Source organism: Taudactylus pleione, unplaced genomic scaffold (genome assembly GCF_031769625.1).
Source record: "Taudactylus pleione unplaced genomic scaffold, aTauple2 ptg000117l, whole genome shotgun sequence".
In the NCBI taxonomy this organism is placed as follows: Eukaryota; Metazoa; Chordata; class Amphibia; order Anura; family Myobatrachidae; genus Taudactylus; species Taudactylus pleione.
Window position 1 is genome coordinate 20,668,541 of NW_028284519.1, and position 63,695 is coordinate 20,732,235.

General features: G+C 45.3%; 1 protein-coding gene across 2 annotated transcripts; it reads left to right on the forward strand.

The window, feature by feature from the left end:
- Nucleotides 1–7,509: 7,509 nt before the first annotated feature.
- BBS2 (Bardet-Biedl syndrome 2) lies at nucleotides 7,510–55,690 on the forward strand. Of its 2 annotated transcripts, none has more exons than XM_088471978.1 (18): nucleotides 7,510–7,583; nucleotides 10,995–11,120; nucleotides 13,486–13,713; nucleotides 15,931–16,056; nucleotides 25,069–25,131; nucleotides 25,243–25,320; nucleotides 36,821–36,925; nucleotides 39,301–39,387; nucleotides 42,529–42,664; nucleotides 43,638–43,777; nucleotides 44,938–45,079; nucleotides 45,365–45,536; nucleotides 48,756–48,885; nucleotides 49,354–49,485; nucleotides 49,571–49,708; nucleotides 51,062–51,174; nucleotides 52,366–52,514; nucleotides 55,164–55,690. In XM_088471978.1, exons 2-18 carry the CDS (start codon nucleotides 11,004–11,006, stop codon nucleotides 55,268–55,270), a joined length of 2,163 nt encoding a protein of 720 aa, XP_088328104.1. In that variant the 5' UTR covers nucleotides 7,510–7,583; nucleotides 10,995–11,003; the 3' UTR covers nucleotides 55,271–55,690. The 2 variants fall into 2 exon arrangements, with proteins under 2 accessions (XP_088328104.1, XP_088328103.1); XM_088471977.1 differs by lacking the exon at nucleotides 7,510–7,583 and adding an exon at nucleotides 7,661–7,706.
- Nucleotides 55,691–63,695: the final 8,005 nt, after the last annotated feature.

The window sequence follows — 63,695 nt, forward strand, 5'->3', positions numbered from 1 at the left end:
TTCCTCATTAGTGGTAGTGGAGTCACATGGGCAATCCAAGATGGCCGCGCCCATGGACCGGAGGACAGCGCTTCTTGGAAGTAACCAGCGGGGACCAGCGATCAGCAGGAGCTGGCGTGGAAGCAGCACAGCAGCGGGACCTTCCAGAGGAGAACAGAGAAGACCGCCCTGAGAGAGGAGTACGGTGCGGGAGCCGGAAAACAGTGCTGGTCAGCGCCCGCAAAGGTAAGCGGCGGGGTCTGGTTCTGGGGTCTCCAGAGCAGCGTGTGACAGTACCCCCTTCTTCAAGAGTGGCCACCGGACACTTCCTTGGTTTATGAGGAAATTTCATATCGAACGCTTTGACCAGATGAGGCGCATGGACATCGGAGGCATTTATCCAAATTCGTTCTTCCGGACCATAATTTTTCCAGTCGATGAGGTATTGAAGACGATTGTATCGACAACAGGAATCTAAGATTCTGTCAACTTCGAACTTCTCTCCTTGCTGTGTTTGAACACTAGAAGCTTTGGGAAGGACTTTCTGAAATCGGTTTAAGACCAGTGGTTTGAGAAGAGAAATATGGAAAGAGCTTGGAATGCGAAGGAATGGAGGAAGTTTTAGCTTGTAGGCCACAGGATTCAAGACTTTGACGATTGGGAATGGACCAATGTACCACGGGGCAAATTTCATTGAGGGTACTCGGAGTCTTAGGTTTCTGGTAGAGAGCCAGACCATATCCCCAGGTTGGAAATTGGGAACCGCTCGTCTTTGGCAGTCAGCAAATCTCTTGTACCGGGCTGAGGTTTTACTCAGAGAGGAACGAACCTTTTCCCAGATGTTGGAGAATCGTTGAAGAGACATCTTGGCCGCAGGCACATCTAATGTTGGAAGAAGAGGGAAATCTGGCACTCGAGGATGATGACCAAAAACTGTAAAAAAAGGAGTTGAGTTGGTGGACGTGTGATAATGATTATTGTGAGCAAATTCGGCACAAGGAAGAAGTTCAATCCAGTCATCTTGGGAGGAGGAGACAAAAGTGCGCAGGAACTGTTCCAGGTCTTGATTGACCCTTTCGGTCTGACCATTGGTCTGGGGGTGATAAGCGGTAGAAAATTTGAGTTTTATTTGAAGGGCTGAGCAGAGTGACCTCCAGAACTTCGCTACAAATTGTACTCCCCTGTCGGAGATGATCTCTTGAGGAAGGCCGTGGAGCTTGAAGATCTCTTTTATAAAACTCTGGGCGAGTAGAGGTGCAGACGGAAGCCCAGTAAGGGGTACAAAATGAGCCATTTTAGAAAAGCGATCCACGATAACCCAAATGTTGTTGTTGCCTCGAGATGGAGGAAGATCAGAGATGAAATCCATAGAGAGGTGAGTCCATGGCTTAAATGGAATTGCGAAAGGCTGGAGTTGACCGCGTGGAACCCACCAAGGTATTTTGTGTTGGGCACATTTGATGCATGACGATACGTAAGACCTGACGTCCTTTTTCATCGAAGGCCACCAGTAGGACCGCTGGATGAATTCAAGGGTTTTATCCATACCCAAGTGTCCAGAGAACCGGGAAGCATGGGCCCAATGCAGCAACCTTTTGTGGAGTTCTGGAGTGACTAAAGTCTTCCCAACCGGGGGTATAGAAGATAATTTGATAGAGGCGAAGAAAGCTGGATTCAGGATTGGTTGGGGCTGTTCCATGGGTAGATCAGGGTCGCTTGTCATGGAACGGGAGAGTGCGTCGGCTTTGAGATTTTGTGAGCCAGGGCGATAGGAGAGTTTGAAGTTAAATCTGGAGAAAAACATTGCCCACCGGGCTTGATGAGGGTTCAAGCAATTTGCAGATTTAACATAAAGCAGGTTCTTGTGGTCTGTAAAAATGGTAATGGGGTACCATAAGATATCGCCATTCTTCGAGGGCTAGTTTCATGGCGAGTAACTCTTGATCTCCGATGATGTAGTTCTTTTCTGCAGGCAAAAACTTCCGGGAAAAGAAACCACAAGGATGAAGTTTTTCATCTTCAAACCGCTGGGAGAGCACATCACCGACACCTTCGGAGGATGCGTCCACCTCCAGGATAAATGGCCGGGTGGAATCCAGTTGCTTTAAGATGGGAGCGGAGATGAAGGCTTGCTTAAGGAGTTGAAATGCCGAGGTAGCTTCGACAGGCCACTTAGTTGGATCTGCTCCCTTACGGGTGAGGGCTGTAATAGGAGCTACCAGTGTTGAAAAACCTTTCACGAACTTGCGATAATAATTGGCAAATCCTAGGAACCTTTGTATGGATTTTAAGGAAGAAGGGGGAGACCAATCAAGAATGGCTTGTAGTTTTGAAGAATCCATGTGAAGGCCTGTTCTGGAGATGATGTACCCCAGGAATGGTACACTTGAGACTTGAAACAGACACTTCTCTAATTTGCAAAAAAGTTGATTGGACCGCAACCTCAGAAGGACTTCTTTCACCTGGTCTCGATGAGTTTGGTGGTCTTGAGAAAAAATCAAAATGTCGTCCAAGTAAACGACCACACACTTGTACAACAGATCCCGGAAGATTTCGTTGACGAAAAACTGGAAGACATTACAGTGCATTACAGAGACCGAAGGGCATGACGAGATATTCGTAGTGCCCATCCCTGGTGTTGAAGGCCGTTTTCCATTCATCGCCTGGACGGATACGAATTTAATTATAGGCCCCTCTTAGATCGAGTTTGGTAAAAACTGTGGCTCCCTTGACTCTATCGAATAACTCTGTTATGAGAGGAAGAGGATAGCGATTCTTAATAGTTATTTCATTAAGACCCCGGTAGTCAATACACAGGCGCAGCCCACCGTCTTTCTTTTTAACGAAGAACAATCCAGCCCTGGCTGGAGACGTGGAAGGTCGAATGAATCCTTTACTTAAGTTTTCCTTAATGTACTCCGACATAGCTTGAGTCTCAGGGAGAGATAGAGGGTAGGTTCGGCCTCTAGGAGGATTCTTCCCGGTAATCAGATCTATGGGACAGTCCCAATCACGATGGGGTGGTAATAGATCTGCGCTCTGTTTGCTGAAGACGTCCAAAAACCCACCATAAGCTTTGGGCAGGTTATTAGAATCTTGTATGACGGAAGATCAGACAGGTACTACCCGCAGAAGGCAGCCTTTGAAACAATTGTAACTCCATGAGGTTATTTGCATGGTGGTCCAATCAATTTGTGGTGAATGTCTCTGTAGCCAGGGTAGTCAGAGTACTAAAGAATGAGAGGTTTTGGGAATCACTGGGAAGGACATTTGTTCGGTATGGAGCACCCCAATGGTAAGTCTAAGTGGTGCTGTACGATGGGTGATGGTTCCACTAGTAATGCGACTACCATCGATGGCGGTTAAAGTGATGACTCGAGGCAACGCTTCTATGGGGATTTGATGTTTCTGGGCAAAGTCCGTAGTGACAAAGTTCTCTGCTGCTCCAGAATCCAGAAGAGCTAATACAGCTTTGGAACCTCGAGGAAGCTTTAAATGAGCCTGGATGGTGGAATCAGACTTCCTATGTGATTCAATGGCAACTCCTAACTTAACCTCTCTGTCATAAGTTAGAAGGAGGCGTTTCCCGGACGACTTGGATGGATGGGACAGGATCTAACTAAATGTTGAGGAGATCCGCAGTACATACAGAGGTTCTGTCTCTGCCTTTTCTGTCGTTCCTCAGCCGATAGACGAGAGCGGTTGACCTGCATGGGTTCTTCACCCACAGGAGGAGAGGGTAAACGGGAAGCTGGACGTGGCCTTCCATGGTCAAGTCTGCCTCTTTCCAAGGCACGCTCCCTGTGACGAAGATCCACCTTGTTGTAAAGGGAAATTAAATCATCCAAATTGGTTGGAAGGTCACGGGAAGCTAGGTCGTCTTTGAGTCTTTCTGAAAGGCCACTCCAGAAGGCAGCGATGAGAGCATCCTCGTTCCAATTGAGTTCTGAGGCCAGAGTTTGGAACTGGACTACATATTGACTGACGGTCCTGCTACCCTGACGGAGGGGTAGAATTTCAGCTGATGCGGAAGTGGTTCTTCCAGGTTCATCAAAGATCTTGCGAAATGTGGAAATAAATTCGGGGTAGTTGGAGAGCAAAGGATCCAACTTCTCCCAAAGGGGCGAGACCCAGTCGAGTGCTTGGCCAGAGAGCAGAGAGATGGTTCTGGCTGTCGGAAAATTGGCGGATTGTAGCGCGAACTGGATTTCGCATTGGTTTAAAAAAAACCTGCACAATTTGGGGTTGCCATCGAACTTGCTCGGAGGGGAAAGCTGAAGACGAGCAGGAGGTAGAAGCGGAGGAGCAGGTAACACCACAGGAGGAGAGGCGGCTTGGGAGCCAGCGGGAGCGGGATGAGCCAATAAGGACTGAATGTTGTCCAAGCGTGACGACATATCTTGGATGAACTGGATCAACTGGGCCTGAGAGGTCTCCTGTCTTTTCAGACGAGATAGTACATCCTGCGAGGGATCTACCCCAGATCCTTGACCACTTGCCGAGTCCATCTGGCCAGTGCAAACTGTCACAATCGTGAGATTTAGAGGCTGTGTTCCCGGACTGGGCCCTGGACCTGTACTACTTGGCGCAGACGCTCGCTGGAGGAGTCTTGGCTTAATAAAGTTCCTCCGCATGAGAGGGAGCAGTGAACTGATGGGGAGTTTGAGTAATGTAGAAGTAGCGTGGTAGCTTGGAAGCCACTTGGAAAGACTGGATAGCCTTGAGTGGACGTTAGGAGCTGGGAAGCTACGTGGAGCGGCTGGATAGCCGTGGGTAGACGTTGGTAGCTGGGTGGCTACGTGGAGCGGCTGGATAGCCGTGGGTAGACGTTGGTAGCTGGGTGGCTACGTGGAGCGGCTGGATAGCCGTGGGTAGACGTTGGTAGCTGAGTGGCTACGTGGAGCGGCTGGATAGCCGTGGGTAGACGTTGGTAGCTGAGTGGCTACGTGGAGCGGCTGGATAGCCGTGGGTAGACGTTGGTAGCTGAGTGGCTACGTGGAGCGGCTGGATAGCCGTGGGTAGACGTTGGTAGCTGAGTGGCTACGTGGAGCGGCTGGATAGCCGTGGGGAGATGTTGGTAGCTGGGTGACTACGTGGAGCGGCTGGGTGGCTGTGTAGAGACGATGGTAGCTGGGATGCTACGTGGAGCGGCTGGGTGGCCGTGTGGAGACGTTGGTAGCTGGGACGCTACGCAGAGCGGCTGGGTGGCCGTGTGGAGACGTTGGTAGCTGGGACTCTACGCGGAGCGGCTAAGTAGCCGTGTGGAGACGCTGGTAGCTGGGTGACTACGTGGAGCGGATTGGTGGCCGTGTGGAGACGTTGGTAGCTGGGACACTACGCGGAGCGGCTAGGTAGCCATGTGGAGACGCTGGTAGCTGGGTGACTACGTGGAGCGGCTTGGGTAGCCATAAAGGTGAATACTAATCTGGATAGCAGGAAGCACCTTTGGAGCACAGTGGAAAGGCTCACTTAGCAAAACTAAGAAACTAGTTGCACTGGCAACTTGTGTCAGCATTGGGGATCCTTTTATAGTAGACGCTGAAAGCTGACAGGCTGAGAGAGAAGGAGAAGATTCCTCATTGGTGGTAGTGGAGTCACATGGGCAATCCAAGATGGCCGCGCCCATGGACCGGAGGACAGCGCTTCTTGGAATTAACCAGCGGGGACCAGCGATCAGCAGGAGCCGGCGTGGAAGCAGCACAGCAGCGGAACCTTCCAGAGGAGAACAGAGAAGACCGCCCTGAGAGAGGAGTACGGCGCGAGTGCCAGAAGACAGCGCGGGTCAGCGCCCACATAGGTAAGCGGCGGGGTCTGGTTCTGGGGTCTCCAGAGCAGCGTGTGACACCAAGAGCATAAGTAGATTATTTCAGAACAAAATTTCACATTCTTTAGCTCTTAATGATAGTCACATCTTGTGCTTTAACATCAAAGTCATAAGCATTTCATATGAGCACTCATCCAGGTCATATAACCACTTTTGCTCTGATAAAAATGCTTAGTTCGTCAACACATCTTCTTCAATATATACGTATTCATTTGTACATAATAAAGCTCCATATGATGATAGAACAGTTCTGAAAAGCACCTGTATGCATATGAAGAGATAGTCTGCTTTTAATCACATACCCGTCGGTAGAGGTGATCAATGAGAGTCACCTACTCCACTACAGGTGATCTACAGGATTTCCTGCATCTGCTGTCAGCTCCCAGAGATTGGAGCTGATGAGAGTACAGAAAGAAAAGTTTTAACAGAAAGAAGATGTGTTCCTCTTATATTAAATGTCACAATCAACAGGTTGTACAATCCAATATTCAATATACAGTATATGTATGTCTGGCAGTCTGATAATCTCTTTTATATAGACTCATCATAGCCCTATACATCTGTATAAAATAATATAACAGCAGCTTATGTATTATAGTTTGATACTCTCTTCTTACTTTTGCTCAATAACCTGATTTAAATATACACATATATCATAGATACAGCAACCAATAGCAAATTGTTGATAGTGGATATATAAGAAAAATCCTCTTTTCCATGCAAAACCAGCAGAGTCTCTCCAGCAGGGCCGAAATTAGGATATCTGTCACCCGGTGCAAGGCAGCAATTTTGCGCCCCCTCCCTTCCTGTACATGAAGTTTGTCCTTGTTCGTCCAGGTGGACGGCTGGCATAAACCCACTGAAAATGAGCATAAACCCCCCGGGCCAGTAAGGACCTCTAGCATTTGTCTCCTCTTTGGCGGCGGCCATTTTTGGATGGCCGTTTTCTGAGTCTGCAGCCCCCAAGCCACCTTGAGTCAGCTTTTTTCACCCCCTGCAATCTGGCACCCGGTGCACGTGCACCTCTAGCCCCCCCTAGTTGCGGCCCTGCCTCCAGCATGTGCAACCCTTCAGGATTGCAGTGAATGCTAAGGCATTTACAGGCCGGTGCAAGGACGGACGGCGTTCCCAGAAACTGTAGCATGTCGCCCCCGTTTTCCGGAAGCGGCAAGGCCATTGGCTGCGCCCACAGACCCAGTTTCCTTGCCTCGCAAGGCGGCCAGTTTACAGAAGCTGAGACTTAGCTGGCCAGCGCCATCCTCCATCATGACTGATGGTTGCGATTGTCATCCTAGCGGCTGTGATCTGTGACGTTGGTCACAGTGCTGGGATGGCAAATGTAGCAGGGGGTGTCAGACACCCTCTGCTGTATTTGCATATCCGCAAGGACGGAATTGCAAAGCTGCTTATGTGCAGCTTTGCAATTCCAACCTCTGCTGAATCAGCCCCACGGTTTGTTCCAGATACAAAGTTACTTGCGTTCTCCGCTTTGCATGTGTGTGTGTGAGTACATATAATCTGGAGATATATATATATATATATATATATATATATATACACTGCTGTGCAAAAGAAAACAGATCAGTATTACTTTATTTATTATGCTAGAGCAGTAGAGCTATTATGAACTACAAGAACCGGCATGCCTTCTGCCGCCAATCAGACTGACCTATCATTACGTTCTCTGCTTTCTCCATAAACATTCACACAACTTTATTGACAACGGACGCGGTGACAACGGAGGACAGCGGCAGACCGGAGGAGAGTTTGCCCGTACCAGGTAGCGGTAACACAGGGAATAGGATGGTGAAATAAGGGAGAGGTGTAATGTACATGACCTGGCCGTACAGTCACACGGGCCGGGAGAAGGAACGCCATGGTGCGGCCGGATTGCGTTACCATGGTAACCGGAGGCCGCAGCTGTCACCCAAATAACATTCTGTCTCTGCTCTGTTATTATAGGAACACACAGCCACTCATCCGCACTCATACAGTAGCTGTGCATGTCTCATGTACCATATGCATCATAAATATGTGTATGCTATAACTACCATTGTAGGCATTCTTTATATATGCACATCAGTCATGTAAACATGAACTTCTGTCCTCGCCCAATAAAACTGATGTGATATTTTGTTATGGAATTTCTCTTTCATGATAACTGACAACAAATTGGTTCTGAACAACAACTTCAGATGTTTGCAATTATTTAAGGGGGTACAGAAAAGGGGCCTAATAATGGGGATGGGCACCGATGGCCCTCCGGCCAACTCCAAGAACAACAAAGATACAGACCGGTAAACCTATTCCCCTTTTCTCTAGTTGGAGGCCCGTTTAGGCAGTGGACAGCAGCGGGGCAAGGCAGTAGTCTGAGGGGTTAAAAGATCATGAAAGGAAGCAGCAGCATTTCCAAGCCAGGATTCACTCCCTTAGCCTGTCACACATAAATCTATACACGGAGTGATATCTCGCGCCTGCGTGGAAGTGCGGATAAATGTCTCGTTGCTTGAGGGTATGGTACCTATATGTTACTTTGTCTAAGTCAGCTAGTGGGGAAAGCAGGGCACAACAATACATAGTATTTGGGGGGTGACAACAGTGACCTGCAGTGCAGAATCACTTTAGCAGGACAGCCACACGCCGGACTCCAATTTTAACTGTTGGGCCACCAAGGACAGTGTGCCAGGTGCAAGAAAAAGGGTGGTATGCACCGTGGGGCTGGTGCTTGGGGACCTTGGTTACAGTGCCTGCTTGGTAGGCAGAAGACGACACAGTGTTATCCAGTTTCAAAAAAAATGAGTGTAGACTTGTCCACTGCTTTCTTGTCCTGCGATCATTTAATTGTGAAAGTAAAGCTGTGACTATTGTGTGCCCAATACAAGTCATTCATTGTTAGTGCGCATTATCAAGTCGTCGGTTGATAGGTGTATGCCTCATGTGACAATATAAAACGTTTCTGAGATGGCTTTAAAGAAGGGATGGGGAACCTCAGGCCCGGGGGCCGTATAAGGCCCGTGGAGTCATTTGGTCTGGTCCTCTGAGCTTTTTCCTGCTAGCCTCATCTGGCTAGCACTGTGCTTAGAATGGCACCCTGCAGCCAGAATCTATGCAGCAGTGCTGCCTGGAGTGTCCTTAGGATGCTTCATACTGTCACACTGCTGCCCTTAGAGCTCCCGGAGCATTCTCAGGATGCTCTGGGCATTGCTGTAATCACTGGCGATTGTGGCCCCGTGTGACGTCACAGAGATGGGGTGTGGCCTGCACTGGCCCCGCAAATAATGTTTTATATATCAAAATGGCCCTTGGCAGAAAAAAGGTTCCCCACCCCTGCTTTAAAGGCAGTGATCTTTATGGTCCCAGGCATCATACATCTACTTGTCAGGTACTTAAGGGAGGTAGTTGCATGCCACCAGAGAGAGATCCCATATACAATGCTGCCTATTGGAGGACAAAACTGTGCATTGCTGATACAATAGGCAAATAGAATGGGATCGGTATGAAATACCACCAGATGTTAGCCCGGCGGATGTTATACCAATGCTGGAAAGCAGAATAGAATAGAATGTGTAGAATACAGACTGTTATAGCTGCTGGCAGTGTGCTGTAAATGTAAAACAAAAGGATCCTAAATTGGCCACAGATCTGACCGGCCACATCTGCATGTTGGTTATATCTATTGAAGGGCACTCGGAGCATAAAATGGTTGATGTCGGAGTTAATGTGTGTGAAAATGACACACCCCGTTTTTAAGTGAGAAAATGATGTCAGCATATTGCTGCTGATTAATTACTTCTGTCCATATGGCTGAATGGGCCGCTGTGTTGTGCTAGTACAGACGTTTTCTCAAGTAGCTAGAGGAACTCCTTTATTCAGTCCATTCTGTTTATTGGATGTGCCAAAGTAGATGTAAAAAAGGGGATGCGGTCAGAATACCGACCATCGGGATGCTGGTGCTTACAATGCCATCACCGGGGTCCCAACACCTGTCAGAATCCTGTCACCGGCATACCGTCGGTAAGTATTGGGGTTAGGGTCAGGCACTAGGGTGATGGTTAGGCTGTGGGGGGAATTAGGTTTAGGCTGCAGGGAGGGAAGGTAAGGTTTAGACTGCGGGCTGGTGAGGGTTAGGCTGTGGGGGGGGGGTCAGGTTTAGGCTGCAGGGAGGGAGGGTAAGGTTTAGGCTCCGGGAGGGTAAGGTTTAGGCTGCGGGAGGGGGAGGGTTAGGATACTGACCAACAGGTGTCTGTATCCTAACCCAGTCAGGATGCCGGCGTTGGGATTGTGACCCTCGGGATCCCGAGCCCAACCCCTAAATAAGTTCTTCAATTGTTTCCTTTAAACATGAAAACTATCTAAGTAGTTCCTGATGAGCAGCTTACTCTTGGACTCCCAACATAGTTGGCCTGTTTCCCACATGCCTCCCACTTTTGGAATGAAGTGGGCGGCCAAGGGGCTGGATGCCGTATTTTGCACTGAATTGCATCACCGTGGCTCCCCTGAGGTACATCGCTGCAAATAACGAAATTTGAACAACGGAAGACGGAGCCACAGTAACACGTCTGTGTCATCCCTCTGCACAATGGACATGGATGCCCACTCTGGGGGACTCTGCCAGGTGGTGCCAGTTCAAAGTCGGCAAACATGGTGTAACATGGGGTAATAAAAGCTGGAATCTGGAGGATATGGGAAGCCAGCGTAAAAGCAGGTTTGCCACAGCATGTAGGACCTATTGAAGTGGGAATAGATGGATGAGGGAAATGCTAGATGAGGGGAGATTGCAGGAGATGATGAGAGACTGGATTAGAGTTTTGGTTTCATCCTCAATAAGAAAAGGACATATTCTAACAATACGTAGAAGGTGGAGATGAGAGGAATGGGAGAAAGGCAGAATGTGAGGGATAAATCAGAGGATGGCCTTGGTAGACTTCGGACATTGTGGCGTTGATGACAGTGGGGGAGGAGTGAGGGAAGCTGCTGCCTCCAGGAGGACGCATGACATGAGGAAAGAGTTTGGAACTACCAGAGTTGTAAGTGGTCCCACACAACTCTGTGGTAAGTGGTCCCACACAAGGGAAGCTGCTGCCTCCAGGAGGACGCATGACATGAGGAAATAGTTTGGAACTACCAGAGTTTAAGTGGTCCCACACAATTTCTATGATTTGTGAGCAATATTTATTTTCTCTATTTACAGATAATCATCATGCTTGTTCCAATATTTACTTTGAAGTTGAATCACAAAATCAACCCTCGAATGGTAGCAGTGGGTAAATACGATGGGACACACCCCTGTCTGACTGCAGGCACCCAGGCTGGAAAGGTACAAGGAACTAACTGAGAGACCTCCTGTGCCTTCAGGTTTATTATAGAATGCCGTTATCATCTTCCACCTCTTATCTAGACATACGAGGGCTGATTGAATAGTAATGAGACTGCCTCTGTTTTTCTGTCCCATAGGTAGACGTGGCAACGCTATGCTGGTTATTGTGAAGCTCATACATCGATGTGTCTGAACCTGCGGTTGGTCTGCCGTTTTCTTTTTTTGGCCACAGCGACTGGAAGATCTTCGTACGTTTCGTCATGGCGGATGAGGAAGACGTGTCTGAGATTACGTCAGAGATGTGTGATTTAATTTTGTGTTAAATTTAGAAAAAGCGGAATTGTTTTCATACACTGGACTTTTGTCTGGATTCCCGGATCATAATGAGGAATCCATGATTCGTCACACGTCACAATCGATCACCACAATTATCTCAGCGCCTGGGTCACACCTGAGAGCAGAAACACTGCTGCCGTTAAAAACAAGGAGAAATTGCAAAGCTACATTAAACAAGAAAAACAAAACTTAACTGCATTGGTATACATTTATTTCTCAGAAAACCAGCGCAGTTAAGTATTTGTTTTTCATGTCACAGCTAGCTTGAAAAAGTCCCAGGACCGGGACGAAACGCGCTGCTGCCCATGTCCCATTGCTACTTCTGTTGTCACCGGTACCTGTTAAACATCATTTCATCCACCACCTGTTGTCCTTCTTTAGTGCGGGAATTCCTGTTAAGCCGCGGCCGCACTTACCTTTTTACGCCTGCATTGCCTCCAGCACCTTTTCAGGCTCCTTACACCTGAGTGGTGAGCGATATACCGAGATCTCCACACTGGTCGCCAACTATTAACAGTTCCATCCAATCGACCAAGTGCCGTGGCGGCTGACGGGGTGTTCACATAATTTTTCATTCATATATTATTATCATCATCATTTTCCATTCATTCCACATCCATTGATTTTTATGTTTTGCATTATCTTGTATGTTTTATTTAATTGCCCTTATATCTCAGTATTCATTTGTCTACAATAGACCTCAATAATTTCTGTGTTTAATTTCTAGTCTTTGGCTATTCCTAACACATTTTGAGTGTATTTTATGTCTGGTTATTAAATTTACTTTTATATTATTTCTGTATATTAGCGCGGTATTTATTTCCAATTTTTGTTTCTTGTGGGTTTGCAATTATTCCCCTTTTCTGCTATTACCGCTGTAGCTACAGTTATTTTAACAGTGTGTTTTTAAGCGCTTGGGTATTTTTTGCTTTTCATGTCACAATCAATGTCAGGGTCTCCTCTCTGACATTCGAACGGTGTTTTTGCATGATTCAACTCGTCGTCGCATCTGCTCTTCTGGGCACCCACCTGGCATACACGTGATGCATTTTCAGTTCCTTCATCACAATAAGCTGAACCCGTTTGAATGAGATGCCAAGTGAAGCCGAAAGTTTGCGTAAAGTTACCCTTCTGTCATTTTGCAACATCTCTGCAGCTTTGGCAATGTTGACATCTGTAACAGTGATGGATGGTCTCCCAGAACGCGCTTCGACAGTCACTTGCGTATTTCCTTCCTTGAAGTGATTCCATCACTGACATACTGCAGTACGGCTAATTGTTTCTCCACCGTATACTTGCCGTAACATTTCATGAGTTTCATTTCCACTTTTTCCATGTTTAACTCAAAATTCAATCACACATCTCTGACGTAATCTCACAGACACCTCTTCCTCATCGGCCATGACGAAACGTACGAAGATCTTCCAGTCGCTGTGACCAAACAAAGAAGACTACGGCAGTCCAACCGCAGGTTCAGACACATCGATATATGAGCTTCACATTAACCAGCATAGCGTTGCCATGTCTTCCTATGGGACAAAGAACAGAGGCAGTCTCATTACTTTTCAGTCAGCCCACGTATATCTTGTATCTCTGTAGTAAATGCATGAGTAGTATCTGAGGCCTAATATTATCAAACCGTGACCATAAATGCATATGTGTATATCAGTCTTACTGGAAAGTCTTATACGTAAAGTGAACCCATATATATAGTGGAGGCAGCCATTTTGTGGGCTGAACCTATTAGTTGACAAGGAGTTAGTGACATAAATGAGGCTATACCCGTCACAAGGAACCAATGAAAACATTGTGTCCACCGGCCCTCATGCTTGATGAACATTACTAGTTCCTTTTCAGTTGATAGGCTCCATTGTCATGGATATGGGTTTCACACACACATGGCTTCCTCCAATCTGTAGAAGTGAACTTTGCATTTTAGCAAATAAGATAAATGGTTTTAAATTAATTTTAATGTGTTCCATTTTCTATAATGTAACTTTTTTTTTTTTAAATTTTTTATTTTTCCTAGGTTTTTATACATAACCCCCATGCTCGCAGCCAGCGAGCTTCTGCTAACCGCTTAATGCAGAGTAGTCAGGACACGGATATTTCTCTATTGAACATTAACCAGAGTGTCAGCTGCCTAACTGCCGGAGTGCTGGATCCTTCCCTGGGCTGTGACTCTCTCATAGTGGGAACACAAACCAATCTCCTGGCCTATGACGTTCACAACAACTCTGATCTGTTCTATAAAGAGGTGATTGATAACAACTGATTTAAATGGCAGCCATTGACTGGATGTTGACCGTTCTGGACCCTTTGCCTCTCGTTACGCCACCCCAACATCTACTGTTTAATGTCATTATATTTACGGTCTGGCCGGCAACTGTATATCAGGGATAGAAAAATACTTTTGTCCCTTTATCATCTACTGATCACATTCCAGTAAATCAATAAGAGGAGGACGTGGGCTTCATCTAGTGATATCTGGGACTCCCTGTTAGATGGATCTCATTTCTGGGACATGGGGAATTCTCTAGTGTAGACGGAAGCATAACTAACTGGCTCTATCTAACTGTTGCAGCTGATGTAGTTCCATAGCATCAACCCCTGACATACTGGGCATTCATTAAGCAAGTAACTAGTCCTTTGTGCAAAGGAAGAGGCTGATGCAGCCCACTAGCACGGCTGGTTGTACCAATGTTGGCTTCCAAATAGCTTATCCCAGTTTATGTTGTTTTTACTTGTTTTTGTAATTGTTATTAATTATGCAAGACAATAATGGCACTAATCCTATCCTTTAACATTAACCTGATGAACTATGCTATAATTTGTACATGTCCCAACCTTGTCTGCCATTAAATCATTTACTGTGGAGTTTAGTACACGGCCAATACGAAGCATCCACTTACCATCGGTGAAAAGAAATTCCGGTGATGCTGCAATCAGCAATCGGGGAGTCAGCACACATGTTTCTCAGTGGTAAACGGCTTAAGCTAAGTACACATTATACGATCTAACATCCGATACATAATTTCAACGTGGATTGGAACGATACATTGTACACATCATATAGTGTGTATACCCAATCCATCGTTCGCTGCCATCGTTCATTGAATCGTCCCTTCTGTTGTACAGCTCATTAGATGAAACGATTCCACGGCTGACGAGGTGTTGTATGCCGGATTGTGTAGTGTGTACGGTGATTGGATGTATCGTTACATTGCATCGCTGGGTCACACCTTTGTTTAGGTGTGTACCCAGCTTTAGAGTTACATGGGAGACCTCCATCAGATCTCATTTGCAGAACAGCATTAACCCATATAGTGTAGCCTGGAATTATTAGAAGCAGACATGGTTACATTGGCTCTGTTAGGTATAGCAGTATGGAATACTGGGGAGGATGTATTATAGCTGCACGGATCGTGCCACCATAACTCTTCCTGCTTTGCCTCCTTACCGAGGCGAACCAGGAAGCACTACCAATGAGATGTATGAGTGGGGCAGTGAAAAGTCCCCCTTCGGCGATCCCCACCTGAACACAGCACATCAGCCTAGTGCTAATAGGCTGTGTCTCAGCCGCTGAAGCAGGGACAGTGCTGTCCCTGCTCTGTTGATAAGGCAAAGACAGCAGCAGCTGTCAAAACGGTCAGTACCACTGTCCGTTCATACATTGCCCTGCGCAACGGCGCGCCATCTTGTAGATAGCATCCCCGATAATGACTGGGGCGCATAGCGCCCCTGTCATCTAACACCGGACCCCTCAATAATACATGGGTGAGAAGTGGTATCAGCTGATATCGCTTCTTCCTCATATCGCCCCTTCATACATCTCCCCCACTGGTCTGTGTTTCACTGGGGTCTCTGCGACCGCACAAATGTAAACATGAACATACTTTTAAAAAAATATGCATTATCTTGTTTCTGGACTATATAGCTATATCAAATGTTAAATAAGGTTCACATATATAGGAATATAAGACAGATTCTATTTCCATTGTAACCTATACATGGCAACTTTTGGTGTGGCCATTGTGGGTGTAAAACACTGCCTACCCAACAAGAGATTATGTAAGAGGCCAATTTGATAGCTCTGATACTCTACAGGCTGTGTCTCACCATCAGCTTCCGAAGCTTCATTATTACAGTGTTGTTATTGCTGCTAGAATAGTGCAGCTCTTTTAATCTCAGTTTGTCATAGCGCTTAAAATGCTCTGTGTGCTAGATTGTGCTCAGAACATGTAAAACACCTGCTTGAATGATAAAAGCATTATGTGGCATCCTTTCCAATTTGGAGCAATTGCTGTACATGCTGCGTAACCCCCCCCAAGGCTGATTGTTTGCCTTGGTTTCATTATGGCTTCCTCTTATGCCTGATTGGACAGAGCTGTGAAATGTAATGTGAAGTATATACAATAAAAGAAATGACAATATCATTCTAATAACAATTACTTCTCTATTTAATATTATTTAGATTGTAGACGGAGCCAATGCAGTGGTTCTTGGGACGTTAGGAGATATCACTTGTCCCCTTGCGATTGTTGGTGGAAACTGTGCCTTGCAAGGATTCGACTGTAAGGGGAACGACATGTTTTGGACGGTAAGATAACAGCATCACACGTTATTGTGACATGGTAGGCTATTATAGTTTTTACCTGCTGAAAATTGCAAAATACAGGACACATTTACACCACATCATATCATCATTATTGACCATAGGTGACAATTATGTGGATACAAAATGTGGCTGGAGTAGGGAAGTTTCAGAAGGTGGAACTCTTGTTGCTCTAAACCAGGACCTCTGGCAGTGCGAATATTCTGCCCATAATTGGACTTCACTTACAAAACTATCCAAAGATGCCTTAATAGTGCATAGGTGCATCTTAATGTGGACACCAACTGTCTGTTCTGGGGTAGTGTCTCTGCAAAACTCAAAGTGTGTCTCAGTTTGCAGGTAGTGTAAACATCATCTCCAAACCCAATCACCTACCGTGCTAGAACCATGCCTTATATTAAACACAACTTTCTACTTCAGGGTCCATAGGGTATCCACAGGATACCTTGGGGTATAGGTGTGACGTCAGTCGCAGGGCACCAAAGAGTTAAGCTTTCAGCCTCCCAGGATGCACTAGGTCCCCCTCCTATACCCCGCCCCCGGGCCAAGGCACCTCAGTTTAGTTTGGTGCCCGGCCGGCGTCGGGTGCACCTGTCGGAGTGGGGGCTAGAAGAGCCCCTGAAGCTTTCTTCAGTGCAGCTGTGGCTGCACATCTGGATGTACAGCATGGACAGTCAGTCCTGACGTCCATGTTGTCTTCCCTACACCCCCGCCGGTACCGATCCGGGGATGCTGGTGAGCATCTGGGGTCACAGCTAGCGGTGACCCCAGATGTTCCGGACCATGGCCGGATCCAAGGGGGACAAAGGTAAGCAGCGGGGTCCCGCGGTGGGTCCCCGCTGGTCACATGGTCCTAAGTCCCCAGGCAGGGGGCTCCCTGGGGACTGGCTGCAGCGTGGAGCCAGGTACTGACCCTGCGCTTTCCACTACCCCCTGGGACAGCGGACCGCAGCAGAGCGGTAGCGCTGCGGCGTCCCAGGGGTTAAATGCATGCCAGGGGAGCGCGCCTTCCCTGTCTCACAGCCGGCGCCTCCCCCGCTGCACACAGCCCTCTCTGCACTGTGCTGACTGGTCCTGTGTCAGCGCTCCTCCCCCAGGCCAGCTTCTCTCTGCTCCTCGGCGGCCATCTTCTCTGCAACGCATGGTGAACGCTGCTGGAAGCCTGGAAGGAAGCATCGTGGTCTGGGTCCCCCCGCATACCTCTCCTCCGCTGTGGCTCAGGTCTGTGTATGCAGCGCTGTGTCCTACCAGGCCCTGTGTCTGTGTAGTTGAGTGATCAGCGCTGTTAGTGCAGGAATTGTTATTTCTCTGCATTGTATGTGACTGTGCTAGCGCTGCTGCCTGTAACTTTATCTTCTCAAAACTGTCAGCTTTATTACTGTCCCTGTTCTTTCTGCTAAAGCCCTTGCAGTGCGGTGCTGCAGGGTGGTCTCTCGCCTATTTAATACGTAATTGGTGAGAGAGGTCACATACGTGGTGCCATCATGTCTGAAAGTGATTTTCCCCTCCGGCTACAGTGTACCACGTGCACAGTACCGTTAGCGGAGGGGGAGGGTAGCGCGGAGGGCCTTTGCCGGCAGTGTTTGTCCATGGCGCGGCCTATTACGGTTACAGCACCGGTACAGGAGCCGCCCTGGGCTTGTTTCGCTCAGGCGTTAACAGCTTTAGTGGGCCAGTTAGCTCCGCAGCCCGCGTTTACTCCGATGGGTTTGTCCCAGCAGTCTGTGGTGTCGTCACCCATGCAGGGGTTCCCACGACAATTGGTGGTACCCCACAGTCTCCCTATTTCCCCGCTCCCGGGTTCTCAGGAGCCAGCGTGGGTTAACTCCCTGACGAGTTCTGTACAGCACTTGTCGGATGTGTTGCAAGGGGAGTCTGTGATGCGGCCTCATAAAAGGCCGGTGGCGTCTCTGTCCGCTCCTTATGACGAAGGGACGTCTGATGATGGGGAGATTCTGGATCCTTACGATCAGGAACCTCTCCATACTAAGGACGCTGATGCGAAGTCCAAAGTATATATTCCTGGACTTATTCGGGCGGTCCGCACAGCCTTGATGATTGAGGACGAAGTTCCCCCAGCGGCTAAATCTAAGTATGCCTTTTTCAAAGATGTGAAGGGCGATGCCACAGTCTTTCCTCTTTCGGGTCAGTTGGTGGACCATTTAGAGGAGGCGTGGAAACAACCTGGCAAAAGATACCAGCCACAGAGACGCCTGGCGGTGGCTTATCCGTTCGCGGATAATTATTTTGCTAAGTGGGAATCCCCTCCACAGGTGGATTTTCACGTGACCCGTCTTGTCCGTAGTGCCACATTGCCGATGCCATCCATGTCCTCCCTTAAGGATGCTACGGACCGCAAGGTAGAAATCTGCCTGAAGTCCGCTTATTCCCTTGCAGGGGGGGCAGCACGGCCGGCTATGGCCATTTGCTGGGTTGCCAGAGCGATGGAGCGCTGGGCGGATTCATTAGAGGCTTCTTTTGAATCCGACTGTCCAGCCGAACAGGCGGAGTTGATTGGCAATCTCCGTGATTTGGCCACCTACATCAACGAGGCGGCTCTAGACATTAGTACTCTGGTGTCTAGAATTTCTTCAGCAGCGGTAGCTGCTCGTCGCACCTTGTGGCTGCGATCCTGGAAGGCGGACGCAGATTCGAAGAAAGGTCTGGAAGCGTTGCCGTTTACCGGAGAAGTTCTCTTCGGTCCGGATCTGGATAAGATTGTGGCCACGCTGGCGGCAGCCAAATCTGCTTGTCTCCCGTCGGCCGCTGCTCCTTCTGGTTCTGGACCATCGTCCTTTCGGTCATCTAAGGCCCAGGGCAGGCCCAAACCACAGTCGTTTCCTCGACAGGCTGGCCCTAAGAAATCGGTCAAGCCCCGGAAACAGGCATGGAGTACCAGACGTCCGGCCCCCAAGCCAGATGAGAAGCCTGCGGCCTGACGGTCCGGGCCTCCCTTTGGGGGATCCCAGGGTGGGAGGCCGCCTGCTGCAGTTCTCCCGGTGTTGGTCGTTCACTACGACAGACACTTGGGTTCTGGAGGTGGTCTCCCACGGGTACGCCCTCTCCTTCCAGCACAGACCCCCGGCTCGATTCTTCACCACGGGTCTACCATCAGACCGGAACAAGGCTACGGAGCTGCGGAAGGTATTGCACACTATGCTCCAGGCTGGAGTTATAGTGCCTGTTCCATTCTCCCAGAGGGGCCAGGGTTTCTATTCAAATATATTTTTGGTACAGAAACCCAATGGGTCATATCGTCCGATTCTCAACCTCAAAGCACTCAACAAGTCTTTGCGGGTCCCGAAGTTTCGGATGGAGACCCTACGGTCCATCATTCTGGCGCTGGAACCTGGGGACTACATGGTGTCATTGGACATACAGGACGCTTACCTGCATGTCCCTATTCTTTTGCGCCATCAAGAGTTCCTTCGGTTTGCAATCTGCAGCGACCACTTCCAGTTTCGGGCGTTACCTTTTGGCCTGGCGACAGCACCACGTGTTTTCACCAAGGTGATGGCGGTCATGGCGGCTTCTTTGCGGCTGCAAGGAGTCCGCATGTTGCCGTACTTGGACGACCTGTTATTGGTGGCAGGATCTCCAGAGCTCCTGTTACACCACTTGGACCTGACCATTGCACTGCTGCAACGGCACGGCTGGCTAATCAACTGGCTGAAGTCCACTCTAATCCCGTCTCGGAGGATTCTGCATCTTGGAGCCTTATTGGACTTGGGACAGCAAAGGATCTTCGTGACGGAGGACAAGATCTCTGCTTTACAGTCAAGGGTGCGCAGTTGTCTGCACAGCCGCCGGGTGTCCTTACACTCGGCGATGAGGTTACTGGGCTCCATGGTGTCGGTGTTCGACATGGTGGAATACGCCCAGTTTCACTCCAGACCTCTGCAGCACCTGATCCTGTCCAAGTGGAACGGGCTGCCTCAGTCTCTGAAGTCCCAGACGATAGTGCTCACCCCGGAGGTTCGCCTGTCCCTTGCGTGGTGGTTAAAGACGACCCACCTCAACAAGGGACGTCCGTTCTGGGTTCCAAATTGGGTCCTGTTGACAACGAACGCCAGTCTTCGGGGCTGGGGAGCAGTTTCGGGTCCACACTTGTTCCAGGGCAGGTGGACGCCGACAGAAGCGGAGCTTCCAATAAATATCTTGGAACTCCGTGCGGTCTTCAATGCTCTCCTGCAGGCACAGCGGTTTCTCCAGGGTCACCCGGTGCAGGTCCAGTCGGACAACGCTACCACCGTGGCCTACATAAACAGGCAAGGAGGAACTCGCAGTCGGGCGGCTCTCGTAGAGGTCTCTCGGATCCTGGTTTGGGCGGAGCGCAATCTTCCGGCCATATCAGCGGTCTTCATCCCGGGAGTGCTAAATTGGGAGGCGGACTTTCTAAGTCGCCAGGACGTTCATCCAGGGGAATGGTCCCTGCACCCGGACGTTTTTCAACTACTGGTGGACAGGTGGGGTCTTCCAGAAATCGACCTCATGGCGTCCCGGCACAACAACAAGTTGCCGGTGTACGGGTCTCGCACAAGAGACGAAGGGGCGTCTCTGGTGGATGCTCTGTCCGTCCGGTGGACGTTCCGGTTCGCATACCTGTTCCCTCCGGTCTCCCTTCTTCCACGGGTAATCCGGAAATTCAAACAGGAAGGAGGGACGCTCCTGTTGATAGCTCCCGCGTGGCCCAGACGGCACTGGTTCTCAGACCTTCAGGGTCTGTCCGTGGACAGTCCTCTGCGGTTGCCGCTACGACCGGACCTTCTGTCTCAGGGTCCTTGCCTTCACCCGGACCTGACTCGGCTGTCTTTGACGGCGTGGCTGTTGAGACGGCCATGCTGAGGTCCCGGGGGTTTTCCAGCTCTGTGGTGCGTACCATGTTACGAGCTCGGAAACCGTCTTCCGCGAGGATATACCATCGTGTGTGGCATACGTTTTTCCAGTGGTGTCGACCGAGAGGTTATGCACCGCGGGAGTTTCGTCTGTCTCGGATTCTCGTCTTCCTGCAAGCGGGACTAGATCAGGGGCTTCGCCTTGCTTCTTTGAAGGTACAGGTTTCGGCCCTATCTGTCTGGATTCACCGTAGGATTGCTACAATCCCGGATGTGCGCACCTTTATGCAAGGTGTTCTCCGTATTCAGCCGCCCTTTGTTCCACCTGTGGCGCCTTGGGATTTGGCTGTGGTCCTGAGGGCTCTCCAAGGACCGCCGTTTGAACCACTGGGCTCAGTGGATATTAAATGGCTAACAGCTAAGACTGTTTTTCCTTCTGGCCATTGCTTCGGCCAGACGTGTTTCTGAGTTAGGGGCTCTTTCTTGTAGACCCCCTTTCTTGGTTTTTCATGGGAACAGGGCAGTGCTCCGCACTCGGCCCGAGTTTCTTCCCAAAGTTGTTTCCCAGTTTCATGTTAACGAGGAAATAGTTGTTCCGGCCTTTAACTCACCGGGTCTTTCCGTGGGTGAGGCCTCTTTGGATGTTGTGCGGGCCTTAAGGACTTATGTTGACCGCACTTCTTCGTTTAGGAAGTCGGACGCTTTGTTTGTCCTCTATGGCTTCCGTAAAAAGGGTTGGCCTGCTTCAAAGCAAACTTTGGCAGCCTGGATCCGTATGGCTATTTCTGAAGCTTATCTTCATGAAGGCCTACCAGTCCCTCCTTCTCTGAAGGCTCATTCCACTAGGTCTGTGGGTCCTTCGTGGGCAGCTCGACGTGGTGCCTTGGCAGTTCAGATCTGCAAGGCTGCTACGTGGTCTTCTGTCCATACCTTCGTGAGGTATTACAGGTTTGACACCTTCGCCTCTCAGGATGCTTCCTTCGGGCGGCGGATTCTCCTTTCTGCACAGGAGCGTCCCCACCCTTAAAGGATACTGCTTTGGGACATCCCCAAGGTATCCTGTGGATACCCTATGGACCCTGAAGTAGAAAATATGAGATATGGTAAGAACTTACCCTTGTTATCTCTATTTCTACGAAGTCCATAGGGTTCCACAGGACTCCCGCCCTGTCGCACCTGTGCTGCAGATGGGCTTTGCTCTGGTCACCGGTTTTCCGTCTCCCTCTGGTGAGAATGTGATTCTTGTATGTGTCCAGATCTTTGTTCTCTCTCTTCCTTCTCCTCCTCCGGCCTATGGCTTGGTAACTAACTGAGGTGCCTTGGCCCGGGGGCGGGGTATAGGAGGGGGACCTAGTGCATCCTGGGAGGCTGAAAGCTTAACTCTTTGGTGCCCTGCGACTGACGTCACACCTATACCCCAAGGTATCCTGTGGAACCCTATGGACTTCGTAGAAATAGAGATAACAAGGGTAAGTTCTTACCATATCTCATATTTTTCCAATTGTTGCCTAATGTATTGCTCGATTAAGCCTCATTTATGGTTTAAATGAATTATGATAGTGATAGATGACATTTTAACTATCTTTATTCATGTTATCCATGTATCAATTTGGAGCATTGTAACTTTATTTTTACATTGGGTAAATGTGCTGCTATGCAAAATACAAGTTGAACATGCAAAATGCTTCCCAGTAAATATAGGACGGGAAACGATATCTGCCAACTCAAAGATGGTGCAAAGCGGAACTGTGTGTTCCAGCTGGAATGTAGGTGGTACATTACCTCCTATATTTCTCATTCAGTGAATGTGGACACTGGATAATTGTAAGATAGAGCCTCCAGTACAATGCTGATTCCTTAACTAAACTGAAAGCTGTTTGTACTTCTGTACCCCCATCCTGTAAGGAACCTAGTGCCCGCTGGGCAGTGTTCTTCTCTAGCTGATCTGTATTTTGACTTTTATCTTTTGACTTTACTGCAGCTTTTTCTTTATTTCTGAAGCAGACAGCCTCACCGAGCTGTCTACAATCCAGAGTTAGCTGAGAAGATGCATGTTCCAGTACCTCTTGTAGTTACCCTCTGCCCTGATGTGGGACAGACGCATGTTTACTGGCAGGAACCCTTTAATTCCTGCACATGTAGCAACTGGGGGCACTTGCGATGTAATTGCGCCATCAGGCAGGTGCAGCCAGCGTGCCAGGAAATCGGTTGGGTGATGAATCTGCACTGACATCACAACTGGGCTGGCATTTAAATGTGCCCTCCCGTTGAGATGTCTGTCACCGGTGGTCCCTATAGCCAGTGTTCGGGCGGTAGGCAGGTCGCCTGTACACAAAGACAGATGCATCGATATAGCTGCAAGATATATTGGCATCGGCTGTGCTGCAGGGCCGATGTGATATGTCTGTGAACTACATCGTACATACCCACAGATGCACTAATATGTCGTTCGTCAGCTGATTGAACGACTTATCGCATAGTGTGTACCCAGCATAAGGCTGGAGGTATTTCAGCAATAAGTTTTGACACTTATGTAAAATATTGGGCCTGATTCTGAATTGAACGCATCCACTTCTGATTCCGTACTGCTGCAACAGTTTACTTACGTCCTTATGTTAACGCGAGAATCTGCCTGTTTATACTAATGCTAACAATTTGTGCATTTGTAATTGTAATTAGTATCTGGAATCGTTGAGATCTGACGTCTATTGGCATGTTCCAATGTATGACAGTCACTAGATTGCTGCTCCAACCCCACCACTGCCGTTTGGTCTGATGACGGCTCCTTTGGTACTTGCGAAGATTATGGCCGCATTGCTGAGATCCCTGGGGTAATGATTATCACATTATCCTTTACCTAAACATTCTCTTGATCACATTCGGGCACATTACCAGGAAATGGCATGGATATTGGAATATCATAGTTGGATTGTGAATGGTTATAAATTCAACCTGGTTGCTACTCGAAGGATAGATTTTCTGGGACTGCTATTGGACAACTGACTACAAAGGGTATTTCTCCCATGAGACAAGATAGACTCATTACACAAACTGGTAAGGTGTCTATTTACTCCTGGACGGATTTATTTATATTGTATATTAAGGTCGTGGGTAAGATGGTCTCTATATTATTGTCTGAGCAGTTTGCCTGGTTTCATCTTTTTGAATCTAACTATCATTTGACCACAGCACAGATTCCTCTGTCTCTAATGGTTGAGAACCAACAACATCATCCGGGGCCGTTCTTTTGCCACATGGTATTGGGCAGTTGTGATGATGGACGGCAGCCTTCGGATCTGGTGGCTGTCGTTCTTCATCACCAGTGTTAGGGTCTGTAGTCACGTCCCCGATTATTGTTTTAGACATTGATAAGCACTGTCATATGCAGTAATTCAATGGTATCCCAGAGGAAAATAATTTGACATGAGTGCTCAGGACGGCTTTGAAAAATGACAATAAGCAGGATTTACAAGTGCCGCCGTAACTGCTGTGTATATTCCATTCCTGTATGGGGAATGGTAAGTCGAAGGCACCGGACGCAGTGTATAATCATAAGCACGGGAGTGCCGGCATTTCTACAATATATATAGAAATATATCATTTTCTCTGAATCCATTATGGAACATTACACTCCCACCAATGTTACACTCTTCTTTTCCTGCTAAAAGTTATCAAAAAGTTAAACTAAGAGCTTGGTTAGAGAAATAATGGAGTTCCCTACAAAATGGGAATGTAACTGGGAGAGGAGCACAAGCAATGTTGTATTATTGGTGCCAAAGCCCTATTGGAGGCTATATATCCAGATGATCCAGTGCGCTTCTAACCCCCCTCCCCCACCCCCCCAAAGGGATTCATAGAAACAGGATTTCTTTACTTACTCTAAAATCTACAGACATCACTTTACAGCTTCATAAGTTCACTGAATGCCCTAGGTTTAGCCATGTTTATCTTCGTAAATCTATCTGATTTGTTATTTAAGTTGTTTCTAAGCTCCATCTGTAATCTTCAAACTACTTTAGCCATTTCTTGTAAAACACTTGTAATATTTCTTCAGCAGTTCTCATGCCTGTAATTATCTGCATAATAAGCTGTGATCCATAGATTATGCACCTGTGTACAAGTTTTCTTCTAATGTCCTGTAATAACATATTTTATGTTTTAGGTTACAGGAGACAATGTGCGCTCATTGGCATTGTGCGATTTTGATGGAGATGGTAAAAAAGAGGTGAGTCTGTACCACGCTGCACACATCATCTCTTATGTGACAGATACTGGCTCTCACAGTTGTTGTCTATAAAGCTATTTTCAACACTGATTTATACATGACCTATTACAGCTCCTTGTTGGATCTGAAGACTTTGACATTAGAGTTTTTAAAGAAGATGAGATAGTTGCTGAAATAACAGAGACGGAGGTAAGACTGTATCATTTGTGGCTTCCTTATATGTGTAATTGTAACATCCATGTGTAGGTCTTGTCATGCTAATATGCTCATGGCCCATTTAGGGCCCTATTCAGCGTGCACTGCTGATCACAGGTTACTGAACGGGTCCTGCGTGTTCACACACAGTCCCTTGTATATATGCCTCTGCCTGATTGACAGGCGTATACAGGGCACTGCAGGGGCTGGGACGGTCTACATTCCCGGATACGGGGACGTATCGCCCCTGTTTTCCTGGGAGTGACAAGACCAGGATCTGTGTCCATGGATGCAGATTCCTGGCTTTGCATGCTGGACAGCCTGCGTCAGCTTAGGCGTACTCAGCTGGCCAGCGCCGTCCAACATCGCAACCTCTGTCGCAGCACTGGGATCGTAGATGCAGCCACCTTCTGCTGCATTTGCATTTTAGCAAGGACGGAATTGCAAAGCTGCTTGTGTGCGGCTTTGCAATTCCATCCGCTGCTGAATCAGGCACTTAGATTTGTTACAAACATCCGCAGATAGAGAGGAAAGAGCTACTTTTGATAAATGGTTATTATTTGTGAAATGCTTGTCAGGTTTCTAATCTGATAAATTGGCTTGTTGGTTTTCATTTCTAGATTAATCTTGGCTGTATTAGCCTAATTGTAAGTAGATAGCAATGAGATTTTTTTATTTTATAACCAAAAGAGGCCATCAATCAATCACATAGAAATTCATTGTGCAGGCACTGAATTATAGGAGTCTGACAGCACACGTCACTCAATTACTTATGCCTGTGATTGTACTTTACTTGATACCATCAGCATTGACTACATTAAAGGCTTGGATAACATGAGGTTAGACAGCATGAGAAAATTTGAATTAATATTAGTTAATAGCATTCATTTTATAGGGCATTCTCATTGGTGACCCACAGTGAGAAAATATATTGGTGTGAGCACTTAATAGGAGTCTGCACAGTACACATTGCTCAAATCACTCATTCATAGTATCTCACATAATACCTACAGCAGTAACTAAAGGACCCCATACATCTGCAACGGATTTCCGCGATCCTGCGCTGCTGCAACCCGGCATTGCAGGATCGCAGAAATCCAACATGTTGGATTTCCCCGATATGACGATCGCAATCAAAAAGTGATCGTGATCATCAAATCGGGAACATTTAACGATGGATCGCTGAACACCGATGGTGGCCGGTCGGCATTTCCAACCTGTGGATCGGCATTTCCGATTGCATCGCGACGATCTGTCGCAGATGTATGGGTACCTTTAGACAGCATGAGAGAATATGCACCTGGCAGTCTCATTGGTAACTCACATTGCAGGAATATACCTTAACGTTGTGCATTTTGTTGCAGTGTAGTATGGAGATTGTGGCCCTGATTCAGAGCCGGACGCTCTGACAGAGCGCTCGCTCTGAATCAGGGCGTCTTTTTTTTTTTTTTTTTTTTTTTATGGAGCGGCCTCCTGGCCGCTCGCATTGCTGTGGTTTGCCACCCACAGCTAATGCGAGCGTCCAGGATGATGGTCGCAATGGTCAAGACCATCGGGCTTACGACGAGACCCTTATGGTAGGGTCTCGTGGCCGCAAGCCCCAGAGAGCTTTCGGCTCTAACAGCACTGACATCACGCCTCCGTTCCCATGAGTGATGTCAGCCACCCCCCGGCCCGCTCTCCAAAGGGGGCGTGCTGTCACTCAACATCGACAGCACGCCCCCTTTGGTGCGAGACCCGGAGCGACGGATTGCCCGTCGCTATCCGGGTCTCACGCATGTGCATGACAGAGCCTGCCCCGTCGTGCGCATGCGCTCTGGGCCAACATTGACCCGTTTGCAAGCGCTCAACGCTTGCGACCGGGTCTGAATCAGGCCCTGTGTACCCTTAGGATAGAAAAACCACTCAAATGGTTGTGAAACTCTGTATTTTGCCTGCCATTTGCTAATTGACACTATTAGGGGTATTCGATATGGAGCGAAAACTCAGTTTGTGCGATGTTTTCGCACCAATGACGCCATTTTCGGAGATTTTCGCCGTATTCAAGACAGGTTCGAAAAGTCTTTGAAAAAAAACGGGGATAACTTTTCACCACTGAACAGGTGGCGGAAAAAAGTGCAGAATTGGGGTTTGGGGGGGCAGGCTTAAAAAAAAATAGCCTGCACCCTTCAGAATAACCCCTTGAAACGATCTGTATAAAAAAAGAAAAAAATCGGGACACCCCAAAAAGCGCACTTTGAATTTGGGGGCCAAAAAAAAAATGTTGGGGGACAAAGTTAAAAAATAGCGAACTTGACTCTGGGCGAGTCACACCACGTAGGAACTGTCAGTTGCCAGAGCCAATCAGCGGGTGCTCTACAGTGAGCGCTGCCGCTGATTGGCTCACGGGACTGCAAGGCCCGTGAAGTGCCGATAGCTGACATTCGGGAGCTATCTGTATGTGTAGCAACACACATACAGATAGCTGTGTTCCGTGGATCGGGTAACTCGTTTTTTTTTGTTTTAAAACACCCATGGATTACTGCGGAGACCAGCGCTGGATGTAGGTGAGTATGAAATCTTTCTTGCAGAGCCATGTTTTTGGGAAATCCTACTGGAGAAGAGGACAGAACAACTGGTATAGGTAAGTATGTGTGAATGGGTAGGTGTGTGTAATAAACTTATACTGGACACGGTGTGTGTGTGTTTTGTCTTTTTTGAACTATTTATTTTACAGTGAAATTACAGGTGCCGCATGTCTGCTGGCACTTGTAGTTCCACAAGTGCAAAATGGCAGGCATGCTGGCACTTGTAGTTCCACTGTAAAGTACAATAGTGTGACATTATTTGGCCCCCCTATTACCCCCATACCCACCGCTCCAGGGGTATGGGGATGAGCTTCAGGCTTCAGCGTAAGCCTGTGGTGCTCAGGAGAGGGGGGACCCTTTTTTGGGGGGTCCCCGACTCCCCTGAGATCACCGGCTTGCGCTGACCCACTTGGGGTGTAATGCTTTGTACCTGGAGCCCCGATGATTGGTTCTCCGGGCTGTGGCATTACACCCCGGTCGGTTGGGTCTGGTGCTAATCTTAAATATAGGGGGTACCCCACGTCTTTTTTGCCCCCTATATTTAAAACCAGCACTAGTCCCTGCAGCCTGGTGTTGGTTTCTAAAATACGGTGGAACCCTACACATTTTGTTCCCCGTATTTTTAGAAACCACCACTGGCTGGCAAGCCTGGGGCTGGTTTGGCTTTTGGGGAGGGACCTTATGTAATTTTTTTTGTCAATTTTTGCTACTTGTTTTTACAGGTTCAACAAAAACGGGAATTTTTGGGAAATATTCTAGGGACCCCCCTAAAGATGTGTAGACATGGGGGATCACTATGGGTACCCCCATTTTTATCTCCTGAAGGAAGTCGGGGTTTCTGGTTTTTTTTCACGGCAGGGAAAAAGACCTGGCAAAGCTATTTAAAAACCCGACTTTATTTTGCAGGCCAAAACAGGGGTACCCATAGTGATCCCCCATGTCTGGACATCTTTAGGGGGGTCCCAGGCATATTTCCCGAAAATTCCCGTTTTTATTCCTTAATGGGGTCAAGGGTCATTTTTAAAAAAACAGGGATAATTTTTGAAATCACTACAGCCAGTGAAAAAAAGTGCAGAATTGGGGTTTGGGAGTGCAGGCTTATAAAAATAGCCTGTACTTTTGGGAATGTCCCCTTAAAAGGAAATGTTCGAAAAAAATAGTTTAAAAAAAAAAAACCGGGACACCTAAAAAAAAAAATTGTTGTGAAAATATAAAAAAAGGAAAAAAAACTGCCAAACTAACAAAATTAATTCTGGTGGGGTCCCCAAGTATGTGGCAGGTGTTTTTTTCATTGAGCAAACTAAATGCTAAATGCTCTTCTGCATCACTTCTTCAAAGTCGGGAAAAAAACACCTGCCGCGGCTATTTAAAAACCTCGACTTTCTTCTGCAGGCAAAAACAGGGGTACCCATAGTGAACCCCGAGGTCTGGACATCTTTAGGGGGATCCTACAATTATTTCAAAAAAATTCCCATTTGTTTTCGCCAATCCAAGTATTGCCGGGTCCCGTTTTCGTCGATTTCATATTGAATACGGGGATAAGCGGGGGCGCGCGCGATACTTTTTCGCTGGCAAAAGCTCCGATGTGCGGCAAAATTTTCGACGGCGAGGTTAATGTTCCATATTGAATACCCCTCTATGTGCTTTATAACTATGTGTGTAGTGAATTTGTCTAATGATTAACACATGCCTACCAAAATGACACTAATTAGCCGGCATTGTAACAGTGTAACAATGGTCCTGAATCATTACCGATCGCAACTGCGATTACGCACGCAATCTGTCGATTGTTGCGATCTGTGCATGAGTATACATCGCAGTACGTTAACTGGCCACTGCGATTGGGACTGCGATTGCAGTGACTATGCAGACCCATTGCAGAGTGATTGACAGGAAGTGCCGTTTGTGGGGGTGACGGGGGGGGTGGTCGGTGAAACGCAGGCATGACAGGGTGTTTGAACGCCGTTGGATGGGTGTGCATAGATTATCCACTGCGATGCCTTACGCAGCCTGAGTACTCCTAGCGTGCGATGAAGTTAGCAGCATCTGAGTGAGATCAAAGCTTGTGCAAGTATGCGTGAGGCTGCGATGGTACTCGATAGTACCAATGGTTTCGCAGACTTGCTAAAGATTACGGATGTATGTAAGGTAAAGTGGGCGTCCTTATGTAGTGCTGCGACGGCATAGCGATCGCAATAAATTAGCATACTATCGCAGTGAGACTGCGTGCGTTATTGCAATCACAGTTACGATCGGTATTGAATCAGGACTAATGATTTTGGTAACATTCTTATAGTAAAATCAATGAGTTCCTGGTTATATACAGGGCACAGACTCTGGTCATTGAGTTTATACATTAGACTATCTAATATGAGGTTCATAGAAATATACTACAGTAGTTCATTTCATAGTGGAGGGTGTCCCCTTCTGTTCAGCATGTGAGAGGTGTATTGCAATAGGAATCTCTCTCTCTCTACTGGCAACTTTCCATCACTGTTCAAGCACGCAGTGATTACTCCCATTCTGAAAAAACAAAATTCTGACCCTAATAGTCTCTCAAATTACCGTCCTATCTCCCAGCTCCCATGCCCCTCCAAGCTACTTGAGAGACTTGTCTACACCCGCCTCACACACTTTCTTAACTCACACAACTTATTGGACCCACTTCAGTCCGGCTTTCGTTCCCAACACTCCACAGAGACAGCACTGACTAAGGTAGTAAATGATCTTGTCACTGCCAAGGCTAAAGGCCATTACTCACTCCTAATTCTTCTAGATCTCTCTGCTGCTTTTGACACTGTTGACCACTCTCTTCTCATACAAACACTGCAATCCCTAGGTCTTAAGGACACCGCTCTTTCTTGGTTTTCTTCCTACCTATCTGATCGCTCTTTTACTGTTCGTTTTTCTGATTCTGCCTCCTCTTCGCTACCTCTATCAGTTGAAGTACCGGAAGGCTCTGTCTTAGGTCCTTTACTATTCTCAATCTATACCACCTCTCTTGGCAAACTAATCCGCTGTTTTGGATTTCAGTACCATCTGTATGCGGATGATACTCAAATCTACCTATCCTCTCCAGATTTATCTCCATCTGTATTGGTCCGTGTCACTGAATGTCTTTCTGCCATTTCATCTTGGATGTCATCTCACCACCTGAAACTTAATATTTCTAAAACAGAATTAATTATATTTCCACCGGCCAGTAACAGTTACCAACCTGATCTCTCTATCACTGTTGATACCTCGACCATCCACCCCGCCCCACAAGCTCGCTGCCTTAGTGTCATCCTTGACTCTGAACTGTCCTTTGTTCCCCATATTCAATCTGTCTCAAAATCATGTTATACACATTTAAAAAACATATCCAAAATTCGACCATATCTCACACAAGACACTGCAAAAACTCTAATCCATGCACTTATTATTTCCCGCATTGACTATTGCAATAGCCTCCTTACTGGTCTTCCCAAAAACAGGCTATCACCATTACAATCCATTATGAATGCAGCTGCAAGGCTTATCTTCCTTGCGAAATGTTCTTCTTCTGCTGCCCCGCTCTGTCAGTCCCTCCATTGGTTGCCAGTTTTCTACCGTATTCAATACAAAATACTTTCATTTACACATAAGGCTATTAACCAAACCACACCAACATACATCTCTTCACTCATCTCAAAATATCTCCCAACCCGACCTCTCCGCTCAGCACAAGATCTGCGTCTCTCATCCCCATGCATTACTTGCTCCCATTCACGGTTACAGGACTTTCTTCGCGCTGCACCCACTCTATGGAATAACCTACCTTGCACAATAAGACTTTCCTCTAGTCTCCAATCCTTCAAGCGTTCCCTGAAAACTCACCTCTTCAGGCAAGCATATTAGATTCCAGAACCTCCCACATAACCCTCATAGCTTCCATATCTAATTACATCCCCTTTTACAGTCCACACACAGTCTCACACATCGTCTTTCTCTCACATCCTCATGACATTTGGTCGACATTCCTGTGTGACTGGATCATGCAGCCAACCAAGAAACTGTGCATTCTGGCTGGACCAAAATGCAATATGTAGCACCTATCCTTGTGCATCAATGCCTATTTCCCTATAGATTGTAAGCTTGCGAGCAGGGCCTTCTTACCTATATATCTGTATGTTATTATTACCCAGTTTTGTTCTATTAATGCTTACAATTGTAAAGCGCAACGGAATATGCTGTGCTATATAAGAAACTGTTAATAAATAAATAAATTCACTAGCACCACCATCATGATGCTACAATTACAAGAAGTAGGCTTTAAAGCTATTAGTACAATAAAGAACACAATCCAAAAATACTTATCTTTTTGTACAGTTTGGTTTATTTTTCACTTATCACTAGTTATATTTTGCATTTTTTTATTCAAACTAAAAAAAAAAGTAATATTTTATTTGCAAGAATGCCCCAATACAGAGTACTCTCTTCTTTTCCTTCAGTTATTTACAGTGTCGTCACTAGGGTGGTGCGGGCCGCCCCGAGTGACACCATAATAGCAGAGCTGCTCTGCTACTACAGTAAGGTGTCACTGAGTAGCGCTGCAGCGGTGATGGATGACTCATATATATATATACGTGCGGCTCATTCACACTGTGCTGAGACAGGCTAAGATTCATTGTATTTGGAATCGATTGAGAGCAGTTTTGGTTTATACATGTCTAATATTTGTTTCCTGTGTGGATTATTCTACTCTCTGCATGGGAATCATGTTAGTGTATAAGCAATAAATGGGCTTTTCTCCATCTGAAGTACAAGGAAGGAGTTATCTGGCACAGCTATCTAGGTTTCTGCATATTTGAACTTTTGAAAGAATGTGATAAATATCCCTCAGTGGCAAGAGATGTGAAATGAAAATTCAAAGAAGCATGGCAACATGCAGCGAGCAACTTCTGCATACATTTTTCTGGACCAAAGCTTTTTTGAGGTTATTATAGGCTAAACAGTACAGTTCATCAAATAACCAGTAAAACATGGCTGGGTTTGGGCTATATGTCCGACATTCATTATGTCAACATGGTCATAATGTTGACATTGAGCATATCAACATTCACCATATTGACACTGATGTTATGTTGACACACTGTTTATGTCATTTTGGCCCTTATAGCATGCTAAGCCTAATGGCAACTCTAATGCTAACTCTAACGTCAATCCTAACCCTCATGGAAATGTCAACATTATGGCAATGTCAGTATTTTCGGTGTCGACATTGTGAATGTAATGTTAAACGGTAACATAATGATTGCATACCAAGGGCCTGTGGTGGGAGTAAAGCAAAAATAAGTGAGTATGTCTAGTTCTGGCGTTTCCCGATTACCTTTTTCACTCTGAGCAGTTTCAACAGTATCTTAAATTGAATGGGCAGAATTCTCGGATGACCACTCAGAACACTGGGGCAATCCTATCTTGTTATGGGAAACTTCTATAGCTGTTATGAGGGGTCATATCTGGTAATAAGTGGCAAATTTAGAATGTAAGCTCTCACAAGCAGGGCCCTCTGCCCTCATGTGCTTCTCCTTACTTATACTTTCATCTACTCCTTACTCCCCACAAGGGCACCTAACACTTGGTTGCTAACGCTCTGCTGCTTATTTGAGTGTTATGATCGCTAATGCAGCAATGTGTATAATCCATGTCCTTGTCCTGCATTGTATTGTACTGTAAGTCACTAGTTTCTTGTTCACTTATTTGTTTATGTACTTTGTAAGGCGCTGCGGAACACTTGTGGTGCCATATAAATATAGGATAATAATATTATTATTAAATAGGCATAAGGATATATAGGGGGTAATCCAATTACCCGCGAGGGGTGCGAATTGAGTGCATGTTGCCACTGCGATGAAATGCTGGCACCGCATCTCCCTCCCTTCGTGGCCCTCTTTCAGGCTGAACTCACTCAATTTTGGAGGCAGCCCTATGGGGAGTTCAGGCTGCCGTCAAGTGCGGCTGTTGTCGCGATGATTCACACCCGCATTACTTATAATTGGATTGACCCCTAATACTAAATATACTGAGTTACAACTGTCCTTTACATTATAATTTACAAGAGTATATTTCTAATCGCAATGACACCACCCACACCGCTTATATGCAATCCCGCAGACGCTATGTAGTCATAATCACGGCTGTGGGGATGACGGTGCTCAGAATGGCTGTGCCGGAATCCTAGCGTCAGCATCCCGACGGTAAGTAGTGGGGTTAGGGTTAGGGGATAGGTTTAGGCACTAGGGGGAAGAGAGAGGTTTAGGCAGCATGGAGGTAGGTTTAGGATACTTACTGATAAGTGTCGGTATCCTAACCCTGTCAGGATGCTGGCGTCGGGATTCTGACTGCCTGGATCCCGAGCTCCGGCATCCCGTATCCATCCTCCCCAGACTTTTACACAGCTTTATTCTGGCCAAGGCTCAGTGGATTATACTAAACAAAAATTCTTCTATTGGAGTAGTAGGACAGGGAAATTGCTAGCCAATATGACTAAATAATCTCAAAGACGACATCATGTTGCAGCCATTTGAGATCCATATATTACTACTCTTTATACAAAAACCTTTGACGTTGCCCGGGTGTACCAAGATTATTACCGCCATCTCTACGAAGCCTTCCAACATGACCCTGATCTACTGACCAAGCTGTTAGATGAAGCTGACCTCCCTTGTCTTGCCTCAACACAGAGAGATATCTTAGAGGCCCATATCAATGACACCGAGGTAGCCCAAGCTTTATCCACGCTTCCCTCTAATAGATCTTCTGGGCCCTATGGCTATGCTGCCGAATACTATAAACTGCTGAAGCAACATTGTGCCCATCCTTCATGAGCTTTTCTCACTACATTCAGAGAGATGCTCCATTAGTCCTGGCTGTAAGATGGCCGTCAGTACGCCTATTCCTAAGCCAGATAAGGACCCAACTTTACCATCGTCATACCGCTCAATTACCCTACTAATGCAGATTGTAAATTGATTGCTGAAATAATGGCAGACTTCAGACTTTTTTTTAATCTTCTTTACTTACGGGCTTTGTCAGAGGCAGACGTTCTGGCCAGAGCATTTGCCTTCTCCCTAGTTAGTTTGACTTCATTCCTCCACCTACATGACTGTAAGGTGCCAATCCAGCCCATTGTTGATGTCCACTCGCAAAGTTTGGTACAACCTTTGCCACAAATGCAAATTGAACCCTTCTGTGTCTCTCTTTCTTAACTTAGTACACAACCCTAACTTTCAACATGGGGAAGCAGGCTACCCTTTAACTATGTGGTCCACTACGGGCCTTAGCTCTGTCAGACAGTTTATAGATAAATCGATGGGGGAAACCCCTGACATTCCCACAAGCTGCTGAGAAGTATTTTGTGGTTTGGCCCATCCACCTGGCTTATATACAGGCTCAGCACTAGGTCTCTACCGTCTCTAGGGTGCTATCCCATGATGACGGTAATAATTTGCAAGATTGTCTATTATTAACTAAGAACCCTACTCAAAAAAGCCATCTCTGCGCTCTATTCTTTCCTACACACCCCATGACAATACAATACGTTAAAAACAGGACTAGCACAATGGGGGGATGACTTCCCGTCTCTGACTATACACATCTTGCTACGGATACTAGCTGACTCTGTTAAATGAACCCCAGTGGCATCGTATGTCCAAGCTTTTTCTTAACATATTTCACAGGGCATATCTCTCCTTTTATCGCAGATATCTGATAGGGGCTGGTGGAGGATCACTCCTGTCCCAAATTTGGGTCTCCTCGGGCGGACTTGGTACACTGTATCTGGGCATGTCCTGTAATAATGACGAGTTTGGTTAACTACTGTATTTGTCTCTCTCCCCTGAGTTGGTCATTTGTGTTATCCTACCTGAGGGTATGCAGGTGGCTATGGGCACAAGAAAATTTGTTATTAGCTGCATCAGCAGCAGCCAAAAAGTTTATCCTGCAGTTGTGGGTACAGTCCACTCCTCCATCATTCTCGCTCTTTTTAGATAGGCTCAGAATGGATTTGTTGGTGGCCTCCTTGCAAAAGAATGGTTCACTCAGGCTTCTTTGAAACATGGGGGAGACAACTCTTGATTAGGGAAATGTTTCCGGGGTACGCTTTGGTACGAGGACCATAAGTGTACTCAAGACCAATCCGATTCACCTACCCGCTATAACATAATACCTCAGCTTGCAAGCAACTTGGTGTACTCTCTCTCCTTGGGTGTGGTCCATAGGGGCTGTTGTTCTTATCCTTTTTTTTTCACCTTACATTATTTTGAATCCAGGTCTACCGCACATATAACTTATGTGTTTGTATTTTACATAATGCCGTTTCTTCTATCATATACTTTTGTATTACTTACTCCAATACTTGTTTATATTGTGTTTTTGAATTGTGTTTTCATGCTTCAATTAAAAAATAAAAAAGTTTAAAAAAATAAAAAAGCAAGTAACTTGAATCTGGTCAAGCCATGAGGCAATGCAAGGGGTGCGAATATATTCATTTATTTTTTTGCAAGCAGGGTAAATACTGGCTGCTTTTGCATGTAACCCACAAATACTTGACAGCTTTATAGTTACACTGCAATTTAGATTTTTAACTAATGTAGTACAAACCCTTCTCAAATAAAAATCTACCTGCGCGTTTTAAATCTGCCCGACCTGCAGTGCAGAATAGTTTTACCAAGGTGCACAGTTACCTGCTCTTTTATGCTTTACTCACACCTCAGAATCGGGCCCCCGGTGGCTAATCCTCTACACAGTTAACCAATTTATATCAGCTCCTCATAAAAAAAATATTATATTTTTTTATGTCCATTTTAGAATATTTATTTCCGTTGTGTAAAATCTCTTCAGCACATTCTGCAGTGTGATTGGTAAAGGTCAGTGGAAAATAAATAAATGATTTATCGCCATTTCAGACTATCACAGCTCTGTGTCCCATGCATTCCAGCCGGTTTGGATATGCCTTGTCTAATGGCACAGTGGGGGTTTATGATCGGATGTCACGGTACTGGAGAATAAAGGTAAGCGTGTCTAATCAGACATAGAATGGAGTAGATTTATATTGTCTCTCACAGCTTGACATCAGTAATTCTTCCCGATAATATTTTTAATACAATTTAAGGAAATCACCCCAAAATGACCATTTATAAAGTAAGTAATTGTGAAACATTTTGCTACTTACCCCGTTAGGCTGTTTTTTTGTCCCAGGTGCAAATTAGAAGCTACAGTACATCAGATTTGACCAATGGGCCCCATACATCTTCAGGCTGTTTCCCTGATTTTCCAATTGGACCAGAATCGCCGGTTGGAAATGGCGATCTGCGGCCATCAATGATGATGATCGGCGATCCTTCAGGGAATCGCTGACATTTTTCATGGTAAAAATCCCATAGTTGCTGATCCCCATATTTTGGTCAGGATTGGCTAATCAGGAAAATCCAATGGCGTCTGGAGATTAAGGAATTGCCCCAATACATCACAGGTGTATGTGCGCCTTAAGTTAGCTCACAAGCTTCTATTCATGTTATTTATTTAGCAACATTTATAAAGTGCCCAAATATTACAAAGAGCTTTACAGAGAACATGTACTCATTTACATCAGGGCTTAACAGTCTTGTTGGAACAGTCTTGTTGGAATTGAACTCAGGACCCCAGAGCTGCCAGGCAGCAATTCTAATCACTGTACAACCACGCTGTACAGCTTTAGTTCATATTACTTTCTTCTTTGTACCAGAGAGAGGGAAGTAAGATAATATACCTGACATGATGTATGAGCCACTCAAATAGTGAAGGATATAAAGTTTTAAACAAATTAAGTTGTGTTCACATTTATGCTATTGTACTTCACACAGGAATCTCACAAGCAACTTAGGCCCTCATTCAGAGCCGGACGCTATTTGCGGTCGTTCGTTTAAAAACAAGGGGTGGCTATTTAAATGATCCGTACGCACATTGCAGTGTGTTCACACCTCTAAGTCTGAACGAACGAGCAAAACATACGCTCGTTTATTTGTTAAAAACGCCCCCTGGCCGCACGCATCCTACGTCATGTCCGCTATTTATTAGATTAATCGAGTACATCGACCAGCGTATGAACTGCTCGCTATTCTTGTGGTTGGTGTTTGCTACCACAAATTTGCGTGCAGTTCTGGCTATAAAATAACCCAGTGACGTGGTCAATGACGCTGCTGTTTTAAATATACACACCCATAAAACGCCCGTTTTGACCTTTAAGCACGCCTGCGTTCGGATCTCCACTCCCCATTTTCAAGCACCTTCCCCTGTTACCACCCACATACGCCTCCTTCTGTCACTCAAAATAGCAGGCACTCGCTATATAGCGTACAAAGGATTTTCGGCCGCACTGACTGGTTCGCGCATGCGTACTAAAAAGCGTACGCATGCGCAGATGTGCAAACATCGCTCGGAACGAGCGTACTGCCGCTAACGAGCGGCTCTGAATGAGGGCCTTAGCACGATGGTGGTGTTCTAAGGCTGTTTTCTATGTAAATTAGCTGAGCGAGGTTTGCAAGTACAGTACTGACTCTTCAGAATGTGACAATATGGGAATTCAGAGCCTAGTTTTGTACAAGTTGGCAATAGATGGACGGGGCTCATATCTCAATACTTCATACTAGAACAACAATGGCTCCTTACAACGGGGGCAGATTAACATCTGAAGGGGCCCGTGAGCAGGGTGCCCCTTCCTCTGAGCAGCCGGCCTCCCATCCCTGCATCTTATCTTGCTCCAGTAAGTGAAGTGGGTCCCTTCCCCTCCGTGGCGCCATCTTCCCGGTGATATTTGGGAAGATGGTGCAAGGGCACAAAAGAGCAAAGGCTCTAGCACAGTGCAAGAGCCTTTGCTTTCACTACACAGCGCCATCTTCACAAAGATGTCACTGGGAAGATGGCACCGCGGAGGAGGTACTTGCTTACCGGAACAAGGCCAGTATATTTACGGTTCTGGGCTTCCGTGGACCTAGGGGCCCGTGTGCACCTCACACTCTGCTCCCATTATAAATACGCCAATATCATACAATGTAAATGCATGTACTCCTATAAAGTAGTGAATATGAAAGAAAGTATAACTTTTCATAGCGTGCTAAGTTTAAAAATGTGCTTATACCAAGTCTCCTCTCTCCTTATATTTCGGTTCAGGTGTAGTTCATGGGTCTGTTTTCATATGTGTTTAGTTTTAAAAATATCTGTAGGTGTATTTGTGATTTTAGCAGACATCTGAAGCATGTGTGATTATTTAAATTGAAGTTGCAGATGACAAAGTAGTTCAGTACAATGCTATTCCTGCAGTCACATCAGTAATTCTGAAGCTGGCAGCTCCAGCAGTGCGTTACTTCCTTATATATAAGCTTGTGCTCGCATCTTTCTACTCCCTCAGTCTAAAAACCTTGCGATGAGCATACACGCCTTCGACCTTAACTCTGATGGGGTTTGTGAGCTGATCACTGGATGGTCTAATGGGAAGGTGAGTGTCTTGTTAGCTTTGCTGGCTGTTTTGGGACATGCAGTGTGTAAATCAGGGGATTTCAACTCCAGTCCTCAAGTGTACCTCCAATAGGTCATGTTGTTTGGATTTCTTTAATCATGCATAGGTGAGTTATGTTGCTGGGTCAGTAATTATGCCACCTGGTTCCACAGGCAGAAAGCCACAAAACGTGACCTGTTGGGAAAACTTGAGGTTTGAGAACCACTGGTGTAAATGCTATAACATGCAAACTGTTTCTCATATTGTAACGCATGGTAAATATATTGTGTTGGTAAACAGCACAAATGTCAAAAGTGCAAGAAAAACATGTTAAAAAGGCATCGATAACGTGACCAAAGAGCAGTGTTGAGTACAATCCCCTGCACAGATTATAAGCCCAGAGCCAAGACTCTTACCCAGAACCATAGGCTGTATACAGAAGCCTGAAGAACGACATTGTTCACAGGCCGATTTTGGGGCTATTTTCAAACTGCCAGATTTATTAAAGGCAAAACTCCCTAAAATCACTGCATAAGTGTAGTTTATAAACCTAATACATTACAAATTGCCCGTGGATACTAGGGAAATAAAGTAACAGTGCCCCTATATTGTATACAAATAAAGATGAATTCTCCCGTATTTGTTTTAAGAATATTGCCCCTGTAATTATAATTCATAATAATATTGCCTCCATAGATATTTGTATAATAGTATTACCGCCCTTGTCTTGTATGTTCACCTACTTAATAGATACCCAGCCAATCAGTAGGGGGCTTTTACTGATTAGACTTGAGAGACCTGTCCCAATGCGACTGGGTGTCTAGTACGTAGACAAGACCTCCTCGTGACCAGTCCGTCGTGTGTGTGAGTAATTACAGTGCATCTGGAAAGTACTTACAGCGCTTCACTTTTTCCACATTTTGTTATGTTACAGCCTTATTCCAAAATGGAATAAATACATTTTTGTCCTCAAAATTCTGCACACAATACCCCATAATGATAATGTGTAAAAAGTTTTTTGAGATTTTTGCAAATTTAATTAAAAAAAAAAACTAAGAAATCACATGTACATAAGTATTCACAGCCTTTGCCATGAAGCTCAAAATTTAGCTCAGATGCATCCTGTTCCACTGATCATCCTTGAGATGTTCATACAGCTTAATTGGGGTCTACCTGTGGCCAATTCAGTTGTTTGGACATGATTTTTAAAGGTATACACCTGTCTATATAAGGTCCAGTGCATGTCAGAGCACAAAAAAAGCATGACGTCCAAAGAATTGTCTGTAGACCTCCGAGACAGGATTGTCTCGAGGCACAAATCTGGGTAGAGTACAGAAAAATATCTGCTGCTTTGAAGGTCCCAATGAGCACAGTGGCCTCCATCACCCGTAAATGGAAGAAGTTCGGAACCACCAGGACTCTTCCTAGAGTTGGCCGGCCGTCTAAACTGAGCGATCGTGGGAGAAGGGCCCTAGTCAGGGAGGTGACCAAGAACCCGATGGTCACTCTTTCAGAGCTACAGCATTCCTCTGTGGAGAGAGGAGACCCTTCCAGTAGGACAACCATCTCTGCAGCAATCCACCAATCAGGCCTGTATAGTAGAGTGGCCAGACGGAAGCCACTCCTTAGTAAAAAGCACATGGCAGCCCACCTGGAGTTTGCCAAAATGCACCTGAAGGACTCTCAGACCATGAGAAACAAATTCTCTGGTCTGATGAGACAAAGATTGAACTCTTTGGCATCAATGCCAGGCGTTCTGTTTGGAGGAAACTAGGCACCACACATCACCAGGCCAATACCATCCCTACAGTAAAGCATGGTGGTGGCAGCATCATGCTGTGGGGATGCTTTTCAGCGGCAGGAACTGGGAGACAGGATAGAAGGAAAGATGAATGCAGCAATGTACAGAGACATCATGGATATAAAACCTGCTCCAGAACGCTCTTGACCTCAGACTGGGGCGACGGTTCATCTTTCAGCAGGACAACGACCCTAAGTACACAGCCAAGATATCAAAGGAGTGGCTTCAGAACAACTCTGTGAAAGTCCTTGAGTGGCCCAGCCAGAGCCCAGACTTGAATCCGATTGAACATCACTGGAGAGATCTGAAAATGGCTGTGCACCGACGCTTCCCATCTAACCTGATGGAGCTTGAGAGGTGCTGCAAAGAGAAATGGGCGAAACTGCCCGAAGATAGGTGTGCCAAGCTTGTGGCATCATATTCAAAAGGACTTGAGGCTGTAATTGCTGCCAAAGGTGCAAAAACAAAGTATTGAGCAAAGGCTGTGAATACTTATGTACATGTGATTTCTTAGTTTTTTTTTATTAAATTTGCAAAAATCTCAAAAAAACTTCTTACGCGTAGTCATTATGGGGTATTGTGTGTAGAATTTTGAGGACAAAAATGAATTTATTCCATTTTGGAATAAGGCTGTAAAATAACAAAATGTGGAAAATACTTTCTGGATGCACTGTATATCACTACAGAAACTTTTGGTTGCCAATAGGTGTAAAAAAACATGAAACAAAATTTAAAGAAAAATACAGTATGGTACTCCCCGCAGTGTCTCGGTTGCACGGGGCGCTCCATATGGTGTAAAGACGCAAAGTACAGATGTGTCCTTATACATCTTTGCTGCAGTCACGCTAAAAAGCCCCTCTCAGTCCACCATGTTCCATGAGACTCTGCTAGCAATGGGCGTCTTTTTTTCGACGAAATGCGACTAGGATGCACCATCAGACTGTGCTGATTAATATGATATGCAACACTTATATATCAGTGTGAGACTTATGCTGGGTACACAGTAGATGATATGTCGTCCGATCCAGCCGGATTGGACGACATATCGAGCATATAGTCTAGTGTGTACCCAATATGTCAGTTGGACCTGGCGACATCGTTAGCGAGGGCCATGCTGCCGAATACAGCATGGCCCCCGCTGTCACTTCAGCGCTGCTGGCATCTGCAAGCAAGTCACGCTGCGTGGCGTATTGAGGCGAGATGTATGAGGATAAATCTGTAAGTGATGACACATCTCTAAGTATTGTGAATCAGTGATGTTTCTTTAGGATTTATTGATATGTCTTTGCGCAGAAGTTCGGGTGTTATTAAACAAGTGGTATTTGTTTTTTTTTTTAAAGGTTGATGCGCGCAGTGATCGTACAGGAGAGGTGATTTTTAAAGACAATTTCTCATCATCAATAGCTGGAGTGGTAGAAGGAGATTACCGCATGGATGGGAAAACGCAGCTCATCTGTTGTTCTACAGACGGAGAAGGTGAGGAAATGAGTGCGGTATGGGGTGATTTTGTTGGGCATTTGGGGTATCAGTATATAGGCTGCCAGATTTACAGGGATCACTACTGTGCAGCTGGCTGTGACCTTATACAAAATCTATACATCAGGTAATAAACAGGTGTTTATTTCCTGATATAGCTTCACTCTTGGCATACACCTCTATGATATCAGCTTTTATAACGTCTGTGCGGGATATTGTCAGCATCCTGGCTCCAGAATCCCGACCTCTGATATCCCTATGGTAAGTATTAGGGTTAGGGGGATGGTTAGGGTTTAGGGTTAGGCACTAGGGGGAGGGTTAGGCCGCAGGGGGGAGGGTTAGGTTATGGGAGGGGAGGGTTAGAGTGAGGGGTTAGGGTTAGCATACTTACCTAATCCTATCGGGATTCTGACTGTTAGGATGCCGCTGTAGGCGTTTTGACCGATGGCATCCCGACCACCGAGATCCCTTACCCAACCCGTCTGAGCAGACACCGTAGAGAGGGGTTTCATCTCCGTTTTATTCCCTAACAAAATGGACAAACATGGTGTAATTGCCACAGAATATTTTGTTGCACTTCATATAATTGATGCCAGTAGCACAGTTTGCCTAATTATGAGTGCACAAACAGGCCAGCCGCTTTAATTACCTGCCCTATGACTTCTGCGTCCACCGAGTGCCAACGTGGGAACCTGACATGTTGCTATACTCTGGAGGATGGTGTAGTGCAGGGGCAGGCATCATGCGACACTCCAGCTTCTGTGGATCTGCACATCCCTTAATGCCCTGCCAGAGTTTTGTTGCTAGGGTAGCTAAAACGGTGGCAGGGCATGCTGGCAAGCTTAGTTCCACAGCAGCTGGAGTGCCACAGGTTGCCTACCCCTGGTGTGGTGCAGCAGTGTGGAGCAGCTAGAAAGGTCATATTACAGTGGTGGTGTTGGAATAAATGTCTGATCATCTTCTTTTGCCACAGTCAGAGGCTATCTTCCCTCTAATCAGGAAACTGCAGGGAGTCTCATGGATACCAGTGTGGAGCAGGAGCTTGTCCGAGAGCTCAGTCAGAAGAAGCAGAACTTATTGCTGGAGTTGAAGAACTACCAGGAAAATGTAAAGGTGCGCGGGATTGGGACGAAACACTGTACTTCACCAAATACACATAAATATCTACTATCTTTCTTAGTTATCGCCTCTCAGCAGAGCACACTGACACACTATTTAGCCTGAATCCAATACTTGCTTTGTATGGCTTATTACTTATACCCCTAGTAGATAAACCCCGGCTTTAACCCAGCTCAGAATCTTGACACTGAACACGAGTTGAAGCTGGGGTTTCGGTGCTTACCCCCTTTCACACCTTGGTGATAGTCCCAGGTTATTCCTGGGTAGTCACCCTTCACACCGGACCCGGGTCTTCCGTCTAACAGTAGATGCTTGGAGATGATGTCATCTCCAAGCACTATTGTGCCCCCCAATCTAGTCTTTATATGCATGACTCGGGTTGTCATGACTCAGGTCATGCCTTTCAGACATAAGCCAGGGCGCTGACCCGGGTTGCAAGTCTCTGGAACAACCCTGGTCGTTTGCAGGGTCGCGGACCCGAGACTGTCAACCCGGGTCACACCCTTCCAGACATAAGCAGGACTCGGGTATATATACCACATATATATATCACATACCATGTTGCCCCCCAAATCTAGGAATGGTGAGTGCCGTGGATTAGTGCTTTTTGGTTATTTGATTAATTTTTTAATAATTTTGTGATCACATTTTCTAATGCACCCCTTTTAACCTGTTTAATTTAACTTGTGTCAGCTGTTTTCCTAGGTGCTTTGCAACAGGTGTGCTTGGTGACTGTCTCACATTTAAAAGCAAAGTTGCTGTGAGCTTTAAACCAGAAAGCATACCTTGAGGTTACCACTAATGTGATCGCTATTTCCATGTTATAACTCTGAGCAATAGAGTAGGGACTTGCAGTAAAGTGGGGTTCCTTGACGGGGGCTGCAATCTTAAATGCATTGATCAATTCATGAACCAAAACCCCACTGTTAATTATTATTGTTAGTTATTACGGTGAGTGCAGAGCCTCTGTGATTTCTATATAAACAATGTGGTCACATACTATGTTACTCCCCAAATCTAGGAATGGTGAGTGCCGTGGATTAGTGCTTCAGAATATATGTAGATATGTAGCAAATGTCAAATTCACTTGTGTTCTCTTTCAGATGTTATATATTTAATGAACCCATAGTGATTGTTCTTTTGTCTCCCTGCAGCAAGCAGAGGCCCAAGTGAGCGAGCCTGATGGGCAGATGGGAGTGATTCCAGCTAACACCCAGCTGCAGACTGCTTTGTCTGTCACCCTGGGCTCAGAGACTCAGTCTGCACATGTGGAACTGAGCATTTCAACATCAAACGGTGAGGAATAGCATCATGGAGTCTAATTGTCGCTAGTTATGATTGTAGGACATTAATGACAATGAGCTTACCACATGTCACAACTCAGTTTTTCTCTAAGCAAAAACTGAAGAATTTCTCAGGGATCCTAAACCCAGTTGCTACATTGTGGGTTATGCATAGCTTCATATAAACATACATGTTGAATACAGGTGAACTGTGATGCTTAGCTATGGCTTACCACAAAGCCATCCATATATTAGGTTATTATCACCTCCTTTGATGCCAGTGATTTTATATCCTTAGATACTATTATCCGTGCAGTACTCATCTTCGCTGAGGGAATATTTGAAGGTGAGAGCCATGTTGTACACCCCAGCGCTCAACATCTCACTGGTCGGATTCGGGTACCCATCTGCCCCCCTAAGGATGTCCCTGTGGATCTGCACATTAAAGCGTTTGTGGGTTACAAAAGCAGGTAGGCACACAAACACACTGTGAGATTGCTATATGTCACTGTTCTCCTTGTACTTTCATTCATCACTTGCAGTCTCCTCATACAACAGGCCTGAACCATTTTTGTCAATAGGCAATGTATACCGGATGCCTGTTATTACAATTACCATGTTACAAGTGCCCATGTTACGCGTAGGAATGTAGTGCATTTAGTTCTGCAGAGTCAGTATGGGGAAAATTTGCTATGGTGTACCCATTTAGCAGCATAGTGCCCATGGAAATGGTTGTAAAATGTTGCTTTCATATATGAGTGTGAGTGGCAAGTTCCTATACCGTTGCCGGCGTTTAACCGATATGTAGGGCACCGGCTCCATTCACTTGCTTGGCATCAGCAGCTGGGTCGTTCCATCGGCCCTACATGCAGGCTGACGGTACGACCCCAACGGACGACCTGCAGGAGTGCGCATGGTTCAACATAGTGGGTACACATTTGCTGGTGTGGACGATATGTCACCCGATCCGTGTCTTGATATGTTTTTTGCACCTACTACTCATGTATATGTCTATAATAGGGCCATCATTTTCATCATGTATTATGCTCATTAGTGATGATAGTAACTCTTCTGAGATATATTCACCTCATTCCACTTCTGTTATTACTATGACATTTTGCATGTGGCACTGGTGGAATTAGATCAGTGCTCCCAGTCCTACCCCAACCACACCAGAAAGCAAAATGAACTAATTATTGTCACAGCTCTACTACATCTATATAGTATATATTTAGTGAAATACAAATTTACATATATAGCACAGAGGACCTCATTCAGAGTCGGTCGATGCGGCCGCACGGCTGTACGCCACCGATGTTCGCTATACTGCGCATGCGTAAAGTTCGCAATGCGCGTGCGCAAACTAGCCGCTACGATCAGAAATTTCTCTCTCCTTGAACACAGCCAGGTCAGTAGTTTGAGTGACAGATTGAGGCGTTTGTGGGTGGTAACAGGGGAAGGTGCTTGAAAACGGGGGAGTGGAGATCCGAACGCAGGCGTGCCTAATTATGCGAACAGCGTTTTATGGGATTGCATACGGTTTATGGGAGTGCATAATTAACAAAGTAGCGTCATGGCACATGTGACATGGGAGGTTTTTACACTGACATGATCGTAGAGCTTAAGAGAGGGTATGGTCAACCTTAAGCTCTACGACCAGTTCCGATGGTTCCCAATGGTCTCGATTAATCCTTATATGCCCGGAGATGACGTGCAATGCGTACGAGAAGGGGGCGTTTTTTTTTTGGATTCCGGCCGCTTCCTCCCCTTGGTCGGCCAGCTACCGATCCGAACTTAGGGACGCAACTTGCGAGGGAATCATTTGCATATCCGGCCCCTTTTCTCGTACGACCGTGCGGCCGCTTCGACCGACTCTGAATGAGGTCCAGAATAGCAAAGCAAAAAGCATAACAGGAAGGTTGTAAGGCCAGAACTTTGCGAAACATCATCTTATATTTATATTACTTAGGAGTATACTCAATTGATAGAAAAGGCTAAAAGTTCCAGTTAATCCAGCCCAAAACCCTTTCAGTTGCTTGTTGACTTGTGCACAATATATAAAATAAAATAATGACCCCAACATGCTCAAACTGGGGTCTCCTTTACCATTATTACCCACAATTTTGTAGGATGTAGGAGAATAGAAATGAAAGTGCCCAAAAGCCCCTGGGAATCATTGACGTCACATCTCACTAGTATTCTAAGCAACATAAGTATTTTAAAATGCTAGTTCTTATTCGATGACTTCTTCCTATGATGTGATATTAAAAACTCCCCTTATGATGGTGCGAAAATAACCAAACAAAAGCTGCTGAATCAGAAAGGGAATTTCTGACCCAACAAAAATATAACTATATAGCAAACAAAGCTATGAGCAGCGCTAACCTGTTATATCTCAATTCAACATAAGCTGTATATCAGGTTTATTTTTTATTTTATTTAAAAAAAAACCTCTTTGGTGAAAAGTAATTCAAAATTCTTCAATCTCTAATTGTACGTTTAAATCAGGGGTGGGCAATCAGCGGCCTTCCAGCTGTTGTTGAACTACACATCCCTACATGCATTGTTACAGTTTTTGCATGGTCAAATAGCAAAACTGTGGCAGGGCCTGCTAGAATGTGTAGTTCTACAACAGCTGGGGGGCTGCTTATTGCCCACCCCTAGTTTAAGTAGTTCATAACAATAACTTCTGAATTCTTATATAATATACAGATAAAACCATCTAATAAATTAGCAACACACAAAAAAGATGTTTGTGCATTTGCGCACTGCTTTGGTCTGTGGCCCCCAATAGCACACTCCATCAGCCTGTGGCCCTTTTTAGCACAGTGCATCAGCCTGTGGCCGCCATAGCACACTGCGTTAGCCTGTAGCCGCCATAGCACACTGCATCATCCTGTGGCCCCAAAGCACCATTTATACATTGGACTATATTTGGTATAACCCCACCCTTCTATTAGCGTATTGCACCAGCCTGTGGCCCCGATATCACCCCAGCACTAGCCATTTTTCACCATATTTCAGTTTTCCTGCCGGTAGCCCTCATAGCACCTTGCACCAGATTGTAGTACTAACTAACACACTCCATCAGGCGGTGGTGCTCTGTGACCTTCTGCACAAGCCCTTGATCTCGTAGCACACAATGCCAGCCTGTGGCCTCAATAATACACTACACCAGACTGTAGACTCTATAGCACAGTGTTCTAGCCTGTAGCCATCATAGCACTTTGTACCAGCATGTGGCACCCAAATAAGCTCTAGCTCCTGGCTCTTATGCATTGCATTTGCTGGGGGGCATTACAAGTAGAATTCCTGTGCACATCAGTATTATGCTGTGATATCACAGTCTGAGTTGCTCCCCCACACAGTACAATCTGGATCATGATGTCACCGTTTTTTTTCGGCAAATACTTTTCTATTGTGAATTAAAAATATATTTTATTCCTCCTGTCACTTACCAGCAGCTTTTAAATGTGTAAAATGTTGGTTATCTTTAGTGGAGAGGATGGGAAACTAGTACAGCAATGTGTACAATAGGGCACTGAGCGAGCAGGAGTGAAATACCTTACATGTATCAAACAAACTGTACTCCTTGTACTTTTCCTAAATCCTGAATTATGTGCTTGTTTTCATGAACCTCTAATGTACACAGACTAATAACAGGGAATGTTGGCCTTTTTTTTTCATAGCGTACAGTTCCATGTCTTTGAACTTACAAGGCAGCTTCCTCGCTTCTCCATGTACATTCTTAATAATGCTACCTCTGTACCAGAGCCTTCCAGCCATGTGTCCTTCACCATCAGTGACCGCGTTCAAAGGGTGAGTGCTGTGCTATGAACTGTCTTGAAGTGCACATGTACACCGTGGAGGCAGCCATTTTGTAAGCTTAACAGCCATTCACGAGGCTGCAGCCTATCAGTTACTAGACACTAGTGACATCACTGGGACCAAGTAAATTGATAGGCTGAACTCTTATAATATCTCCCTTTACTGTAGGTGACTTTTTTTAAACGGTTGTCCACTTTGGACAACCCCGCCTCCATCAGGCATTCCACCAATAGGGGGTTTGTCTCTTCCCACTGCCAGTACCCCACTGTTACATACTGTAGAAAGCTGACAGAGGGTCACTGGTCCATCCATGAAGCATGAATTAAGCTTTTGTGAAGAGCGGTTGGTTGGTTGGTTGGTTGGGTGAGCTGGGCATATGAGTATGGTTTTGTACAGGCTGGTTATAGGTTTTACCTATTTCTTAAAACTTTATTTATTGTTTGTCCTTTGTTTTGGAAGGTTGTCCTTTGGCTGAACCAGAACTTCCTGTTACCGGAAGACACGGAGGTTCAGAGTGCCCCATTTCAAATTTGTTTCACTTCTCTTCGTGACATGGGAACCCTTCTCATTAACATGAAACCGAATGGAGAGGTAGAGGCTTCCTCCCATCATTGCACCTTAAGTAATACCTGACCCGAGTTACTCTTTTGTTTACCATATGGTCTTCTCTCTGCAGATTACAATACGCACAGATGACATGGATCTAGCTGGGGATATTATTCAGTCGTTGGCCATGTTTCTGGCTATAGAAGACCTGCCTGTAGAGGCAGATTTCCCCAAATACTTTGATCAGCTCCGGAAGGTGCTAGTGCAGGTGAGTCTGAGGTCCTTTCTTTACTGCTGTGTTTGGACACTAGAGTAACCTGGTGACCTGTGTACAGAGATGCTGTATATAACTAGTATCTGGTTATCCATCTGTGCTACAGTTAACCACAACAGATACAATGGGTTTATTTGACTGTTATCTTACTATAGGAATAAGCAGATGTACAGTATAGAGCCGTCATGTATGGTGAAAGAAGAATAAAGCATGGGGGAGCAGGGTATAGGCGGAGAAGAGCACCTTGGGGCCTGATTCAGAGGAGCATGCAGCTGCGACTGCGTCCTTTACCACTGCCGCATCTTTATGATAATGCCGCTGGCTGCGCCACTACTTCATCTAGGTGCATCTATCAGTCGCACCATCAAAGCTTGCACCAGCCATGTGGCAGGTGCACTTTCTCTATCTGAACGTACTGTAGCATCCACAATGTGCACTACTGCGTCTTTAGACGCCCATGTCTGCCTAACTACCCCGTTACCTCCCAGGAACGCTCACTGAAATCCACGGCTCTTGCGTTCACATTCACTCTGCGTCTCCCGGTGGTAACCATTCGGATGTATGCCCAGTAGTTCTAACATTGGCCAACTGTGTGAATATGGGTATAGTCTGACCTTTATCCCTAGAACTAAACGTAGAAGGATTATTGTTGTCACTTATCTATATGTATGTGTATGTTTTACACCAGAAATGAGAGAGGACCATTTTAGCCATAAATAACTGGATATGCGCAGCTATTTACTAAACATTTCTACATACAGGAGGCATGAGGCTAACATATATGGGCGGAATTCAATTGATTATTCCCCCCTTCGCACCCGACGGAGCTATTCTATTGTTGCTCCTGGCGGGTGCGATCAGCTGCTAGCGCTCAATTTTAGCTCGCAGCCCCAGAGGGGTGCGGGCTGAAATCGGCGAAAAGTGTCCTGTTTGGGCGCTCAAACGGCACTTTTCGCGATCGCGCTCAGCACTTTGGTCGGGGTTAGCCGTTTTACGCGGCTAAACCTGACCACTTTGGGTGCGATCAGCGTGAAACGCTGGCACAATTGAATAGCGGCCCGCGATCTCCTGTCTCACTAGTCGGGAGATGCGGGCCGCGAAATCAATTGAATTCCGCCCTAAATGTTATCCCCTGTACATCATTATCACCCCATAGACCTAAGGCTGGACAGAACAGGTACCTATAAGAGGAGAGGTATGAGTATTTAGGGAGTGTCTATTTATGATTTAGGTGTGTGGATTGGGAGCATTGCCTAAAGTGTCCTGTTTTCCAAATGAGAAAATCTAATGTTGTAAGGGTAGATCCTGTCTGATATAGCTGTGTGTGCTAACTTGTGTCCTGGACAGGTAGACGATTCCCACTCAGTGCATCAGAAGCTGACGGCAGACATGGCTGATCAGTCTAACTTGGTGCGCAGCATGCTAGTGCAGGCCGAGGATGCCCGTCTCATGAGGGACATGTGAGTCTCTGTTTATGATTCTATAGTAGCAGTGGTACATCAGATGCTTCCTATGTAACTAGCCTTTTGTTCTACTATGACGTCAGTTACTTTTCCTACAATCCATGGCTAGCTATAAGCAATACTATAGCAATAAGAGACATAAACCAGATAAAAGAGTACATATTGCAAATTTAGCAGAATAGCCATGATATATATAATCGTACCTATTTGTTTTACATGGGATGTAGTCAAAACGTCGACAATGCAATGTTGACAACACCGTGTCAACAGTTACGATTTTGACATTCAGAATGTGAAAAATTAGGGTTAGGCTGTGGGGAGGAGGGCTATGCTGCGGGGGAGCTTTAAGTTAGGCTGTGAGGGGGGTGATAGGGTTAGGCACTAGAGGGAGGGTTAGAGGTAGGGGTTAGGGATAGGGGAGAAATACGCACCGGAATGCCACAGTATCGAAGGTCTGACCTGGAAGTTACTGTCACATGACTGCCAGGACGCGGACGACGATGCTGCAGCCGTTGCAAGCAGGCAAGTCACTGCTGAGCCACCAGGGACGATGTGTCGACATTCTAACATTTCGACATTGCATCACGGTCTACATGATGGAATGGTCAACCTCTACATAACGTTGACATTCTCATGTTAAAATGATGAATGTCGACATATCATACCCAACCCGTTGTACACATATGCAAATTTAGACAGACCCTTATCTGCAATAGCATTCTATCTCCCTCCTTCCTGATACCGCTCAAAAATAATCCCTGCCCCTCTCCATCCACTGGAGAGACATAGGGTGGTTCTCTGTCCCTTCGCATCCCTCCACCAAGTCACCTGATGTGAGTGCCCTCTCGGCCCTCCTCTCTGGTGAAGAGCTCTGACCGTGGTTGCGCTCTGAGAGGGAGCGTGGTGGGAGGGGCACGGATGCCCAGTCTGGATGGTGCATACCTGGGTGACCACGGAGGGATAAATGGGTGTTGCATAAGATTCTGTAATTGAAAGGTAATTAAATAGCTTTTGATCCAGTGATTTTTGCTAATATAGTCTTGTGTGGTAATAAAAGTTCTTCCGTTTGCTTGCACTTAGTGCGGGTTTCTATTATTACTACTGTACTTTGCTGAGGTGCTTGCTACGAGTTTATAGGTAGAACAAAAAAGCCTTTCCAGATCACTGAATTTCCTATTAATAACCCAGAAAGAATATGAAGAAGCGCTATACAGAACTCTATGACCTCAACAGAGACCTTATAAATCGTTACAAGATTCGCTGTAACAATCACGCAGAGCTGCTGAACAATCTGAAATGTGTTAATCAAGCCATCCAGAGAGCAGGGCGTTTGCGAGGTAAGTCAGATGCAACAGAGGTCAGGTTGCTACATCACTCTTACAATATACAATGTACTTTAATCTGCCACAGATAAAAAGTGCTGTAACACATAGTAACCATTCTGACAGTTGCTTTTATTTTGTACATGGTACGTAACTAGAAGAAGTGAGAGCTGGATTCTGATTTAGGGAGAGATGTATCAAGCCATAGAGAGAGATAAAGTGGAGAAGATGCCCAACCAATCAGCTTCTAGCTGTCTATTATCTGACGTAGTCTTTGAAAGGACAGTTAAAGCTGATTGGTTGCTTTGGGCAACTTCTCAATTTTATCTGTTACCAAGGCTTAAAACAACCCGCTATCAGGCGCTAAATCAGTTATACAATTTATTCCACAACATAAAAATAAGAAATGATTACCATAAAATAGTAATAAAAATTATATATAACAACGAAAAGTAATAGAAACACACATTTACCATAAAAATTACACCTTAGGGAATGATGTTAAGAGCATTCAACAGTTTACTTCTTGCAGGGTTACCTGCTTACTAGGTATACACATTACAAGGGGGGAAAAGAGAAGAAAAGTACTCATCTTTTTGGGGGGCACACTTAGTAGTTAATGTAAAATCTAACGTTTATTAAATTATGTTTAAAAATAATAAGTCGATACTAAGATAAACAACATGAAAATAGACAGCTATAAAAATGTATAGGCGCTAATAAAGCAAATATTGATAAAGTATTCAAGTCTCAATACTTAATGATTAAAGCAGCAGTCTTTACAGTCTATATACACAGGAAATAATTTTATATAAGGCATCCATAGTATGGTTTAGAAAAATTATAAACAAATTATTCACGAATTGACCTATAATTTTTCTAAACCATACTATGGATTTTACATTAACTACTACGTGTGCCCCCCAAAAGATGGGAGTTCTTCTCTTCTCTTTTCCCCCCTTGTGATTATAGTATTTATACTCTCAGGGGAGCACCCCCACATGAGACAGTGGTATCTGTAATAGTGGGTGTAAGATTACATTGCTTGCTGCTCACCTACTCTATTTACCATCCTCTATCCACCTGTGCTCGGGTATCCCTATTTTTCCCCTTCCTTTACAATTTAGGTATTCACATTAAAAGACTCCCACAGTTGTGCATATAATCAATAGTAAACCCAATGTCTGCAGCTCACAAGCTGCTCCCCGCGTATTAAACGGCTTGAGAACAGTGGCTCGCAGTCTGTATGAACAGCTGTGGCTTGTATTGTTAGTAGCCGTCTTGTGGATGACAAAAGGGAATCAATACAGGCTGCTACAAATACAGTCTGCTACAAGTATAGGCTGCTACAAGTATAGGCCGCTACAAATACAGGGCCTGATTCAGAGCCGGACGCTCTGAATCAGGGCGGTTTTTTGGAGCGTCCTCCTGGACGCTCGCATAGCTGTGGGTTACCACCCACAGCTTATGCGAGCGTCCATGATGATGGTCGCGATGGTCAAGACCATCGCGACCATCGGGCTTGCGACGAGACCCTGCGGTAGGGTCTCGGTGACCGCAAGCCCTGGAGTGATTTTGGCTCTATCAAGCCAAAATCACTCCCACTGACATCACTAGAGATGTCAGTGGGGCCGGACCCAGACGGTAGGCGTTCCCATGGGAACGCCTCCGTCTGGCAGCCACGCCCCCGGCACGCCCACCAAAGGGGGCGTGCTGTCACTCAACATCGACAGCACGCCCCCTTTGGTGCAAGACCCGGAGCGACAGCTTGGCTGTCGCTATCTGCGTCTCGCGCATGCGCACGATGGAGCTCCCTCCGTCGTGCGCATGCGCACTAGGGCACCATTGACCCGCTTGCGAGCGCTCAGCGCTCATGAGCGGGTCTGAATCAGGCCCACAGTCTGCTACAAGTACAGGCTGCTACAAATAGCATTGGATTTAAAAGCTCAAGCATCTTTTTGCACTAAAAAAACTGGGTTAAATCTGCCCAGTGGAACTAATACCTGGTTGAAATATAAACACTGTTTCTTTCTGAATCAATTGCTACAATGATATGGAACTTTGGATCATATTGTAGCTTGTGAGCTGCAGACATTGGTTTTAATATTGATTTATATGCACTGTGGGAGTCTTTTAATGTGTATACCTAGTAAGCAGGTAACCCTGCAAAAAGTAAACGGTTGAATGCTGTTAACATCATTCCCTAAGGTGTAATTTTTATGGTATATGGTGTTTTTATTATTTTTTGTATTTGTTGTTGCTATATATAATTTTTATTCATTATTATTTTATGGTAATAATTTATTATTTTTATGTTGTGGAATAAATTGTATAACTGATTTAGCGTCTGATAGTGATTTGTGCATAATATTTGTAACAGGTGGAGGGTCCAGTTTCCTCCTCAACTGATGACTGCTATCAGTAATTAGGATCAAATATACTTTTTCCTTTAATTAATTCCTCGCTTACTATTAGACAGCAGACTGAAGTTCAGCACCTATTTTGTGTGTGTGTTTTCTTAAAACACTCCGCCCTTAATGCAATGGGTTAGGACAATTATTTTTTGCACCGCTGACTGAGCACAGAGTCTAGTACATGCTCTCCTCTTAGATAGGTAGGAAGGCATTTATTTGATTTATTATTATCTCCTGTCTTTCTTCGCAGTTGGTAAGCACAAAGCCCAGGTGATTGCAGCGTGCAGGGACGCCATTCGCAGCAACAACGTCAATGCCTTGTTCCGGATCATGCGTGTTGGCGCTACTTCTTCCTAGCGGAGTCACTCAGGACCTCGGCAATGTTTCTCTGGCTCACGTGTAAACCACAACATTATGAGCTGCACTCCTAAAAGCTCTTAATTGTCACATTTTAAGCCTCATAAAGGGAGTATGGAATTAATTGGGTGTACTCCTTTCCTCCAGGCATGTTTTGTTGTCAGTCTGAAAGGAGTTTAGTGAACTGTTTAAAGGGTATAAATTGGGAAGCCGGAAACCTCTGGCTAAACTCTCGTCATTTGTGTTTTCATAGGTTTTATATTACGTTATTTGGATCCCTGGTATAGACGGGGTTCAAACTATCCTCAGCCAGGGCCCTACAGGACATTGCAGAGCATACACTGTAGGCCCTGTTGAAAGTATATTTATTTATTAAATATTTTTATCTTTTTGTAGTCATGTTGTGTATTAAAGTTTAGCTTTCGCAGATGTCTCTGGGTTTTTTTTTCCAAACCAAAACTGAAGTTTAGATTTGGTTATTCAGGCAGCACAGGGGTGTATCTAGGGGTCCGCGCGCCCCTGGCAAAGTAAGGAACTGCCCTCCCTTGTACCTTCAGTGACAGAAAGATTCACCTCAGGTAAAAAGGAAAGACAGGAAGCCGAAGAAGAAAGCTGCATGGAGTCGGGGCTCCGTCTAGACTGAGCCTATTAGACCAGATCCTCCGGTCACACGCTGTGCTTCTCGGCTCCCTTGCCGCTACACAACATCTCTGCCCCCCAGGGCGGGTGTTCCTGGTGCCTAGCGGGACTCTGCCAACCGGGATCGGTTGCCGGATCTCGCGGCCTATCGGAGCCGCGTTGTGTAGTGCCGGGACCAGATCCTCACCTCCCAGCTCCGGCATCGCGCCCGGTCCGCTGCCGAATCCCGCGACGTGGGCTTTCAGAACATCAGCCGGTGGGTCGCGAGCAGCGAGGGGAACACACGGGGACGCCGCTGGACGAGTTCCCGCGACCGCACAGCACTATAGAGGGCAGACTCTGGTGCCCTACAAGGTCATCTTAAAGACGGCGCCATTTTTGCAGCTACAGGAGATAAGGTACTGTGTGTCACCAGCTAAAACACTACACTATAGGGTGAAGGTGAAGCTGCTTGCACGCAGAAATTCTGCAACTTTATACTTCTCTTAAAACTAATTACAGCTGATGATATATTTGGCAATACCTATATACATCTCCTTCACTCTGGGGAATTGCTGCATTACCAGCTTCTAACACCAGATGGTGCTTTTACCCTATTCTTCAAGTTACTTCACAATCAATTGAAATGTAAAAGATCTCCTATTTGTGATCACAGCCATTTCTAAGCAACATACTCTTCAGTACTATCATACCCTGGTGAAATTTAAGTCCAATCTCTACATGGATAAATTCATGGCTCAGAAGTCCAGGAATGATGATGTTCGTCCATGTAAGATGACGTTTAGCCTCTTTCTGAGTTCCGTTTTTTTGGAGGGAAAAATCCGAACTCAACGTGCAAACTCGAACCTATCCGAGCCTGCACATCCCTAGTTCTAAGTCACGTGGAGTGGCAATCTTCATACGTAAGGGTATTCAGTTTGATAATCATTCCTCTGATGTAGATCAAGATGGCCGATACATTCTTATGGATGTCGCACTAGATATTGCTTGTGTAATGTTTATGGTCCCAATATATATGACAAAACTTTTTTCTTAGGAGTGATTAACAAATTATACTCTTTTGCAGATTCTAAGATTATATTAGGGGGTGATTTCAATCTGGTCGCTTCCCCAACCTTAGATAGAAAAACTTTCTCTCAATCCTCTCCCAAACAACCAAAAATAGATTTAAACTATATGGCTGCAGAATTTAATTTATTAGACGTGTGGAGAACGAGACATCCCACTGATGTAGAGTACACGTACTACTCAGCCACCCATAACGCCTTTTCTAGGCTTGACTATTTTTACTTATCTAGCTCAATATTCCCAATGATCATCGACACATCGACTGAATCTATAGCTATTTCATACCATGCACCAGTGTGGGTGGATGTACAGGGGAAATTTCTTTTAGGATCACATTCCCAATGGCGGTTCCCGGCAAAACTAGCTTAATCTCTCAAATTTAAATCAATGCTAGAGTCAGCCTGGGCCAATTACGAAATGAATAACCAAATACATAAGTATAATCCATATTTATATTGGCAAACCGCTAAGGCGGGGAGAAATTATCTCCTTTATGACAAAATATAAGGCTGAATAAGACGCCACTTATAGATCTGCACAGACGTCCTTAACATCTGCATTTCAAGCTCTGAAGGCTTCACCCTCACCATTGACTAGAACTGCATATAATGAATGCAAATTACACTTTGACCAAATCCTCACTCAAATGGATGATAAATACATGTATTCAGGTAAACTGCATTTCTTTAGATACGGCAATAAACCTAGCCGGCTCTTATCAAATATGCTGAGAGGAACCAAGCCACATAACAATATTGCAGCGCTCAAAGATGAAACTTCTACCACACAATTCAATGGCAAAGACATTGCGAATCTTTTTTTCGTTACTATCAAAATTACACATGAAGAGGTAGATCAAGCTGTCAGATCTCTCAAGAAGTTCAGGGCCCGAGGCCCAGATGGTCTTAGTGGGGAATTTTTCTAAATGCTACGCCCCCAAATCACAGAGACTTTAACCAATGTATTTAACTCCATAATGGATAATAAATGAATTCCCCACTATTTTAATTCGGCCATTATAAAAGTTTTACCGAAGTCAGGTAGAGACCCCCTTTTGCCTTCGTCGTACAGACCCATTTCTCTACTTAACATAGACTATAAACTAGAGAAAATATACTGCGCTTTGATATTACTGTTGAGACAAGGAACACAACCACGTATTCTGTCAATAAATAAATTTAATTCCCTAAAAAACACAGTGAAATATGGTACCATGTATACACATAAAAAAGGAGAACACAGTATAGGACTCCACTATACAGAATTGCACATATTACAACATATATTAAAAATTGCACAGGGAGAGGAAACAAATGGAGGAGTTGATCAGGCTCCAATAATAAGTCTCCACTAACACCTGTGGCAGAGGGTAATACCAAAGTGACTGAAGAGCCTAATAGGGGCTCTAGCATATAGAAATAACACTAAAACTTGTTAGGTAAGTCTCCCTATTTGTAATGGGACTTTATTATTGTGCGCCCATCACAGTAAAATACCAATCAATTGTTGTGGCAAAGTCCCGAGTGGTTTAGTCAGCTTTAGCTGTAAGACTGACAACAATTGGACATTGTATAGCAAAATGAAAGTCCTGATAATAATCAGTTAACTACACAGCATCAGCTGCAACAATGTGAACAAACAATAGCAAAGTCAATAGTGTACCTGTGAATGAGGCAACACAGTCTCTAATCATGAGACTAGTAGTCCTTATATGGTTCAAAGTCGGGAGCCAGCAGCTGATACAATGGTAGTATAGCGGGGCACTATTCCTCTCTGGCCGGTATAAACCTCCGTCTGAAATCCACGTGTGATGAAAAACGCTCGATCTCAGAGCGAGCAGTGGAAGCTGTTTAGCGGAGACTCCGGCTAGCGGTGAAAGGAAGTGGCCTCCCGTCTATTTAGCCCAGCAGAGGGAACTGATAGCAAAGCCACCAGCTAATATGAGGGATGATACCTTCCGTCTCTCCTGTTTGAAGGGAGCAATCGACGCTGTTAATAAAGACGTCAGCTGGTGGTGGGTAGATGTATCTCCCGTCTGTTGAAGCCAGCAAGAGGAGCTGATAGTAGAGCCGCCGGTTTGCGGTGAAGGATGATACCTCTTATCCAAGCCAAGCAGTAGTCAGCGGCAGACAAAGTTCTCAAATATTAGAATAGGGAGAAGTTCCAATAATGTGAGTGAAGACAGCACAGCAACGCGTTTTGGATGCTCCTGTATCCTTTTTCAAGCTGAAAAGCTATCAGCTCCTCTTGCTGGCTTCAACAGACGGGAGATACATCTACCCACCACCAGCTGACGTCTTTATTAACAGCGTCGATTGCTCCCTTCAAACAGGAGAGACGGAAGGTATTATCCCTCATATTAGCTGGTGGCTTTGCTATCAGTTCCCACTGCTGGGCTAAATAGACAGGAGGCCACTTCCTTTCACCGTTAGCCGGAGTCCCCGCTAAACAGTTTCCACTGCTCACTCTGAGATTGAGCGTTTTTCATCACACGTGGATTTCAGACGGAGGTTTATACCGGCCAGAGAGGAATAGTGCCCCGCTATACTACCATTGTATCAGCTGTTGGCTCCCGACTTTGAGCCATATAAGGACTACTAGTCTCATGATTAGAGACTGTGTTGCCTCATTCACAGGTAGACTATTGACTTTGCTATTGTTTGTTCACATTGTTGCAGCTGATGCTGTGTAGTTAACTGATTATTATCAGGACTTTCATTTTGCTATACAATGTCCAATTGTTGTCAGTCTTACAGCTAAAGCTGACTAAACTGCTCGGGACTTTGCCACAACAATTGATTGGTATTTTACTGTGATGGGCGCAAAATAATAACGTCCCATTACTAATAGGGAGAGTTACCTAACAAGTTTTAGTGTTATTTCTATATGCTAGAGCCCCTATTAGGCTCTTCAGTCACTTTGGTATTACCCTCTGCCACAGGTGTTAGTGGAGACTTATTATTGGAGCCTGATCAACTCCTCCATTTGTTTCCTCTCCCTGTGCAATTTTTTATATATGTTGTAATATGTGCAATTCTGTATAGTGGAGTACTATACTGTGTTCTCCTTTTTTATGTGTATACATGGTACCATATTTCACTGTGTTTTTTAGGGAATTAAATTGATTTATTGACAGAATATGCGGTTGTATTCCTTGTCTCAACAGTAATATCAGAGCGCAGTATATTTTCTCTAATTTTGCTTTAGTGAGGTTGGCAATCACCCCTGTACCTACTGCTGCATTGATATTGATTTTGAGTCTCTGGCTGGGTAGCGCTAAGGTTTTTATGTGTGTGTGTAATAGACTATAAACTACTGACAAAAATTTTAGCAGAGCAGTTGAAGACGATTCTCCCGTCCATCATATACCCGGATCAAACCAGGTTTATTTGTGGCAGAAATTCCGTCACAAATATTAGGAAGGTCCTCTTGGTACTGCAATCTTTACAAGTAGGTGGGACGGGTGATCCCGGGTCCTTGTTGTCTCTAGATGTAGAAAAAGCGTTTGATCTGGTAACCTGGGATCATCTGTTTGAATCTCTGCGTCGGTTTGGCATACCCACCCTTTTTGTTGGAAGTCATACGGTCCTTATATACTTCTCCCCTTACCCAGATTCTCACTAATAGATATTTATCACCTATATTTTGTACACAGAGAGGGACGAGACAGGGTTGCCCGCTTTCTCCACTTCTGTTTGCAATTGCGCTAGAGCCACTGGCGATAGCAATAAGACAAAAAACAGAGATAAAAGGTATTAATATCAGAAACCAAACATGTAAATTGTCTTTATTTGCAGATGATATGATGCTTTTTGTATCCGACCCCCTACAATCCATCCCTGCACTTCTGGATCTAATTATCACGTTTGGCTCATTTGCAGGTTATCGCATCAATGTGAACAAATCTGAATTGCATCTACATTCTTAGCCACATACCCTCATATAGCTTCCCTTTTCAAAATTGCAACACATAAATTAAAATATTTAGGTATATTTATACCAGCCCAATTATCCTCTCTATATGCTATTAACTTCTCTCCATTGCTGAATAAATTAAACTCCCAACTCCAGAATTGGAAAGATCTTAAACTCTCTTTACTCGGACGAGTAACTGTGACAAAGAGTGTGGTGTTCCCGAAACTAGCTTATCTTTTACAAACTTTACCTATTACTTTAACGAAGGCGGATGTACTGAAGTTTACGCAGATCTTCTTTAAATTTATTTGGCAGTACAAGAAGCCTAGAATGCCACGTTCCCGAGCTTATTTACCGAAAAAAAATGGAGGGCTGAGCACCCCAAACATTTCTGCCTTTGCAAAGGCTGTTCTGTTCCGATACATAACAGAATGGCTATTACATACCGACCACTATACTAACCCTGCCTTGGAGGAAGCGTTATTCCACCAATATGCCCCAGCAGCTTTGCTACATTCCCCCAAAATACACATTCCTATGATGTTTCGCTCTAATATTTTATTCTGGGACACTTACACTACTTGGCTGAAGGTTAGCACACATTTGGGGAAGAATCCTTTTTCATCCCCGTACATCCCCTTATGGGGTAACCCATGTTTTCTCCCTTCACTTGACATTCCTCTCTTTAAAATGTGGAATCAAAAGGGTATCATGACCATCAAAGATGTATTCGATCCAGGTGGCAATCTGCTCTCCTTCATACAATTACAAGATAAATTTGATATCCCTCGTTCACAATTTTTTATGTTTCTACATGTACGCCATTTTATTCAATCCTTAGATAACCCTTTATGGATCTCAGTTAATACAGACACAATGGGTCGCATTTTACTCCTATGTCGTTCAACCAAATTAAGAATAGCTCATCTCTATAAATATCTGATAGAAATTCCTATACATGCTTGGTCAGCAGTTGCGGAAGGTTGGCATACAGAAATACCCGAATTGTGCGATTTGGAGCCACTTATTATGAATTTAGATTGTGTTTTACCCTGCCTTAAGTCGGCAAGACTTCAAGAAATTCACCTCAGAATTTTAAATCGTACATATATGTCTCCTACCCAAAGGAAACATTTTGTGCCATTGGAAGAGGGAAATTGTGTGAAATGTAACTGTTCTAATGCCTCTCTCTCACATAGCCTCTGGTACTGCAGAAAAATCCATAGATTTTGGAATAAAATTCTGTACTATCTAAACACCACGCTGCACCTTAAACTATCCAAAAATGCGGCAGCTCTTATTTTCGCTGAATTTTCAGTATGGGAGACTGAGTCCTCCTTAGATCCATGGAAACCCGTTTTGAGAGTCATGGTTACAGTAGCTAAACAACTTATTCTTAAGTACTGGATCTTGAAATCAGCACCTACACTAACGGAATGGAAAACTGCGCTGCTGGAGGTTATTTATGCGGAGAGACGTATGGCTAGCTTTTATATCGAAAGAGGAGTGCGGGTTTTCTCCAAAAAGTGGGAACCATATATACAATGTCTGCCAACCCAGATTCAAAATAACATATGGAAGGTTTTTGATCACACTGAATGGTTTATGCTAAGAAGTATCACTTAAAATAACTCCTGTTATTACTATATATGTGCCTCTCTCTGTGAAACTCCCCCGTACAATGTATCTCTCACCTTTTGTCATTGATTTCCCCTCCCTTCCGCCTTTCCTTCTTTTGTTTCTTCTACTCCTTTATTCTCACCCTCCTTTCTCCCAATGTACTCCTACGTTGACACAGATTATATTGATATAGTCGTGGGCCGATATATCGATGTTGATGTGATAGAATGTTAATTCAAATATTAATCGCCGCTTATACTGGTTGTATAGGTTGTGCAGTTTGAGTGACATTGATTGTATATTATACTGGACTTCTATACAGTGTATTATATTGATTCTCTCTACAGTATTTGTAATTTTATATACTATACTATATTCAGGTACTTTGTTTATTTGTATTCCGAAATAACTTAAATTTATATTTGTTCTACTTTCTAAAAGTTTGAAAGATTAACAGTAATTTTGTATATTGTTTGTTCCAAGAAACAGACTAGTTGTTTATCAGATAATTTAATTTTATTTAACTCTTGGATTATGCAATGTATAATTGTTCTATTGCTGTTCAATAAAAAGATTTATAAAAAAAAAAAAAGGAAAGAGAGATGTGAAGAGCTGGAGGGTTGAGGAGGAGGAGGAGGAGGCAGGGACCGGAACCTGGACTCAATGAAATGTGTTTGGTGGGTGGGACGGGTGCTGTAATTGACACCTGATCAGTGGGAGGGAGGGCTCTGACTGACTGTCAGTCAGAAGCATCAGCGCTGGATGACGAGGGAGGGGAGGAGTGACCTGTTTCAGGCAGTTAGTAAACAGACACCATGGTGGCTGTCCGGGCGGCGATCACCCCCCTCTCCAGCCTGAGAGATCGGCAGCAGCACACACTTTTGACAGAACTGGCCGTGGGTGGCACCGCCAGGAGGCGCTGGTGCCCGTGGCGAGTGCCATCCTGGCCAATAGGAAGATACGCCCCTGATGCAGTGCTACAACTTAGCCAAAGTCAGCACATATTTCTCTTATGGTGTGCAGACAAAAAAATCTGACATCTGTCTTTTTTCATTGTTACTGTGTGTTTGCGCTTTATTTAGCAATCCATCTCAATTCTGGTTTAAGGGAACAGTTACAGCTATGCATTTGGAGTTTTGAGGTGAATACAACAAGGGGTATAATTATTAAATGCAAAACCTTG

Bases quoted from the DNA above. Each gene is read 5' to 3' on its own strand.
- BBS2 (XM_088471977.1), top strand. From the start codon at position 7,680: ATGGTGCGGCCGGATTGCGTTACCATG. The intron at 7,707-10,994 runs GTAACCGGAGGC...CTCTATTTACAG, and splicing joins GGCCGGATTGCGTTACCATG to ATAATCATCATGCTTGTTCC. The intron at 49,486-49,570 runs GTAGAGGCTTCC...TTCTCTCTGCAG, and splicing joins ACATGAAACCGAATGGAGAG to ATTACAATACGCACAGATGA.